The following is a 71,272-nucleotide window of genomic DNA, read 5'->3' on the forward strand; positions in this document are numbered from 1 at the left end:
TCATCCATTCTGCAGCTCTCTCTCTCTCTCGGCCCTCTCTTAGTTCTCTCCATTAGACAAAAAGAGAAAAGTTCCAACTCTACTTTGTGTCTCCCTCTTTTCTATAAGCCCCCCCTCGCTATTCTTCCTCTCTTTTTTTCCCCTCGCTGCCTCCTCTCCCCCTCGTGCTCCTTTCCTCTCCCCTTGACTGTGCCTCTCTGTCTGTCTGCCCCTTCGCCCTCGCTCATTTCCCATCATTCCCACCTACTGTCTCCTGTCCTTCTCCTATGTCGCTCCCTTTCTCCCTCTCCCTCAGTTCTGCCCCTTCCTGTCCCCCCCCCCCCCCCCACTTTACCCACCCTTTATCTCTCATTCCTCTCTCTATATCCCTCACATGCACAGATGGACACACACACACACACACACACACACACTCTCAGACTGCCCTCCCTCCTTTAGAGAATTTGATCCCTCCAACTATTTGATAGGGCGCTGCACATGCAGTTATCTAATCATCATTTGAGGTTTTTTTGTGAGGTCTGGTGGAAGCACAGCTGGCTTTTTTTGCAGAAGAGAACCCCGTTCATTTTAAGGCTGCCCGGTTACAGGCCTCATTTTTAAGGTTGGACCTGCTACAAAGTTCCCCCCCGTCCTCCCCTTAAAATCCCCTCAGAGACAGATTTGAAACTTGGATCCAGTTTTAATTCAACACAGAAAAGTAAAAAAAAAAAAACACAGTACAATTATCAAGTAAGCATAACACGCATTTCCAACATTCCACGTTCCACATTCCTCCCCCCCCCAAACATGTAAACATCAGGCAGAGTGTGTCGTAGGAAGCGAGCGAGAGGAGAGTTTCTATACATTAATGCCGTCTCTCCCACGGCATACAAACGTGGGGGGGGGGGGGTTCTGCATATGACAATCCATACTGCGGTAAGAATGAACGATGGTGTTCATTACATCGCTTCCAATACAGAGCAATGTACCAAACAGCTAAAGGCTCCGGAGTGTGCTGGGGCCTTCTCCGAGCCAACAAATTACATATTGATTCAGAAACGGCTCAATAGCCATTTGCAATTTTTTTTGAATTTAAATGCAGATGTGAAACGTGCTAAATCTGATAACGGCAACGATCTGATGCCGGAGCCGTCTGCGGCGGCGAGCTTGACCCGCTACCTGATGGTTTCATATTGTACCTTCAGCGTCTTATATTGTTTAATACTGAAACACATGCTATCCCGTCATGGCTGATGATTGGTCTTACTGGCTGTATATGCTTTCCTTCATAAAATATGAACTGCATCATTCTGTGAAATATTGATAGCTTTTTGTTTTGGCTGCATCATAACACAAAACAATAGGTTCCAGATATGTTGTAGCCTTCATGTTACAAGCATTACAGTGTCACATGTGTTTCTACTAACAGACTCACGACTACTGAGTCTGACAGAGTAGGAAACGGTTCAGTTGGTGTTTCGCAAGTGGAAGTTATGTTTGTCACGTGTTTCGTTAGTTTTGAGATATGATATCTTAAAGAAAAACGTACAACATTTCGGGAAATGCCCTCATTCACTTTCTTTGGAAGGGTGGAAAGCTTGATACTGCTCTCTATTCTAATGTCAATATGTGGCTACCCCCAGCAGATGCTTAGCTTAGCACACACAGACTACAGGGGGAACCGTTAGCCTAGCTCTAACTAACCAAAATCTGCCTTCCAGCACCTCTTAAACTCATCAAAAAACATGTTATATCTAATTTGTTTAACTTGTACAAAAAAACAAATGTGAAAATGAGATGTAGTGTTTTCAGGGGGGCACATAACTTGATTTGTTTTTCTCACAACCTCACGGTGACGATAAGACTCCAGGAAGTTACTGTGCCCACCCACGAGCTGTCATTACTTCTACAGATAAAACAACAGGACATAATGTGTTGATTGGTCTTAGTTAATTGGATCTTTGGAGGCACAGGCAGGTAGTTGTTGTCACCCTTGGACTGAGGCAGGCTAGCTGTATCCAATATTGATGCTAAGCTAAGCTAAGCTATGCTATCTTCTCCTCTAAGTCCTGGTAAAGACGGTGACAATATTTCCCAAAATGTCAAACTATTCCTTTAAAAATCTGAGATAGAACAATCCCCCTGACATCGCAATCGGCTTTGAACACGTCACTCAGACGTCTTCAGACTGTCATCTTGAAACTCAAAAAAATCTCAACCAGAGGCTGAGACGAGACATTTCGGGGACACGGAAACCGTTCTTTCTTTGAGCAAAAAATGAACTCTTTAAGAATAATGTAATTCATGTCTTCCGGCCGCAAGCACAGAAACCAGTAAAACCAGAATAAAGCACATCGAACGGATCCACCTCTCGCCATTTTATGGAGATCGGGGGAAAGTTCTGACTAAATGTGACAACGCGTCTTTGTAGACACATCAACATTGCACAGACACCCATTTTATACCTTTGGCACTCAGAATATGGAACTTATATCAAAAGGTATAGTATCAAAAAGCACCAGGAAGCTTACGTTGCGGACTTAAGTTATACTTTAAAGAAGACTAAATCCCATTTCGCCTTAAGTCCTTGCCACTGTTAATACCAAACCATTAGCTTAAACAAACAGCCGGTTATGACACCGTCAGAGCTTACTGTGTGTGTGATCAGATGTAACCTTGCCTGCTGTTGATTTAGCCGCTGTACCAGGCTCTAAAGCGGCCACAGCGAGGGTGTGTGTGAGCATGTGGACGTGAATAGAGCTCCACTGTCTTATAACAATAAGAATGACTGCATGTTGAGGGACACTGTGTGTGTGCTCACACCACCCCTGCCTCATTTACATAGATGCAATCACACCTAAGCAATGCCACGCATTTTTACACAGGCAAGAGGCAAAAAAAAAAAAGCCTACAGTATTCCATTCGGCGACGTGAAAATGACAAAGTACATAATACATTCCAAATCTGCAATCCTACGGTGGATTTACGCCCCTGCATATTACTTCCTGTTCATTATCAGATGATGGAGCATGTGATGCGTACAGTCAGCCAGCGGGGCAGTCAGTGGTTCAGACCAAGTGGTTTGGCCTAGTGGGGAGCCGCGGGGCAGACAATGGTCGCACTGTGTGGCTGAAGTGCCTTTGGTGTCAATGACTCTGCCAGCAACTGAGACTGGCAAGATCCAAAATGGCGGAGAGCGGCGGAGAGCCCCGCTGGTGCTTGTCATGGTTTGAACAGGGCAGTTTTGATCCTTTTTCTTTTCTTTTTTGGAGGCAGCTTTTATCCCGTGGGGTTCATATCAGAGCCGGGAGGTTTAGAATGTAGGCGAAGCAGCCGCTTTCGGCTAATCTGCTGGCATTTTATTTGTTGTAAGGAGGTGAAGGGGAAAGGTGGGGGGGGAAAGGGGTAAAGAGGGCAAAGCATGTGGGTGAAGTTCAAAAAGATTCTCTCTCTTTTGTCTTCTTGCTCCTGGAAGTCCGGTTTGGCTTGTCCCAGAGGTGGAATAGAGATGTGTACATCTTCAAACAACAACAACAACAACAAAGGTCCAGGGTCCAGTTTCTGGTTGAAGAAAAGTTACAGAAAGAGACACAAAGAAAAGAAATATTACATCTTGACTTTCAGCATTCTTCAAGATGTGGCTCAGTAGAAAAATAATCAGTAAAAGGTGTAAAATCAGAAAGTGAGCGATGCAGGGATGCATTGACTTTTAGCAGCGACATAAAGGGAGCAACAGCAGAGAGAGAGAGAGGAACAAAAAAAACATGAAAGAAACGTGTAATAAAACGAGTAACTTACTCTCATTGAGATGACAGTTACACGGCTGTAGAGGGAGACTGACTCTGAGGAGGAATAAAGAAGAAACAGAAACAGTCACATCATTTCTTTTTTTGTATTCTGTGCTTAAGTGCGTGTGCGGGTGCGTGCCAAAGTGTGCGCGTGCGCAAAGCGGCAATCCTCCCTCTGTTGTTGAATATGTGCGTATCGCTGTCTCTGTGTGTTTGCCCTATCTGTTTGGGCTGCGTGTGTCCGTCTGTCTGTCAATCTGTTCCCAGAGCAGTCTGTTTGCCAATCTGTCATATTCTGTTTGCTAGATAAGGAGATTGAGAGAATGTGTGTGTGTGTGTGTGTGTGTGTGTGTGTGCACACAGAGCAAATTCATTTAAACTCCACCATGGAGTATAGGAAGGCAGGTATTGCTGTTTTCTCTCAGCTACGAAGACGAACACTCACCGTCTTCGCTTTACTAAAGTATAGAAATGCTTTTTGATGTTTGAAGGACACCTGTTTTTATTACATAAATCACTGAAACTGTAGCGGTTGTCGAGCAACGACTCCGCTAATCTCGAACATCAAATGGCCGCAGTTCCACAGCCGCCGAGGGACATTTAAGTTCCCTATTGTTGCACGAGTAACACAAATCTTCTCCGATATGCAACACGTGATTGGTGCTTTGTGCAACAAACATTTGTTGCACGCCGTCCCTACTCTCCCTCCCCTCATTCCTTGTTCCGTTCCTCTGGACTCTCTGCTATCGAAGGGGGGCAAGAAATTCTCAAAAGATGACATGCTGAGGTGGACGATCAAAGTGTTTCTGCGTTTTTATACCTTCATTTGACACTACTAGAGAGATGAAACAGAATAAGAGGGAGAGACGGATTCAAACCGGGGGATGTTGCAGCTTTATGGCCGCTAACCCACAGGGACGCACCCTGCTTAAGTGTTTTGGGGGGTTTGGTTTGCTTCTGTCATGAAGCAACCTACACTTAACATATTCACCAAGAAAACACATGGCTTCAATCCAACTTAAAAAAGGACGAGCAGATGCAAGTGTTGCCCTTCAAAATTGAAGCACGAAGTAAGAAAACAACTTATCTCAATAGTAGCTCGCTCTTAGACTCGCTGTCATTTACTGCGACGTTTTGACCTTTTGCTTCTGACATGGTGGCTTCTGTTCACACACGCAGCACTTCCTTTATCCCCTACAGCCCAACATCCACCTGGAGGCTCTGAATCCACGCTAACATCCTCACTCCCCCACGGGGCTCTGCTGAGTTTGGTGTCTTTTTTTTGGGGAGTGCCAAATATCAACGCTGTCCATATTCCGCGTTCCCATAATAGCCCCGTTCTATGCGAGTTGGCTGACTGAACTGATACTAGTGACAACCAGTGCGTGGTTTGAAAGAATGCCGGACTCATTTGCAGTCTCGAGGCTCATCTTCACAGTTACTGGACCATCTGAAAGTCTGATCAGGAATGCAGATTCCTGAGTTGAAAAGAAAAGCCTGCAGTTCCACTTCACATTCCTCCCACTTCAAATCTATATTTGCCGTTGAGTCATTTCTGCAAATAAAAAATGTTGTCATCCACTACCTCCCCCCTACCTGGGAGTAACTTGTTGATCCGGAGCTTCTTCTGGGGTCCCTCCCAGACGCCGGGGATCCCCCCTCCTTCTGACTGCCGACAGAGGAGGAGTCTGAGCAGCTACTGTGGACTGAGACAGAGAGAGAGAGAGAGAGAGAGAGAGAGAGAGAGAGAGGTGGTTATAGGTTAACAGATAGCACCACAATACAGCATATCTAGCAGGTGTTGGACACTTGGAATAGCTTTTGTTTTGTGCTCCAGGTAGTGGATCAAATGTCAAATAATCATATCAATCCTGCATTCAGGCATGATTTGCATGCACAGATTCTTTGTATTGTGTGTGTGTGTGTGTGTGTGTGTGTGTGTGTGTGTGTGTGCACTTTTGCAATGCAGAGAAATCACTGTCTTCTTGAGATGGAAAAAAAAAATGGGGAGAGACAAAGAGAGAGGAGTCAGAGAGAGAGAAGGCATTTCTTTTCTTTTTTTCTTCATCCCGTTCAATGAATTTCTAACACAGCATTCTGTCCCAGGGGACAATTCATGCATTGAAATCCTGAGCTGCATGCACTCAATGAGACACCTGGTGAGCAGTATGCGCATTACACCGAGCTGGGAATGGGAAATCACTTTGGCTCTCGGGCCGGCGGCAGCGGCCTCTGGGAGAACTGGATAGCTGGAATCTGAGGAATCATAGTAACGATTCCAACCCTGTGGACGCACCTTTTGCAAACGTTGTACTAGGATTACATGGCGTCGGTATGTGACGTGTGTTCCAGGAGTTATTTTTGTGACCCCGCCTCTCTTGGTTCTGTCTCAGTTGGTAAAGTCCTGACTGTACTCGCTGTGCTCAGCAGGAAACCTGTTGGTGGGGGGTGTGTTTTGGTTCGTGGACTTGGCAGAGTTCTCTTAATTGATATCACTGACTGAACGTTAAACACACATTTAGACTGTTGTTTCAGATCGCTGAGAGGACTTCTGTGATCATTTTAGCTACTTAGAAAATATTGAAGTATTTGGTGGGATGTTTACAGGAATAAGGAGGGGCAATATGGTCAAAACTGGTAGTATTTCAGAGCACCAGACTCCTTTTAGAGAACCTCTCAGCAGGGTCTGACAGTCTGCTCCTCTCAGTCCTGGTTCTGGTTCTCCGGTGCCTCTCTCCCCTCCAGTGGACCCAGCAATACGGTCCGGGTCTCCAGCAGCGTGGTGTCTGTGTTGGCTCCTAGCGGGGCCCGGCAGAGCATCCGACCCAGCGGCCCCAATGATAACCATTAAGAATAACTATATAGAAATAGCCAATCTTCTCGCTGATGCTCTTGTTTACTTAGTCGGTCATATAGAAGCGTCAGTATTACATTGAGAGTTTCATAACCGATTAAATGTTCCTCATAGTAACGTAAAGTAAAGGATCTCAATACTTCTAAAGTACCACCGCTAATATACATACTAATAAAAATACAAGAACTGCAATGTCCATCTGTAGTAGTTGTTTAAACGGTGCACCGTGTTTATAGGTAGGAAGCAGGACTGAAGGATGTGATGGGATTTGATCATAGCAAAAGTAAAAGGTGCTACATATTCTCTGCAGGCACGTCAGAGCTCTTCAAAATGTCTCAGTTTGAGTCAAATATCAAAAATTCATAGAATAGCCCGGGGGCGCCAGATTGACACACAAAAAACCCTACCACCTCTTTTCCTTGTCAGAGGGAGAGAAGCACCGAGGACCCGTTTAGTTTCCTGTCTGTAATCTCAGGGCCACATCACTCTCAGCATATTTGAACGATATAGTAATCCCATCTGGTCACGCAAAACCTGCAGACTTCCTGAAGCCCCAGTTTGAACTGAAGATGAAGTGTTGTTTTAGTGTTTTGCCTGTACGTGGCAGCTCAGTTTTAGGTCAAAGAGTTTTCCCTCAGTATAACCATATCGCAACTCCCCTAAGAGCGCAGGGCTTCATAGTGCCTGCAGCATCCCACGCGTACTGTAGGAGTGTTACAGATTCATTCCCTGTGTTTGAGATCTACCTCTGTCGTTGAGACTGTAGATGGAGTCCAGTTCTGAGCCTTGAGTCCCTGTCGCGTCCAGCAGCAGCTTACTGGAGATCCCCATGCAGAGGGACTCCTTCAGACACAACTCTGGGAGAAGAAACGCACAACAATGCACAAAATCACACACAGAAATCATATGATGTACTCGACAAGATGTTTTTATGTAAAGCACATGACAGTATAATGATTTTTTTTCAGCACAAGGGAAGAACTGCTTTGTTTATTGTTCGGGTACGTGGAAACACAAAGTAACGGTGCCTAAAATGCATCAGCCACCTTTTTTATGTATTCCAGCTGCAGTGCAACTTATTCCGGTGCGATACTGTAACCTGACCCACCACCTATAGGAACCCTGAGACCATACGAGGAGGTGGATATGACACGGGATACGCAGCAGTGCTTGGAAAGCTGGGCATTGACAAATGAACAGCAATCAAGCGGCAGACTGGACCGGTGCTGATAGTTTCTATGTGCTCTCTACTCTGCACGGAAGTAGAGAAGCCGGATAAAGTTACACACAATCAGATTTGTCTTCAACGGCTGACGGTGAGCGTCTAACGCACTAGTCTTTGCACCGTGACGCTGACCGATGGCACTAGTCACCCGAAACGCCGCTCATCTGAACCCCCTATACGGCTAGTTTGATCATTTTTTGGAGTGTGAGTCTAAAGTTGAGGCCTCTGAGGTCATAGGTCAGAATGTACCCGTGTTGTTGATGGCGTGTGTCCACAGCAGATGGGCGATGTCACGAGTCCAGGCCGCCTTGTCCTCCCTGTCCTTCGCCTGCAGCGTGACGCAGTCTCTGGTTCGAGGAGCCTGCCGGACCCAAACTTCGAACTTCACTCCCTCCCCACCCACGCTCTGAGTCAGACCCATCTCGCCGGTCTGCAGGCAGGAGAGGACAACATGTAAAGTCGAAAATAAAACAGAATTTTAAAAATAACTCAGGGCTAAAATGATTGGCCCGAAAAAGTTTAGGCAAAATACATTTTAAATTAAGTTTGCTCTCAATTTAATCTATACAGAGAGAATTTTCTCCTCAGAACTCTTTAAGCACAGAGCGCTCAGTCGGGAGATAAAGATGATGTGTGTGTGTGTGTGTGTGTGTGTGTGTGTAGCACAGTGAGAGAGACGCACCTTGATGCTGTGTTTGTAGCTGTATGCGGTGCGTCCCGGGCCGGGGCTCTTCTGTTTGGCGAAGATGACGGCGTGCTGGTAGAGGAAAACGTTCCTCACGCCCGACCGCTTCCTCCGAGGCCCCCCGCACACCGTCAGCTCGCCGTGCCGCACCAGCTCGCCGCGCTCCGCCACCGAGATCTGAAATCACACATAACACACACACACACACACACACACACACACACACACACACACACACACACACACACGTTAGAATGCACTTATCTTGGCCCGGGGCCCAGGCCCAGGGCTTTAATCTACAAAAGATACCATCTTCATTTATATCTTAAGAGGCCATTTAGCCTCGAATTGAGTTTTTTTGCCAGTGGGTTGAAATCTTTCCCCTTTTTTCTTTGCCTATCCGCTTTAATTTAATTGTATTGAAACAAGTAAAATGTAGGAAAAAAAAGTACAGTTCTGGATTCTTAAAACAAACAAAGTGAATAATCTCAGAGTCTTTGGAACATTTTAAAGGGCCAGTGCGTACAAAATGTTCTGCTCCGCAGCACAAAAATGAGTAACCGTGTTAAATCTGAAAGTCATCATGGAGTTATTGACTCCTCCATCACCTGACAGGAGCTCGTTTCGGGTGATTAACACTAACTTTCTGGCCTTATCTCTGTCTGTGAGCGAACTCTCTCCGTTTTTCCAGTTTGGAGTTGCGAGACATTTGCGCTGCAACGACTGACAAAGCCTCATTCTCGAGTCAACAAAGAACAAGGACAAAGCAGCATCATAATTACGGGGCTCTGCATGGTGACATGCTGAAATCCCTCTTCACATGGACGCTCCTGTCTGCTGGATCTTTGCTCTCATTGGCCAGCTGACTCATGTCTTTTATGACATTTTTTGGACTTCATTGTTCACGTCAATTACAGGGTTAACGGACGCTGAGATGTTGTTTTGCAACTCCCACCAGAGACACGCAGAGGTTGATAAAAGTCAAATCTTACGTAACGCTCCTTAAGGACTCGATACAAGACGAGCAAAGACACAAACAGACGACACAAGAGATGCATTTTCCCAACTGTAACTCTGCCGATGAAATGAAAAAGACTGATCATTTACCAGCAACCGGTCACACCGATGCTTTATTTTTAAACCTCTAGAGATGTGTGGGTCATGATTTAAGTGATGCTTCACACACCCATGTACACACCCGCCCTTATACACACACACACACACACACACACACACACCTGCACTTACGGTCCTTTCACTTGGAGAGCTTTTGCAGAGCGATTTGAAGTAGCTCAATGGAAGTGTTTGTGCTGCCGTAATCTCTCTCCTCGCTCGAAAAAGGGGGAGGAGAGGATAGTTGTGTGTGTGTGTGTGTGTGTGTGTGTGTGTGTGGGAGTAAATACTTGTCACGACTAGCTGTGAATGATACTGCTGTGTCACAGTGGCAAAATATGGGGCAAGTGGATGTGGGGGTTTTCTGACTTTTTGATAAAGGTTAAAGCTGTTTTTAATCCATAATAGCTGCTGGGGTGGAACAAAAGTGTCTCCCCAGCGGTCTGTCTTTTCTCCCACTTTCCTTTTATTTTATTTCATGTTTTTTCCTCGACTTGCAAGATTTAAGTCGATTTCTTAGTTTAAAGTTCAGATTTTTAATGAAAAAAAAAAGGATTCCAAGGAGCATAACGGTTCGAAATTATTGTGTTTTCACCTGATGCAAGAAGATATTAATCATTTTAGTTCCCATTAAACTTTCTTTTCTTGTGATGACCAGAACGTCTTACAGTAGTAGAAAGAATTTGTTGAAACATGCAAATGAGCTTCTGGTTATGCACTAAAATAATAATTTGAAGAATATTTAAATCGTGCTTAACCTAAAGAGCAGTTGCATTTTTCTATATTCAAAATAAAAACTTAAATAATGAACTCCAGCGATGAAAGCAATCACAATTCCATCTCTGCCTGACCTCATCAGGATGAGTTAGTTTCTTCCCCGCTGAGAGAAGAAAGTGGGACTTGATCATAAACTGGGACAGGCGTTCTCACCGGACATCCGACGATGAGGTCGCTGGCCCTGAGGTCCTCGCCGTGCCGCTGAGCGTGTCTCAGGATGGAGAGGGCGGAGTCGGAGGCGGGGTTTATCCCTCCCAGCTCCTCCAGGGCCTCGCAGTACTGCTCCAGTCTCTGAGTGGGAGCCTGGAGACAGTGCGGGAAGGACAGGGGGGAGAGGGGGGAGGCCGGGGGCAGTTTGGACTGCGGGAGGGGGGAGAGGGGAGGGGAGTTGCGGGAAAAGGAAAAGCTGTCTCTTATTTCGTCTCAACGTCATATCCAGACTATAAAATACCATAAAGAGCACAAAAATAGCATCCCTGTAGTAGTCTACAATCTCACTCATTTACCATCATGCATTGCACAGAAAGAGAAAAGAAGGGACATTTAGACAGTTGCCAGGTTTGATTTTTGCCCTCTGACATACAGTATACAGGGCCCTACTTTGTGAATAGTATGTAGATTCGTTTTTTGGGGCCTTTTTTGTCTCCTTTCTTCGTCAGAAATTGCACTGAAATAACACTAGTTCTGAATGTATAGCAAAAATAACCAAAAATCAACAACAAAACAAAAAAAAGCTATTATGGTGGAATAAATTTAAACAGTACAAACATAATGACATCTCAACGGGTTTCTTTCTGAGTGAGAAGCCGTGTCAACGTGGCCACATGTGCTCTTCCTGTCTCCATCCTCGTAAAAAAAAATCTTTACCACCGTCCCCAAAATGATCGCCATCATCGCGTCCATCACGATAACCATAAACCCTCCTGCTGCCATCATCCACAATCTGTTCAAGCTCCTTTTTAAAAGCTGTGACGTGAACTCACACCACCTCCTGCTGGCCGTTCCGTAGAAGTGCTCCTTTATGAGACACTCGACAACCTGAATGGGATCTTCAGCGCTGTGATCTCTCCCCGTAAAGTCCTCTCGGTAATCTCCCGATGCCGTCGATGTATCAGTTTTAGTTAATTGTAGCTCGCACGCTCAAATTAGTTTCTCTATAATCCGCCTTTAATTGGCTTTTCTAGTGTACATTAAACATGTAATTAGCTTTACTGTACACTGCTCCTTTTTTAATTGCAGCAACCGTTGAATAAAGCAACTTTAATTGCTTTGTGCTTGTGATGTGCCCCAAAATTACTCATAATCACGTTCTCACATTGTGGTTTAACAAGATTTTTTAAAAGGGAAATAACCAAATAAAAACGTTATGACCCTCTATGACACTAACTCTATTGTGTGTATAGATCCAGCAGTGTGTGATCAACGTCAGTGGAAATGTTTACTGATGTGAGTCAACAGTAGAAAAGCAGGACAAACTGGTTCAAGATAGAAACACTTCTGCCAAACAAATCTCTGTCGGCACAACAAGTCGATGCTGTTTAGGTATTAAAGGGTTTAATCAGACCGCAGCAACTTACCTTAAAGAAGTCGGCAGCCTGAGTGACCAGCGGAGAGTCCAGTTCTGGTTTGTTCCTGATGTAGTGGGAGTACTGCAGGAACTGCTCCCGCTGTGTGTGAGGGAGAAATAGAAACGAGAGGACGTTTATACCGCCTTTAAAATGAAATGATCAAGAAATGAGTTCACGAGGCAAATTATAAATGCTGTCTTGAGAAGCAATGCATTTGCCTGCCATGAAAACACGTCTTTATCTAAGTGTTTCCACACAAACGTGAACAAACCTGCCACAAAGTAGATGAAAAATGAAATCTTTAACATACACACACACTTACAATTCTACATTAAATCTTCTATAAAATACAATGAGGTCCTTAACAAAGTTAACACTGTTTTGAGGGGGTTTCCTGTAAAACTACAGATCTAGAAATAAAGAAATTTGGTCTTTTTTGACAATGTGGGTCATATTTTTGTAGTTTCGGTCCTGCAATGCACAGTTGTATGCATGCATAATTGGTATGCATCAGTGGTATCCAACCTGAGGGTCAGGACCACCCAAAGGACCTAAGAATGGGCCTCAAGATTCTCATTGAATGAATTCGTACATTTTTTACACATTCATTTTTTATTTCTTGTCCAATACTGGATCGTTCACATAAACAATGAGGGTTGCAAGAAGCTGCTGCCTTGTTAGGGGGTCACAAGCCAGAGAGGTTGGGTCCAAGTAGCCAAAAAGTGATGGCTTAAACAACATAAATAAAGCACAGATTTGAAAAACAATGCGTTTTCCTATATATTCCTGAACTTACATATTTGCTGAAGCAGTCCTGTTGCAACAAGCTCTGCACGAGAGCGCCCTCCATGGCCGGGAGCAGGTTCTGCGAGTGGAAGGCGCTGAGGCTGGCCCAGTTGGGCAAGAGGGCGTCCGCCTTCCCCCTGACGGAGGCCGGGGTGTCTGAGAGCTCCAGCAAGGGGAGGTACGTCTCTTCCACCCCCTTCAGGATGGCCACATACTGCCTCTCTGAACTCAGCATCCTGCACCAGAGCAGGTAGAGTTTACTGCGGGAGAAGCCGAGAAACAAGGAGACGATAAGGAGAGCGAGCGCGACGGACGACAGTGAATTCGCAGACGAGCGAACAAAGATAGTAGTGAGCGATGGCAAGAGATCAAACACTCAGTAATGATCGAATTAAATGACGTAAAACGCACCTCTGTGCAGTTGATCCGGCCCTATCCGTCCCCGTCTCCCTCTCCGTCCTCCCCAGCAGCACGTGTTGACGTGGTGACCCCGTGTGGTCCACCACCTCCTTGCTGCTGACTTCCACCCCTCGAATTAACACCCCTCCTCCTCCTCCTCCTCCTGCGCCCCATCCAGGGATGGCTGCAGCCATGCTAGTGGCGATCACTGGGTCAGCTACCGTCCGCCTCCCCAGCCAGGACATGGGGGAGTTGCGGCTCGCCCCGCTCACCGGGGACTCGGCAGGCTTGGGGGAGGCCGTGCCTCTGCGGGGAGCCAGGAGAGCCTGGAGGTCAAAGCTCGGGTGGCGCTTCCTGGGCGGCTTGGAAGGGAGCGGGGCCTCTGTGGGCTGAAAGTTGAGGGACATGGTGATATTTCTGAAAAGGACTACAAGGACAATAATAAGTGCAGCTCAATACAAAATGAAACACAAGCTCACGCTCTTCTTCGTAGGATTCAGAAGGTTCTGCAGGAACTTCCCTCCTCCGGCTCCGCCCGCTCCTCCTCCCCCTGCTCCCTCCTTCTTATTCCCCTTCTCCTCTCCTATCTTCAGTGTGGAGCAGGTCTGCGGTCTGAACAGCGATGCCAGGGATCCCCAAGACTGCATCCCCCCGTCGCCTCCTCCAGCTCCCAATCCCCAGTCGCCCTCCCCCTCAGGACCCATCAGGTCCCACAGACTGCTGGCAGACGGCGTCTTCGGCCTCCCCTGGCCCTGATTCTGGGCCCTGTCCGTCTGGAGGAACCGGGGTTTGACCTGCGCCACGGTCCGCTGGTAGCGCTCCACCGTCTGCGTCCAGAGATCCAGGAGCGCCCCGCCGCCAAGCTCTATGGCTAAGGAACGGGCGTCCTGGAACCGGGACGGCGGGATCGGAGGGAGGGAGGCGAGAGGGCAGGTGGAAGAGGGGGAGGAGGAGGTGGAGAAGACCACCTCGCACCACTGGGTGGCCTGGGGGACGGGAAAGAAAAGATGACTCTTGTTTCTCCCTTAGGAATGTTTGAAAACCATTAATGTGTGATCATAACTTCCAGCGTTACCTCGGTCAGCGTGGACAGCAGCCTCTGTGTGTTGTCCAGGGTGGTCCAGCAGTCAGACAGACAGTGGGACATGTCTCTCAGCTTCTCCCTGACCGGGGGAAGTCGGATCTGGACGGCCCTCAGGCCCGCCCAGTCCAGCTCGCACCAGCCCTCCATATCGCTGAGCACCGACAGAGTCTCGCTGTGCAGCTCCTAAAGGAGTCAGGGAGAACCACTGTGAGGTCTCTGTCCTGGAAAAACTCCTCAAGTGTTTACTGTAGGAGGCTTGACAAGATGCATTCGGGAAACCATGAATGGAATCATGGCGACTGCTTCGGCTGGGAACATCCTGACAGACTTCTACATTAGCCACAAGAATGATAAATACACCGCTGAACAGCAAAGTGGGCTCAAAACACATCTGTTGACATTTAAATTTCCATAGTTTAGTTATTGACTCCTAAAGTGTTTCAGCCATAGAACATTACTTTGCTTATCTAGACAGGGATGGTACACTTAAATGCCATACTGTTGTTTAAATGTCCAGTTTAACCCTATGTGACAGCATCCACTTTGACCACAAGTGGTCTTTTGAATGATGCTGATGGGATTACTTTTGTGTCATTCTTGGTTCTATGACACTAAACAAAGGGATTCTTGTATCTTAAACATAGTACATTGAAATACTATGTCTATCATTGTGTACACATACACACTTATGCAGACGATTCCATGCTGCGCAAGCGGTTTCACGTATTCTGCACCACAAAACAAGCAGAGCAACACTCACGTTGGCCGTTTCTCTGAATGTCTTGAATTTCTGCTGTTTGAGCGAGAGTCTGCTGAGAGACAGAGGAGGGTCCTTGTAGTCTTCCAGCTGTGACTGGACTTGCTCAATCTCCTTATCACACTGGGGTATAAGAGAGAGGGGTGAGGGGAGGACACAAGGCTTTTTACTGGACATGAGGGACAAAGAGAGAGACGAGGGAAGTGAAAACACTGCGGTGGAGAAATGTACGTGAAGTGTAATTATGATTTGTTTTGCCATAATTGAAATGTTTTTTCCCAGTATACTGGATTGCATTGGACATATTGTATTTGTCTTGTTCTGCTGTGTGTGAGCAAGACAAGGGTGAAGAGTGAGCACATATTGTAAATCAGTAAACACCAGCAGATCAGGGAGTTTCCATCCAAACCCTGTTGGGAGCAGTGGAGAGGAGCGAGGACGGAATGATGCGTAAACTCTGAATTTGATCCTTCATCTAATTTCCGTGGCTGATGGCTGATTTTATAGTTCATACAGTAGTTTAGTTCTTGCGATTCAGCAGGCGAGAGACGGCAGCAAACAGTCGAAATGAGAACAAAACCACACTCTTCCTCCCTCACACACCTTTTCCAGTTTGTCCACCAGCCCCGCTAGTCGTCCCAGAGCTTCCAGTTCGCGACCCCTCTGGTTGGACACTCGGACGAGCCGGTGCAGGGCGTCATCCACGCTGTCATAGAGTTTAGAAGTCGCGGCGAGAGCAGCCCTGAATGCAACAAAAGTCAAAAATGACCACGCAAATCTTCACTCATGAACAGGAGCGAGAAGCTTATTTATTTTTCCTATTCTAATTCTGATGACAATGAGAACTTGTCGTCGCCAAAAAATCAACATTTTGGCTGGTAGAAATGATGTAATCTAAAATAACAAAACAAAAGAGCCTTGCATACCAACTGCCACGCAAAAAAAGAAGAAGGATTCAAATCAGCAATCGGCCTATACTTGTATTTGGCCTCCCTCTTGTGCAGACTGAGCCAAAACTCATTACCGGATACGAAGAACAGCTACAAATACTGCAGTCTTTAGATCATCTTTAAGCTGCCGTCGGCCGCAAACAAACAAGTCCTCTGTTTGATGTTAAGTTCACATTCCTTTCTCTCCTCCGGCTGGTTTTCTATTTTTTTGGGGGGCTGAAAACACGACGAGAAGTATTTTTAACCTACAACTCACTATGACAGAAAAAACAATCCCTCAATCAAATACAAGAAGTGGGAAGGCAAAGGACATGCAGATTGCTTTTCTGCCCCTCGGGACCAAGCTGCCTGTGTAAGGTGCGTTCTGCACGTCTGTGCATTAGCCCGATTAGAATAGATGTTTGTCATGACGTCTTTGTATTTAAAATAGTCCGACTTCAATATGCCGTGTTGTAATGTATATTCCAGCCGTGCTCAGTCTCATTAGCATCATAACAAGAAGAAGCGTATGCAGGTGCACACATTGCTGCTGTAAATAATGAGTCTTTTAATACAACGGTACATATACCGAATATTATTAGACAATTTCTTTCACTTATTTCCATGATAATGACCAATTCCTTGTATGAAGATACATTCGCTGATTGTGGTGGTTTCACAGTGTTAAGTATGCGGCAATAACGTTGCTATGTTTGGTTCTATTTGTGAATTTAAGTACTAAGTTGACCCCCAACAACACGCCGCAGACTTTGCATCTTTTGACAAAAGAAAAGGGACCAAAAAAAAGCACCAAAGTTCGAGCACAGCGTAAAGATTCCGGTACCTGCAGTCTGGGGACTTCTGTGCCAGTCCAGTTGCACTATTGGTCAGTCCCGCGAGCCATGCCCCGCCCCTTTGCTGCGGTTCCGTTAAGCGTGGGTCGGCCAGGACGCTCGCCATGAGCTGTCGGTGTTTGTCGATGCTCAAAGGAACAGCCTGAAGAAGAGCAATGTGCTTAATTGATTGTTTGTGTGTGGAATCCTCCAACTGTCACGTGTCATTAAAATCGCCGATACAGCGATACTGTAAAGGCGACGTCAGACGTTAGTACCTTGATGTCGTCTGGCATCGGCTCAGTGTCCATAGACCGCAGTGCTTCTCCGAGGAGTGCGATGGCACTCTCGCAGTGCTCCGTCAGACTCTCCAGGCTCTGCAGGGGAAAAAAACAAGATAAAAAGTAAGATTCAAATCAGTAGTTTTGAGATTAGCATTTTACTTTTTCCATCAAAATAACTCAAAACACATAAAGAAAGTAAAGCAGACACAGGTTAGTGTATGACCTCCTTTCCCTTCATTTATCATCCACACCCAGTTCATCGCGAATCTCTGAGATCATCGACCACCACCGGACAAACCGACATCCTCTTATCTGTCCTTCCTCCTCTCCTTCTCCCACTCTACTCCCTCGCTTTTCATGGTCGTATGTTCAACTTGAGGTACATAAAACTTGTAGCGGTGATAACTTACGGCCGATTGACGCCGGTGGTAAGTCTCCAGCTGTGTTACAGTACAGAAAAGCTACTGTGTGTGTGTGTATATAAGACTCAAGACTGTGAGGCTGCAACATCCATTGTGGGAGAGAATGGCTTAGGTTAATACAAATCAAATAAATCTGAATAATTTCACAGAAGCATAGATATCAATCTTAAATGCCTGAAGTGATTTCCTGCTCAATTTCCTCAAGACCAGTCGAACGCACGCTGAGGTCAGTGAATCGGTCCAAGTGAAAAATGTCATGGAAAATGGAAAAATAACTACAGCATGTGTAGAAATTTAGGAGAAGAGTAAGAGGAAATGAATAGGAAAGTATTGTATTTAAGCAGCGGATTCTCACTAGTCTGAAGGCCAGCCAGTCTGAGTGGCAGTGGGTGAAGTCTCCGTCCATCTCTTTGGGCAGCTGCTGCTTGTCAACATATTGCTGAAGGACAGCTGTTCCTCGCACCATGTGGATCTGGACAGAACAGGAGATGAGAAGAAAAAAATAAGTGCGTTTTTGCTAATTTATCAGCAGGAATAAAAATCATTACAACAAGAAAAGACAAGAGCGACATGGCGTGCGGCTCCAACGTCTTTTGGGTGGGATTTCCCTTTAACATGCAACGTTTTAACACTGCCAAGCTGAAATACAAACCACATGGCGAGAGGAAAAAATCTCATGCATGTGTGTGAGAAAGAACTCTGCTGATCAGTGCAAAACAATGAGCTGAATTGCCAGTAAAATACGAGATATCTGCAAACTCTAGATGTGCAAAACATATGGAAATAAGGTTCATTTAGATTCAAGCACAATGTGAACGCCTGAACCGGCTAGCAGCAGCTGACATTTATCACATTTTAGCAAGGGACAGAAAACAAAGCACGGTGTATGAAATGTTATTTGAATTTCATATATTAGCAGATATCCCTGCGGTTATGCCGGCCAATGGAGGTTCATTTTGCAAATGTTTTCCCGCACACTTTATCACTGTTGTTTTGACATGTTTTCATAAGTTCCTTCTGGGTGTCCTACCTGCGTTTTAACGCTTAGACGTGCAAATAAAAGGAATAAAAATGAACTGCACCAGGAGGAAAATAACAACGCTATGTGTTGTGTGTTTGCTGGATCATAAACATGCTGCATGTTCTGTATGAGGTCACCTCTGCTCCTTCCACATCATGAGAAAGGGACTCCTGCTGCTCTCCCACCAAAACCAGAACAGATCCAAGACCGCCAGGAACCGACACCTGGCACACACCAAAAACACATTGGGGGGAAGAAATCATGCGCTTGAGCTACTTCATCACATCTGCAGGCTAATTAGAGCAACACAAGCAATCATTTAGCACATTTGGCCAAAGTTTTCATCTCACCTGGAACAATTTAAGAGCAGAGAGGCAGAGGGTGGAGGGCGGAGAGCGTCTGCTGTCCATTAACACTGTGAGACCTTTTTCTTTGGCTGCAGGCCTGATGAGGATGTATGGAGGGTTCAAACAGGAGCAGTAGTTAGAAAAGAAAGAGTTTTAGTCTAAAATGAGATCCTGCAATGTAAAAAGTAAAGAAGAATGACGTCTACTCTTGAAAACAACACTTTAGGGGACAGTTAGGGGGTCATCTGTATTTTAACCTTAACATTTAACATTAAACATGTTTCTTCCCAAACCTGCTGTGAAACTTTTGTTCAGACTTGTTGTGAGCAACAGCTGTATGGTGAATTGTGAAAGGTAAACTGGCAAGCTCCAAGATGTTTGCTAAATTCACTGTGAATCAGTTTTATGATTTTCTCGGCCTCCTGGCACATGCTGCGCTTTCTTAGCCCCACCTTTTGCTGCATTTGGCCAAGTCAGCAAAAAGCAAGTCAAGTCAAACATAATAATGTCGCACTTTTGGCTGAACAGGTTTGTAAAAGAGTGGTGCAACCCACCAACTGGGAAAGCAGAGGTTGAATCTGGGACATGTTATGGTATGAAATGAATACAATATGCACTTTAAGGCCTGCTACACTGACAAGCCTTAATCCCAGGAGATATCTAACATATTGTGAAGCCTGAAACATACCATTAAAACTAATGACTTATATCTCTGGATTTCTGGAAAAACACAACCTTACCGAGTGATTCTGTGGTAGCAGGCCAGGACCCGGGCCATCTGCCCCTCAGAGATGCTCTCCTCGGATGCATCTGTCTCTGTGACCACCAGAGCGCGTCCCAGCCTGTCCACTGTACCTGTGGTCAGTATGATGAAATAAGAGAAAGGTCTAAAACTCTGGGACTACAACCAGTCTGCAACATTGGTTTATTTGTTTTATATATATATACATACTGTCAGGTGGTCCGTGTCATCCACTTCTATTTGACATAATCACGTTTAAAGTTTTGGAGTTAGAGTTCCCATAATGCTTTGGGGGATGCAAAGAGGAAATAAAACCAGGAAGTAAAAATGTTGCCATGAGGTCAGTTTGTTAGTTAGCTGTGGGATACACCTTGAGCTTTGCTACAGTTTATTAAATTTACACGATGAAAACTCGTTCCAAATTATCTAGTAGTAGTTCCCGTTTGCACTGGACTCTAACCATAAAATATGCAGATAGAAACTATGGGATTTATTTTAATACTGAAGAAAACGTCCAGCTGTACAGATTATGAGGCGAGATCTGAAGGTGCGTCTGTTTTTCTAGAATATATAAGTGGATTTATGGACGTTCATCCACAATGGACATCGGAGATCCCTGGATAAAGTAGGTCAAACTGAATCTAACAGTATGTATATCATGTATGTATGTTAATCTGACAGTTAGAGGTCAAGACCTTCTAGCCCAACTATGTGTACTGGACAAAGACAAACAACAACAAAGTCACACATCTACAAGACTAACTGGCTGTCAAAGTATTCGTTTTGAGCTGAATACTAACTAGCATAACAAATATACAGGCCTACTTGCCTGTCAACTTTAGCTTCCCTGACTGGAGAAGCTCTGTGTCCAGTTCCCTCAGCAGGGGAGGCTCTTTAGCTGTAACACCATTTAGTTGGTCGGGACATGACTCTCCTGAGCCTGCCTCCTCATTAGAGTGGTTAAGTAAGGGTGTGCCTGATTGGCCGTTGCAGACAGGCAAAGATTTGGCTTCTTTCTCTGTTGAGGGATACAATAGTTACAGAAAGTATTCCATGGGGTATTTTAGAGATTTTAGCATCTGATGCTCATACATTATCATTCGTCAGACCTGCACTGCTTTTCCTTGTGTCCTCTGCCCCCTCAAGAGTTGAAGGTGGCACTCCGTCAGGTTGGTCTGCCTGTTTTCTTTGCTTCGATTGGTTCTCCTCTGTGATTGGCAGCTTTGTCAAAGCAGAGCAGGTGGTGGGACTTGGCTGAGCAGCTTTACCTTGTGGTTTTGATCCCTTTTGGTGTGCACGACCACCAGACCTAGCCCTCCTTTTGGCCCCCTTTCCCTTCCTTTTCCTCCTAAAGACAAAGCACAGGAAGGTACTAATGAGGTACAACGGACAGTTAATAATTTTTACAAATTTAGAAATGTGTTTATTTGGACACAATGTCCTTTAGAATGGTTTAGAAGGTGTCTTTTGTACCATTGGTTTCAGGCCTATATGTGTGTAAGCTTGGACGACTTGTACGCAAAGTTTGCACCAAAGTGTTACTGATCTGTACTTTCACAAATTAAAACAAATAGGAAGTAGGAAGGTCCATAAGAAATAAGTCTGTACCGTGGCGCTCTAAATCCTGCAGTTTTAACTTCCTTTCCTCTGGGACAAACTCCTTCCTCAGTCTTTCCGTCATCCCTTTCCTCGTTCACCTTTGGGTTGGACGAATTCTTCATTTTAGATCCAATGTTGGCATTTTCTCCACTGTCTAAAACTCCAGTGAAGGGTCTCTCTGGTGCGTCTGATGTTGGGGTTGTGGCATCACTGTCTCCGCTCAGTGGTTTATCTGTATCCTCAAAAACAGAGTCTGAATGAGATCCGTGATCTGAGTGGCCCTCTATGACATGCTCGACTTTGTGGTTCGTCAAGTCATGGACAGAACTATCGGAGTCTTTACCCCTGTGGTTGTCTCTGCACGGCTGCGTGAGGCCGTTGCTATCTCTCTCCTTGCCCACGCCGGGCCTCCTCTCTTTGAGGCTGTCAAAATAAGGCCGTTGGCTTTCCAGGCCCTCAGAGTCTCTGCTGGTTTTATCTCCTTCATCGGAGTCGTGGACAGAAGAGGAGTAAGATCGCCTCCCTTTGCCAGGTTCAGGGACTCCTGGTGGAGGCCTATGTGGTAAAATGTCACCTTTTGGGGTAACTACGTCTCTTTTGGCAGCTCGAAAGCTTCCTGACCCTTCAAGTCTCCCATATCCCCAAGCCCTCCCCTTCCGGAGTTTGATGGCTTTACCTCTCCTGCAAAGGGGCAAAGTCTTGGTCTTACTAATCCCATGCATCTCCAGGTACCTCTGCCTTGTGTCAACCCCTCCATCAGGACCCAGTCTGGGCTCCAACAGCTCCACATAGTCCCCGTCCAGCTGAGGGTGCCTCGCTGTCCGCCCGAGACCATCTTCGCTGCGCCTTCTCCGGGGAAGCGCAGGCTCGGAGTCCAAGCTGTCTGGTGGTAAACCATCGTCTTCTTCCTCATCCCAGGACCAGGAGTCCAGTTCTCCGGAGGATGAGCCACCCCAGCCCCCGAGGCTGCTGCCCCCCTCACTGGGCAGGCGGTTGGATTTGCTGCCCTCCTGGTTGGACATCAGACCCAGCTCCTCAGAAGGGTCGTGGATGAATTTTGGGTAGACGACCTCCTTCCACGGAAGTCGAACCACTCCGTCACATGTACTGACCAGGCAGGTGTCAAGTCCTCCTCCAACTGTGCAAAGATAAGAGAGGATTAAGTTTCAAGATGATATATTTATTGAGGGTATACATTACGCTTAAAAGGGCCATCCTATTTAAAAAAAAGAAGATCCCAACATAAGCTACAGGGAAAACAAATGTTTAAACATTTGCTTTAGCTCTACTGTTTTTATCACCACCCACCACCTGCTGACATCCATATATCTCTCTTTTCTCTTGTTGTCTTCCACATGCCATCCTTTGGTCATAAACCAAGTGTCTTCTTGCCATCTGTTTCACTTCCCTTGTTCTTCTTCACAGTCATACTGGCTAAGCTACAAAGTCTTTATTACTTCCACCTACAAACCAGATTACGAACATAAACCCTAAGTAAAGCTTAGTGGAGTTTTCCTGACTCTTAACTTGAAATACAGAACAATAGTAACAGTAAAATCGGAAATTAGGAAAACAAAATGTCAATGAAAGTAGTGGGCATCCTTTCCTTACGTTCTCTCTTGTGGCCCCGTTCTTTGTTCACGCTGTGCAGCCACTCAGTGGTGAACACAAGGGGGTGCTGTGACTCGGGTACCAGGACTTCCTGAACGGTGCGCCCCCCAGGGGCCAGACATTTTAAAGCCAGCCGGGGGCAGCGTGTAGAGAAGGGCACCACCTGCAGGTAGAAGTCATTACTGCGCAGGATCCTCCAGTCCAGGGTGGAGAGCTGTACGACCACTTTCTCGCCTAAACACAGAGGCCAGCCGGAGTGAAGGAACAAGCAGCCGAGGTACTGAGACTGTGACGACAAGAGGAAAAAAGAAGCGTTGATGTTAGAAATACAAACTTTCACCTGCGTGCCAAGTCTTTAGGTTGCTTAGTGCACTCTCTCTCCTCTTGTCACAAACTATCCTATTTAATGCTCAATCTCAATCCTACCCCCCCCCCCCCCCTATTCACAAACCACGGCCCACGTCAGCCAGTTGGAGCCAGCCTGCTTGATTGTGTTCGGCAATCAGATGAGTCAAATTTCTAGAACTGATAACGCACCCGTCAACACTATTCACTAGCTCGACTGGTCAAAGCCCAGTGCCACACGCACAAATGTCGGACATGTGACTCACGCTGTTATTTCCAAAGTGTAAAGCCGCTTAGCTGGCATGACATAGTGAGAAGGCTCTGGATGGATGGCTGCAGAGAGCCAGAGTGAGTCAGACAGAAACATGCAGATGACCACAACAAGCCAGCCACTGTGAAACCAGCCCACTGTTTCATGAGAGGAAAACACACAAAGCAGCGCTGTAAGACTGAGAAAATCAGTCTAAATCCAGTACATTTAACAACATGGGTCTAAATATAGAAAATCCCACAACGCAGCATCAACTCAAGAGCTCTGTGAATCTAGGTGAAGGAGAGAAGGCCCCGAGTGTGATCCCCTGCACTACACTGATTTGAATAGAAAAAACACCTTATTCTCACTTTAATCAATCCTCTTTAAGCCCTATATCCTCTCTCTTTCTCTCTCCTGCAGTCTGAGGTATATAAGTCCTCCAGAAGAACTGGAGGACTCTCTGCCGTTCCCAGTCACGTCTAATCGACTGACTCGGGGCTGCTCCCTCCCCCCTCCGTGCCCTCCAGACTCACGAGACGTGATCAAATTATATTCCTTACTCGACCTGTCCTCCAGCTTCCCTTTTTTTTACCCTTGTCCCTTATTCAATTTCCCTCATTTAAGTCTCTTTTCTATCCTGTTCTCTTGCTAGGGCAACATTTTGGGGCCAGCAGGAAATTCGTGACTTTTCCTCTCTTAAAACCTTTTTGTTTCTGTTTTGAGCCGGTCTACATTCTGTAACTCCCTGTGTCCCCTGGCCCTCCACCCTCCTATTACTTCTCCCTCAGAGTACCCCAGTGTTTGCTCCTTCTTCCTCACCTCCCTCTTTCACAGAAAATCCTCAATCAGTCTACTATAGTCTGCAACCTCCAGCATCCTCTCTGTTTTTCGGATGCGCACGCACGTGCGCAAGCATGCAGGCAATGTGAATGGAAGCCACGTTCATTTTCTCCTTCGACTCCCACCACATCACTCTCTCTTTCTCTCACAGCAGAAACACACTCGCATATGGAAGGCATTATTGTCATGAGTCTAACTCCCGTCCCGCTCCACTCAGCGACAATGAAAACATAGTTTGCTCTCAAATGCCTATGTGTGTGTGTGTGTGTGTGCGCAAGTCTAGGAAAACTGTAAAGGGAAATATGAGACACTTCTGAGCCTCCGAGCTTGTGCTAAACAGTGTGTGTTTATCTGTGTGTGTGTGTGTGTGTGTGTGTGTGTGCTTTGGAAAGTAAAATAAAAGGAATGCTGTTCAGTGTAAACCTCATAGCTTTGAGTTAAGTACATGTTGCATCTCATTTGTCTATCTCGTCTTGTGCGAGTGAAGCAGAAAGTGCAAAGAGAGTGATGTGAGGGCACCAAGTAGAAAGTTGCATAGTGTATCCTATATCATACTATTAACCTGAAGAGTACAACCCGAACTCTTTCATTCACGCTTCATTTCACATGTATTTCATTAATCTCTGTCGATTCGGTGGAGCCTCCGAAGGCAGGAAACCACCTCTTTTGTCTGCAGGTCACAGCGGCTGTTAAATCTCAAATTTCACCAGCCACTTTCTCTAATTTTACCAGCCAGCTATAGCTTTAGAGCAGACCCTCCACGGTGCAGTGAGGAAACGGTGCAGGGTCACACATGTGTCAGATTATAAAAGCCTTGAACTTTTCTTCACACTTCATGTCACCAGTTACCGTGATACCACGCTGAAGAATTGGCACTTAGATTCAGGGCACAAACACGAGGACCTGACACTGACATGGACTGGACTGCTGTGACTCACTTCAGACTTAACTCGAGGCTCGTGAGCAAAGTCATTCACATCAGGTTTTTACCTGCTAAATTCCCACCAGTGATCCCAAGAGTAATTATTATACGAGACCCGAGACTTGCCTCGGATTTGCACTTAAAGAAACCTAAAAACAATGGACGTCTCATATAGACTTATGAACTCACTTTGTATTTCAAACTTGACTTAAGACCAGTCTAGACTAGATTTGAGACTTGACCCCAAAATGTTATGAAAACTTGTGGCCTCACTTGGACTTTCACTGTTGAGACCTGAAACTGACCTGAAAGACTTAAAAACAAGTTAAACCTTTAAAGTTACGACAATAAACTTTCTTTTTTCTTTTAGAAAACCATTCATTTTACTGCAGCAGGGTCTGACAGTCTGCTTCGCTCAGACCTGGTTCTGGTTCTGTCTCCCTTACCCTCCAGAATCCAACCCGGTGGCACAGGTGACAAACATTAAGAATAACTTGATGTTCTTGTTTACTTGTAGTCCATATCGAGGCATCAGTATTAATATAAGACTGTTTCATGACCAGTTCAAAGTTCCTCGTATAATAACGTTAAGAACATGTGTGACTTGACTTTGATTTAGGACTTTCAACTTGACTCGACTGCCAATACATACATCAAAAAGCTAATGGTTGACAGATTTCTCACACTCTACTTTCTTGCATGTTGACAGCTGATTCTGCTTCTGATTATACTATGTGTGTGTGTGTGTTCTCATCTGCAGTGTTTGCAGTTTGGAACTCACGCAGGCGTGCTGCTGGAGTTTGTGCAGGAGGTGCTTGGCAGGAACGAAGTAGTCCAGGAGGTAGCGAAGGCTGTCGTGTTGATAGGTCGACTCCAGGACGGAAAAGACCTGAATGAATGTGCAAAAAAAAGGGGGCAAAAACACTCCAGTGAATGCAGGAGTATTCAGTGCATTTGGTAATTAGATCCACAAAACAAAATGCTGTAGTCTTTATATATCCTTCATGTCTGGGGAAAACCTTTCATGCTTCTCGTGAACTAAGAGCGGCCTTTGTTTTAGCTACCTACATGCATTTTTGAAAGGGTTACATTTGTTCAAGAGCGGAGGAATTCCCTCAACCCAGACCGCATGTAATCAGAAAGGCTGTTTCATTTCATCCATTTTATTTCATCAAGTCATCAAGCAGCTGTTTCCATCGTGACAAAGACATTTGATTTGAAGCTACATGGCAACTTGGAACAAAAGCAATAATCAAATTCCCTTAAATGCAAACGGAGAATGGCTCAAAAGCTGAAAGGCCCCTTTGTCTTTGTGCTATACGCAGTAAAAACAAATGTGACTTTGGCACTCTGTGATGTTAAGTTGGAGATATTGGAGCAGGGTTAGCCAACACGGTGGCTACCCCAATGAGCCACCGCCAATGAGTCGCCCGCTCTAAAATTAGCATTAGTCATCGGTGTAGTCTGGTCTAGAAATAGCTTTAATGGCTTTGTTTTGTGGTTGATGTTTTCTTTTGAAACCTCAAAAAAGGAATTTAGGCTGAGGGGCCATATGTATAGCTGGTATTTAACGAGCACTAGCGTCTTCTTTCAATGGTTCCCAATGAGGAGAGTGTATGTGGCGGCCTAGAGGAGCTGCGCTACACCCAGCTTCATTTTTCAGAGCACTCCGACATTTTTTGTGCGGCCGCTCTGAACGCTTCTAGTTTTCTTCTTTTTTTTTTCAGAAAAGAGCTGGTGTTCTCCTTTTTCAGGCACCCAGTCACATATTAGACGGGGTCACCAAAAAGTGCTTCCAAGGCTCCCCAGCGCCCTGCCAGCACTTTTCTACCAGAGAAAAATACTCTGTGATGCCTTTCAAATAGCCCAATTGTTGGGATTAATAGCGAAACCATTCAACTTGCATGTTTAATTATAAATATCTGTGTTTTCCTTTGATGACTTGGTTGTTAATAATGATCATGAAGGCTCATTAACAGTAATCAGTGAACATAAACAGACAGTCTCCTAAAATATATAGTCTATTAAATGTTTTAAATTCATTATTCAAAGGTAAACCAAGCAGATTTGTATTATTTGGGATGATTTAATCACTCAAGTAGCCCTCTATACTACTCTCTACTCTACAGGCAGCTCTCAGTCTCAAACATGTTGTTGACCTCCGTATTAGAGCCTACAACGAGTTCCCATGATGCACCTGTGAGAGAATGCCAGTTCCGCCCAGCCGAGACTGCTCTGTCAATGCTTTTGACTTAAAAAGCAGAAACGGTGCGCGGCTTTTGGTTAAAACGAGTCATGTGAAGCTCCTGTTTGGAGGAAGAGGGTTCGGCTGTAATTGGCCAGCTGGCTGGATTTTGTTTGTGTTGGCTTTCTAGCAGCAGTTTATATCCAGGGAAAGCACTGTTATCTGCACACAACATCCCTTTGACCGCATACTCTAACACCGCCCTATCAGTTAATTAAATCTGCATTATTTTTCTTCCCCTGTTTATTGCTCTAAAGATGTGAGACTGCAATAAAGGTCTGTGTGTGTGTGTGTGTGTGTGTGTGTGTGTGTGTGTGTCTGGGAGATGTATACCTGGGAGAGGAGGGGTGGTGCCGTGCTCTCAAAAGGAGGGTAAAGCGATGAGAGCGCCCCCTGCACACAATCCTCCATCGCCTCCGAACCCTGAGAGAGACACACGAAGGTGGTAAGAAAGGGTTAATCCATAACCGGACGCTGAATCAACTCTAATGTCTGTGTTTGTGTTTAACAGCCGGGTTGTCTCGCTTTTTTTGCTGACACACACACACACACACAGAGACAAATATACACCCACATTCTACTTTCAACTTCCTGTTGTATGGCCTGGGGAGTGTCAAACATTTCCTCCAAGGCCCAGTTAATGTAAGAACGGCCAGAACAAAAGAGTCAAATCACTGCAACATGTTAACTCCCTACACACACACACACACACACACACACACACACACAGATCATAACACTGGGCTGGCCTGTGAGGTGGAGGGTGACAGAGCAGAGCATGCAACACATACAGTGTTTATTTTTCTACATGGACCGTTCGCATGGCAACCTGCAACTTTTTCCTCTCTTTTCCAACTTCTCTCTTTCACTCTCACATTTCCCCTCAAATCCCCCATCTGCTTCTCTTCCTCAATTTACTGCCTTTAAAAAAAAAATATCTCCTTTGTTTCACCTCCATCTGACTCCATCTGAATGTCAGCCGACAACAATTGCGCTGGGATTCTCCTCAACAGACGGCGTATTGTCCCGGGTAACTACAACAACCGAGGGGGATGGATGGAAAGCAAATGCGCGGGAGAACAACCCAGAATGGGAGAACAGAGTGTATGGAAAAAATGAAAAGTGCGGCTATAGCGAGAGAGGGGCCAGGAGGGAATGAGCTGGTGGTGGTGCGGAAGGTTTATGGAAGAAGATCCAGCTTCAACCGTATTGAAAATGATTTTTCGGGCTGCTGTTTTTGTGTACACAGAGGGTTTGTGGTTCGCCTCAGAGGAGGACAGAGTGAGCAAGTACTGTCTCCAATTTACGCAACTTCGCCTGACAAATGCCCTGAGAAAATAAAAGTCAACATATCAAATACGCAAACTAAGGTTGAAACAAATGTCAAGACTTATTTGAAATTGAGTTTTGGCCCAAATTTCGGAAGGGAAGGGGGGAGATCAAATGGACATTTGATCACGGGAGAGAGCAAGCTGTTGTAGGGTGGAACACACAAAAACAAAGTCACTGGGGGGATGAAAACTAAGGAGGAGAAAGTCTGAGACTCATAACCAGAGCAAGACACTTTAAAAACAAGCCACATCAGATCTACAAATCTGGTTTGAGACCTGCGCTGCTGAGGTCGCTCTGGGTCACTCACATCAGATGCTCGCTTCTGTTTCCTATCCGCTGTCTTGGCTGCCAAGCTACATTTTTCAACTGTGTCTTCAGCCCGCATGGCACCAACAAACAGAGTGGCACCGACGGGCTCAAATTCATGCAGCTTTACTTTTCCTTAGTAACGGGAGGCGCTTTGGTCCGGGAGCTACACATGGAGACAAATACAGACAAAACTTGCATTAATGTTGCTGAACGCAGCTCACTTTTCCAGAAGCAGAGCTGCAGCTCTTGGGTTATGTAAGTCCGGTGGCTTTTTTGGTAAAAAAACAAAACCTTCTTTTGGAAGCGACCCATAAAATGTGTCCAAATCCTTCTTAATTATCTTAAAACAAGTGAAATTGTACCACCACACTGAAAGTTATTCTTTAATTTTCTAAAAAACCCAACTTTACAGAAATGTTAAGCATTGAAGTGTCGTGAAAGGACGCTCTATGCTCTCTAACTACTAACACACAACACAAATGTTGCATTACAGGGTCGGTCATATTACAGTTGATGTAAAGACGGTCACGTCACAGGAGGAGGCGTCTCGGTGCGTATAGACTGCAGTAAACATCAGTCTGTCAGGGAGCATGTTGTAAAAGAGGTTTAAACAGCCTCCTGGCTCACTGACAGAACATATTGAGTGTAGTAAAAGCACAGCAGGGGGTTCAGGGGGTTGCAAAGCAAGCCAGCAGGAACTTCCTCTTCAAGACTAAAGCGTCGCACAAGACTTGAGTTAATTCAACACAACACTATATTAAAGCAAAAAAAAAAAACAGTGGACGCTCTCTTATGTCTTTTGGTGTGTTTTCTCAAAGGCTAAAGCTCTTCGTGTTCCGTCAGACCCGACTGTAAACGCCGATACGCAATGCCTTGAGTGGGAACGAACGCGGCAATGTGAGCCCAGTTGGCTCAGTAGAGCCACTCGGGATCAAATATGTGGCTCGTGCCGGAGAACACGACTCCATGCACCGCTCATTGGTTACGTTAGTGTTTGGAGGGATAACCTCAAACCATGTTAATATTCATCCGCCTCCTATCATTTAAAAGTCGCGCTCATATCGAGACCGGCAGATAGCTAAACTCAATGTGGTTTACTTAGCGACGAGCTAGCTCGCCGGCGACAATATTTGATTTGGATGTGATGTGCAATTGTCCCCCCCCCCCTGTTTTATTTCCTCAGCATTGAATCTGTGTTGACATGCCAGTACAGCAGGATATTCCACTGCTAAAATGCAGTCTGCGAGCGCAATCACTCAAACACACAAAGGGATGATGTCAAACAGAGGAAGGAAGAGAGCAATGCTGCTTTTCCAACAAAACCACATAATCCTTGTTCAAATGTGAAAATTCCTTATTATTCCACAAAGAATTGTGTTAAAAACATCTGTGTTCTGTCTGGTTAGAAAGGTCAAGTTTGTTCATGTCTGCGTCACTCCCGTCTAACCTGTAGCTTTGGGTTCCAGTGCATCTAATGCATTTAGTCACTCTTCTTTCCCATCACAGGCCTGCGCATAAACATCAAACAAGGCAGCCCTGATGAAATTTGTTAATTGGATTTCCTGCTCCAAGACAGAAGGAGCCTCTCACGTTAAAAAACAAACAAACTGGTGCCTCTCCTTTAAGGGACTAATTAAATGACTCTTCAATCGGATGCTTAATGCTCATGCACTCAGGTGTCTTACTTTTTAAAAGTCACTTTGGACAAATCTTTGAGCATGCAGTATAATGTACTGTAATGCAATGTATCCGGATATAGAGGCTTTGTTTTTATGCAGCAGATTTTCCAGCGCAGTCAGCCAGTGTCCCTTTGGAGAACAAGCTGTACGCACATTATCACCAAATGAAACCAAGCTAAGATGGTGAGGAACAGATCTGAGTTTGACCAGAAACACGGCAGGTCAATTTCTAGGCCGGCTCGGAATAGATTTCACCAGAGAAGTGCATCAGTATTCTGATTTCATTTTTCTGATTCAGAGTCATGTGCAACATGGCACAGACATTTTAGGATTTTACCAAATACATAGTCCACGATGCATTTTTAATATTAGCAGACAGGGGAGACTATGGAATGAAAACCATGTATCTCCAAATTCTGTGATTTTTAATGTTTCAGAAAATTTGAAGCATTAAGTGCTTTACGGGTTGAGAAAATCCTCAAATTTCTGAAGATAAACTAACCATCTAAAAACCCATTACAGTATAAATGCATTGTCACGAAGCTGATTTTTTTTTTTTCTCAGCTCATAACAAGTTGTTGTTTTGGAGATGCATGTTTTTTTCACAGGATATTGCCTGTATGATATTTATAGAAGTACTGAAATTCAGGGAGATTCCAGGAACTTATCACATGACCAAAGTTCCATATTTAGACTGCGTGATTACCACTGAGCTATCGGTGTCCATCAGACAACATGCAGTGAAAGAAGAAGATGGTAAATAGGGGTGTAAGGTTTTGTGATACTGTATCCATTTTTAAAAACACTGCGTCAATTTTGAATTAATAGTTCACATGCAGATGAAGATTTGTGGTAGATAGTGACTCATAATGCACAAAAGGTATTGCCATGATGTGGGCTGGACTGTGATTAATGCAAATGCAGATCTCACTGTTCTAATTGCTTAAAAGAATACTCTGATATTTTGCATATGCTGGTGGGTTCTTTATACTATGACAGTTTTCCTAAAACGTGATTTCAAAAATTGCAATATATATCGCCTTGCTTATGGTATTCCTATGTTCTCCGGGTCCTTAGTTCGTCAGATTTACATCACAAAGGGTCTCATGGTCCCCCAACCTGTTCTCATACCCAATTCTAAACATTTTAACGCTTGGTCGTTGTCACTTAGGTTCAGGCAACAAAACTACTTGTTTAGGGTTAAAATAAGTACGTTTTTGACAACCTGGGAATGAGAACGCGCTGGTTCCCCAGCTCTATATAGCACGTGATGGGAACCAAGAAAAAAAAAAAAGATGTTCCTAAGCTCTTTTTAATTAATGTGACATGGGCTATTGTGGGCACTCGTCTCAGGGAACATATCATAGAGTTGAACATTCGGCCCTGGGAAAGTGAGTATCATGATACGTGCCGTATCGCCAGATTGTTGCCCATATACACAGCCCTCATGACAAAGATGTTTCTGGTTGTTTTAGCCTACTAATTGACGGATTACCTATAAACTGCTCTATCTTGCAACTGCAATCATATGTCCCGTCTCCAAAACTCACAATCCGGCGGATGACATCTTACTCACCGGATAACAAGTGTGTGTGTTTGTGTGTCATACGGCACGTGGAGTGTCGGTGAGGACAATCGGCACGGTGTGAATGTACTTGTATCCTCCGGTTTGTGTCAAATTTGGACACACGGTACAGAATCAGAGTATTCCTGCGTCAGACTTCCTGTCTTTCTCTCGTGTACGCAGACTGAAACGGAAGAGGCAGAAGCAATCTTCCATACAGATGCCTGGCTGGCACAGGGGGGGAATGCCAGAAAAAGAAAGAGGATGGACAAAATGGTTGCATAAGAAGACATGGTGGACTTACTGGTTTTGGATAGAGCCCGAGAACTGCCCCTTCATGTCAGTTCAGCTCATTGAAGTGTGAGTGACTTGAGAAAGGAGACCCAGACGGCTCAACAGAGGCCGAGGGTTCAGACAAGAAAAAGGGAAAAGAGAAAAGAAAAGAGGAGGAGGCTGACCGGTGGGAGCGATCGATGGGAAACAAGAGCAGCAGCAAGCGTGATAGAAACCAGATGTAGAGCCATACAGTAAGAGCAAGAGAGGAAGGGAGTTGGAGCAGAAAGGGGCCCGGGAGAAGATGGCATGATTAGGAGCACAAACGAGAAAGGTGCCGACAGTGAAAGAGGGAACAGAAAAGAAGAGGGGAGACAGGAAAAAGAAAGAGGCGGACAGACAAAGGGAGAGGAGGATGAAGAGGAAGCGAGAGGGAGAGGCCGTAGAGTGATTTCCTGTCCTAAATCTTCCTGCATAATCTAACCTGACCTACAGAGGGTCAAACAGCTTCTTTACAGATTGTTTTAGACTACTTAAGTGCTACAGTCTGTTGCTGAATAGAGCAAAGGCAAGTTTCACAGCAGATGAGATTTCACACTTGGCCTCCATTCGTGGTCTATTTGTGGTCTGTTACAAATGAGCCTGGTATTTTGTCACATTTATTAGCGTTATTGGTCTTCCTATGTGACATTTCCTGAGTCAAGCTGGCTCTTAGGCTTTGCTAGGCTGAGCAGAATGTTAGCCTGCTAGCATGACTGTCCCATCACATGCATGGTTACATCAAACAAATTTGGCCGATGATTTTACTGTTCGAAAAATACTTTCGACTAATGTTTTAGTTTGTTTGGTTAGTTGGTTTGTTTAGAGACGTTGGCCCGCTAAAACCAAACTTAAAGATTTAATAAAACGAACATGATAGCAAAGAGTTGCATATTTACACATCCAGCTGACACGTAGCGACATTAGCATTCATTTGGAGTCGTGTTTCTCGCTACCTGCCGGTCACACTTTTCTTTCAACAGCTAGTTGCTAACTTTGTGTCTCTGCAGTCCGGTGCTGCTGATCGGTTGTTGCTTCGCTGCGTCATGAAGCAATGATGGAAGTATAAACTTTGATTAGCAGTGTTCACGCCTGTCATGCAGCTACACGTGTCGGCCGTCAGTTTGGCGCTCAATGTCATCGGCTTGCATCTAAAATGTCCTGCAGTCTGTTCGTGTTGTTAACGCAGCATGAAAGACGCTAAAATCTGCTCTGCGTACGTCCATTTTGGGACTTCTTTGCTGTCTTAACTTTTCTGATTGAGGGGATTTTATGCATTTTGAATCCTAGCTGGAGGGAATATTCAAGAACACCTGCATCGGGGCAGACCTAAGTGCTATTCATGCCTAACACCCGCAGGCTTTATTTCGTTTATGGTTTATTTTCATTGATACCCTTTACATCCACATTTCCTTATTATAGGAGAGGCATTTTTTTTTAACTGAAGAGGTATTTTTTCATTGTAAAGGCACTTGTGAGATTTGTTCCTCCAAGCTAACATTTCTGTATTATTTGGTTGAGAACTGGTTCTCACGGCTTCTTCCAGATCAGGTGAAATCTGCGGAATCGTTATTGCCACACTATATCCCGGATCACAGGGCAAAAGTAAGGCATATTAAAAACAAACAAACTGCTTGGATGCCCAATAAAGATGCCAATGAAACACGGAAAGCGTCCATCCTCGGCCTGCGTGCCCGCGGTTTACGTCGGAGTCCTGACAATCGCAGGAAACTCAGTTAAAGAAAAGATTCCTGTGATTTACATCGCTCACCCTTTCTGGATTGTTCTACACGCTTGGTACTCCCAAACAGGTTCAAAACAAACAGAGAATCGTTTGCAATAACTCTCATCAGACTTCCTCCCCATGGCCCGACATGAGGACCGGTACGTCCCATTAGAGTTTCAAAATCGGAGCTCACCAGACCAGGGAATGGAAATACCCTCTGCCACATATATTCTTGGCAAAGGTTTGCAGAGCGTGTGTCGCTGTGTGCCCGCTCGTATATGATGCATTTTAACACCTATAGGTGCATGTGAGAGCTGCCATGTTTATGCCTTAGCGAGTATGCATGCACACATTCCTCATGTGTTAAGCGTTTTAAACTTCATGGACACATGTCTGTTTAGGTGTTATTCACTCTTTTGAACCTGCTGTGTTCCATTTCTCTACTTCGCTGCATGTGACCTATATATATATATATATATATATATATATATATACTCTTGTGCATACATCTGTGACTGTGACTGTTTTCCACCCCTAACTTTCCCAACTGGTTCAAGAGGAAGGTGAAACCGTACTGCACATGTTCTTCCTTCCCTGAAGTCCATGCCATCCCTTGTTCCCCCCTTTCTCCTTTTTTTCTTCTTCTCTTCCCTTCTTCTCCAGGGTCCAATGTGGAAAATGTGGCATCACCGAAACCACCGTTGCTGCCGTCCAAGTCTCCTAAAATAAAAAAAAAGTAACCCTACCCTCCTCTTTTATTCCACTCTCTCCCCAACTCCAGCTCTCCCCTTTTTTTTGTCGTGTTCTCCCTGCCAAGCATGCTCCACCCTGCACCAGCACACAGAAGCAGGGGAATACGATCCCAAATCTCTCTTTGTTCATCTCTCTCTTTCTTTCTTAATTCAGTTTAAATGTTCTCATTTGTGCGCATGTGTCTGCCTGACTCACCTCCCCTGTCTCTCTCTGCCTCTGTGTGTCACTGATCAGACCATGAGCGGGCGGGGATGGTAAACAAAATCCCAGGGGACCCAACAGAGAGCCCTTGATTCAATCCACCAACGTCACACTGCTTAAATCATGTCATTACAATTTGCTGCCATTTGGGATTTGACAACTTTGTAAACCGGGTGTTATAAGTGCTGACTTGAGCTTCTTCCCAAATCAAACGCATACGCCTTTATGAGAATGATTAAAGTAAAAATATATATTTAAAACAAGTGTTTTTAAAGCACATGTGGAAGTCTGTATGCACATGTTAAAAAAGCAGTTTAAAGTAAATTTAGGGTTGACAAAACTTTCAAAAGTCATGTTGCCATGGATCAAAAACAGAAGACAACAATGACAACAGATTTAATGGGAATACAGTTAAGCACACAAGCACGTTAAGTCCCTAAATTAGTTTTTTGGGGGTTTTAGAAATGTTTACAAGAAAAGATTTACTTTAAGCATTTTCTAGAAAAACTTGAGTTCTCCATATTTAAAGAAAGAGGGGGACTTACCATGACTTCAGTCAGGAATTCCTACATAGTCCTCAGCTCCTTCCCTGCATTTGCTTCCTCTTCGCATTCTCCGCAACAACAAAAACAACAAAAAAAAGAAAAGTCTCTTATCAAACAGCCTCCATTACCTCCCTTTTCACCCTTCTTCAAGTAGGACTTCAGCGCGTGCAAACAGTCCTCCTCTCTCGCTCTCCGCTATGTTTCCCAGCCTGGGAATGTCCAAGCATGTTTTTTTTGTTTTTTTTCCCTCTCCCCTCTCCGTCTGGCCGGCAGTCCCACGCACTCCCCTCCTTCCCTCCCCTCTCCTCCCCTCCTCTCACCTAACAAGAGCACTACAGTCCCCCTCTGCACTCAAACTTTCCATTTATCCCCCCCCAGAGTAACTTAAATGAATAGACAATGAAAAAAGCCGTTACCCCACCCAGGCGTAGTTGCAAAAAAATGTTTTATTTCTGGAGTCGCACGTTCTTTATTCTCATTGGGAGATAATTAAGTCGTAATTTTATTTCTGATGAAAAGCTGTTGGTGCAATCACTGAAAATACTCAAATAATAGCTGCCTCTCTGACGTCTCTGACGGTGTTTTCGTGTGCATGCTCCAAAATAATGTCCCAGAATGGCACAAAGCGTTTCCACGCGCCAAATTGCATTTACGAATAGCTTCTTCTTGGCGGAATGGATTTCCCTCCGGCAGGGGAGCTTGTAAACGGCCTCAATGAAGTGCATTCCTTTCATTAGGGTCATGGCCGTTGCCCCTTTGCCACCCATCCGACGGCGCAGGAGGGGTTAAAGGGCTGCTCCAGTGATATACTGTTACACTCCCTCAATGTTGGTGGGCATGCAGGGGACACATTTAGAAAAGAATGGTCAACATATGATTTACATCAAGCAGCATCTCAATGAGAAGTTTCATTCCGTGTGAATCGTTGAGTAACAAACCCTGACACAGTTATTGGACCCTTTAAAACAACGTAATCACTCACTTGGAGCTGCTGTAACAGCTGTCATTTTGTCATTAAAGGACTTATGTCCCCTCAGACAGATCATAACATACTGTGTCTTAAACCTACACTGTTACTATGCAAACCATGTGTTATTGCCACCCAGTAGACCCGCAGTAATTCAGTCTTAAACATAAAGTCACATAAAGTCCATTACTCACTATTTATTATAACGTTTAGTGCTGTTTTTGCGGCCTTGTCCTGTGACACACTGGTTGTTATAGCATTGCCTAAAGTTAACCTCTCTGGTCTGTGTTTGGACTGCTTTAATGAGCCAAGAAGAGAGTCGGGTTTGAACATCCACTACAATAGGTCAGCAGCACCCCCCTGTGTTTATTGTGGGATATTGCAATAATGGAAAAAAAGGAGGAGAAAAACAAACTTACCATCGGCCTTTCTATCAGCAGACATTTTGACTTGTCACACTGTTCTATTCAAGTGTTGCAGTGAGATTGACGGCGAGCAAGCATGCACGGTGCCAGGAACCTGAAGTCTAATCCGCCACTGTTCATTTCCTTATTTTATATATATAGATTTTACTACAGTTGAGAGACGCAAACATGTATTTTTTTAAATAACATAAGTGTTTGTTTCTGGGTCAGTTACATAAACAGAGCAGTTTTTTGTTTTTTTTTAAGTCCAACAGGAGTGTCAACATTTATGTGTCGGAATTACAAGACATATTTTTATACCCGATTGTTTCCTGTTCACCAAAAAACAAAAAAGATTTTTTTTGTTTTTAAGGCCTAATACAATACACACAATACCAACAAATATTTGTTGCGGTTGCCGTGCTGGTAATGACTGAGCACACCTTGCAAAGACGACTAGCAAGAAGAACAAGACGAACCAGGTCCTTTCCGTGTTTGTCCGCCCTGCATCTGGAGTCTCAGTTTGTTAGACACTCCTTAATGCTGTTGTGGTTACATCAAAACTCCCTGACACACCACAGGACTGTGCCACACCTAATGCAAGGCACTCTGTAATTAGAGACGTGTGTCCTGGTTGAGGTTTCAATACTTTCTCTGTTTCAATTGTGGCTTTCACCATTTTCATTGTCCGTTATAGGTGTAACTGGGAGGTTTGAGCCATCCACTTAGAGGGGAGGAGGGCAGTGAAGCAAGTGTAAACCTGAGCAGGTAGATCATAAAGCTCCACGGTTCAACATTCCTGACGCCATAACTGGTTGAAAAAATGTTTATTTCCATATTTATTCTTTTTTTTCTCTGTTTGATTGCTTTACTCAATCAATCAGCTTTATTTACACCGCCAACAAAGAGACCACCTGCATATTTTATGATTTAATTCTGTCCTACCTCAAGGGCAGTCAGACATATTACAGAATGAATATGCACTTTCTCTTTTGTTTTGAACGCAAATCCAATTACGTTTGATGTGGTGAACATTGCTATTGATAGCTCAGCTCTGCATTTCACATCTCCAAGGTCTTTCACACATTATAAAACCAGACGAAGTGGTAGAATAATAAAGTAGTCAGGCAAGGGACTTCACAGCTACATGTACTCTACATCTTTCATCTGTCCTGAAAACATTTTTGAGGGATATAATATGTAGGAATGCAATATGATTATTCAGAGCATTGTTTACAGAAATGCAATAACTGGTTACACGAGATTACAGTGACTCTAACCCACACGTGAGCATGAAGATGAATGCAGGAATCACTGCTTTGACAAGGCGGTTGAGACTTTTTGATATTAAACAAGCAAGAAGCAAAATTGCTATTCTATAAAAAAAACAGGTTACAATATTGTTAACCCTGACTAAGGACTTGTGGCTTTGTTGGTGCTGTCGTAGTACACCCTCTGTGCTCCCACCTCGGCACCTAAGGGACAGAAGAAGATGGTTAGGGTATCGTGGCCAAGTGCGATACGTGCACACGTGCAGGATGCGAGGTGTAACACCCCCTCCACTATACCTGATTGGCAGATGAAGTTGAGGAGCTGGTCACAAGGCTGGTCCTCCCACTGGAAGCGCTCTCCTCTGGCCATCCCTCCACAGGGGTCGGAGTAACGGTGAGGGGCAATATCTCGTGGCCATTTGGTGAACTTCATGGCGCCGCCAGACATCCAGAACCACGTGTCCTGCATTAGGTATCTGCCCAACAACATTTGTTAACAAACGTACGCTCGGACAACGAGCTATGCATTGGTTTACGGCTGTTATTTGTAATTGGGTGTCTTCGGTGAGAGCTGTTAGCAAAGCATCCATGCACATCTGTTTTGGAATAGCAGCAATGCAAATTAGCAAATACAAGGACACACAATATTTTACTTGAAGACCTGTGTCTTTTGCATATGTATACATTTGCAAAATTCAAATCCTTAAGAATTTGGACTGCAGGAAAAACAACAGCCCAGGGCACCTGCCCTCTCAGTCTAGTTATACAGTATATATATATATATATATATATATATATACACCTAGATATAAATCACTAAAGTGTCAATGTCAGTGTACTACCTGCGCAACCCCAGCCAGACATGGTCTGTGAGGGGGAAAGGACTGCTCAGCAGCTGCTCCACCTCGCTCTGCTCTTCCTGGCTGCGAAGGCTAAGCAGGTCCCAGTGGTGACGTCTGCAGAAGAACAAAGCATCGGACCAGCAAAGCCTCTTTCCCACCACCGTCGCATACCTGCCATTCAGCAGCACGCTCACAGCGGGAGGAGGAGGAGGAGCGGTAGGGGCAGAGGGTGTGATAACTTCTGGCACTGGAGAGAAAAGATGTTGTTAGGTTTCAGTTGGCACAATTCATCTTTGATATGCTTCAGGACTAGTCGGTTTGAAAAAAAAGAAGCATAAGTTGGTGGGGTAGTTTTGGTTCCAAATGAAAAGTAAACATTGAAAGCCAGAGAGTCAGCACCTGGCCTTGTAGCCAAAGAGCTGGAATCAATCTTATCAAGATATTGTATTATTATTTTGTCTGATGTAGTACACTTTAAGTGAAAGAAAGAAATCTTAATACGTGAACAGCTTCAGACATTAAACAGTATTTCATAGCTGGTTCTGTTTTTTTGTTTGATTTCCATGCATCTACTGCTCAAGGACCATACCTGCCGGAGAAGCAAACACCTCTACTTCACACAGGGACAAAGTAGCAAGTCTTGGAATGATCACTGTGACGTAGCGGCCTTCCATGCCTGCACACTGGAAGGTGAAGGTGAACGTGCCCGCTGTTGATGACATAGCACCACATCTGATGGGGAGAGAGAAACATAATGGATGACCAGGGGTGCCGTTTTAGCTTTACTAACCACTGTCCGAGCATTAAAGGCGGTAAATTCAGAATTCTGAGCTTTAATATAGCAGCAACCGACTATTTGTCATGTGAAGATATGGTGGGGTATTAGCGGCTGTATTGTGTTGCTCAACTAAATCAGAAGAAACACACACTTTGTAATAGTTTACTGCACAAATATAGTCAACTGCAGATATCATGCCTCACCTCGGGTTTTCGGTACCATGGCTCGATAGTGAGTCGCCAATCCGGATCTCTGCGCCACGAAGCCATTCAGTACAACAGGCGCGTCTGTTGAGGATACTGACAGCAGTAACCTTGTGCACAGCTAACAAGTCTACTGTCCACCAGGGATTGATCTGAAAGGCAGTCTCACTACAGCATCCTCCCAAAAACTTGATTCCACTTCTACACCCACTGACGGCGTTAGAAGACACCCCAGATGGAGAAAAATAACTCCACGACTGTGCTGTTGGTTTCTTTAAGGCCACGTTTAATAGAGGTTCCACTAAAGTAAAAAAAAAAAGAACGAAAACAAATGCATCAATGTCAGACTTGTGTTTCAATAAATCAAAGCCAGTCAGATATAGTTGTACCTGCTGGGGCAGCATACACCTCCACCTCGCACAGGGTGAGAGTCTTTCTCTCTCCGGGGATGATCACGTTGACGAAGCGGCCGTCCATGCGTCCTCCGTCACAGCGGTACGTGTTGGTTTTACCTGCTCTGATGTGGGAGATGGAAGCACACCTGAGAGTGGAGGGAGTTGGAGGAATAGGTATCGTGGTTATCTGGTTGTCTTGTGGGGCCTCCTCATTATTAAAAGAGAACAACACAAAGTCTTGAAATCTGGGAATGAGTTCACGTTTTTAAAGCCCTCGTATTTCGCCAGGTTGATATGAAAATAGAGTGGTGGTGATTGTGAAGTAAGACAGTTGATCATGAGCTAGATTAGAAAATGACTTTTGAGGAACTCATGTATTTAGCATTGGCCTACAGCTATCATGTTTTTTCTTGTAACTGCTCAGTTGAAGTTTGCCACTGCAGGAAGGTTATGTTGCATCATGCGAACACTGAAATATTGCTGCTCTAATAACAGTAAGATAATAAAAGAAATGTACATTGAATGCTGTACGTTCTGAAGTTCTTGTTAGCACCTGGGGTTGTTGTTTCCGTTGTTCTCCAGCGAGTTCCCGATTCGGATCTCGGCTCCATCCAGTCTCTCAGCACAGCAGTCTCCTCTATTAGTGACTTTGACAGATATGACAACATGTGTTCGTCGCAGGTCCACCCTCCACCAGGGATTGGCCTCGTCCTCTGCAGTGTGGCTACAGAACCCGCTGCTGTAGAACGAGTTCCGTCTCCCATCGATGGCTCTGGCGGCAGCAGCGAACGGGAGTGTCGACGACTGCGTGGCGTCTCCTTTCAGTGCCACGTTGGATAAAGGATGCACTAGAAGCAAAGAAACAGACAGATGGTTAGATTGATTCCATTCCTTGTGGTTGGTCTGTCATGTCGCCATCGCAACGATGAATCAAGTGCATGGACATTCATGGTACGAGGGGGTATTTTCAGAAAAACAATTTCACCAAAGTCAGCACCCTTGCCAATAGAGGAGAGGGTAATAATAACTCAAGAGGCTCTGAGCTCAACAGTTAGCCTGGTTCCAGACCATTTCATTACTGGCCACATCTCTGATTTGTTCAGTGATTCAAATGTGTCTGGTGCTCACTATCAGCTGTATTTGTTTCCTGGTTAGAGAGACATTTGATCAATCAGAACTTGGGGGAAAGGGGGATTGTCATGTTTCTGTGCCGGAGCAAGAGAAATATGGCTACATACATGAATAACAGCAACAGAGGAATGGGCATAAAAAATGCACACTGCACTAATCTGCTTTAATGTATAATTACCGTAGTCTACAGGGAACACCTCAACCTCGCAGAGACTTAGAGTCCTCTGGCTCCCTGGGAGAAGCACAGTGACGTAGCGTCCCTCTATCGCGCTGAATGAAAAGTGGAACGTGAGTCTAGCTGAGATGTTCGCGGTGACTGCACACCTTTATGCGGAGAAGAAAAGAGGAGGTGAGAAGAACAAAAAGGTTGCTCGTATCACAACGGGAGATGTAGGATGCAGGTACTTATCGAGCTGTGTCACCTGACGTTTTCGGTGTCATTGGCATCTGTTGAGTTTCCGATCCAGATTTCACCACCAATCAGCAAGCTCTCACTCAAATCTCGTTGTGTTATCGTTACAGCAGTAATGTTGTACACGTTCTGCAAGTCCACCCTCCACCAGGGATCAGACTCTTCTTCGGTGAGGGTACAGGATCCCTTTTCAAATCTCACATCTTTGTTCCCATCAACTGCCCCGCCAGCAGCACCCGAGGTGCCGCGTTGTGAAGACTGGACAGCTTTTTTATTCAGTGCCACATTTTGGAGAAGGGTACCTTATTGGCAAACAAAATAATTTTAAGATAAGAAAACCACAGAACGTGTTGATGGGAAAAGAAAAAAAAAGTTTACCTGCCAGCACTCCAGATGTCAGCATGAGGGAAATGCCTGTTAAGGGATTAGACAACATAGTTAGCGATGTCCTCGATTTCCTCTCAATTATAAAATTATATGGGTATGATAATGAGACTAAAATATAGCACCAAAGAAAACGTGAATATTGGACTTTTGAGTGACACAATACCCCATTTAAATGGTAATGTTGGGTGAATAGCAATTACAAGTTTAAGTACTGGGAATTAGGGGGTGGCTGTGTATCTGTCACCTTGTTTTTAAAAAATTCTGGTATAGTTTGCAGCTTTAAGTCATCTGACATTGGAAACTATATTTAAAAGTATTTAGATTGATTTGATTGAAAAGATATAAAACAATTCAAATAAAAATAACATTTAATTAAAAAAACAATTAAGATAATAATGGTAATATTAATAATAATAAATAAATCAACGTTATAGCTCAACATATTGTGACTTACCAATGAGGATCCAGATGTGCTGACTCCTCACATTCATGGCTTTGGAGGCAATCCGAGGAAGAAGGTTATAAAAATCTTAATGAAAAAACAATTAAGACTGAATGTAGGCAGACCTACTAGCTGTCTTTGGAGTTTTCCTCTGAGTGTTACCAATCACGTACTGTACAGGATGATTTGTTCTGGTACATGAGAACATGTAAATTTGCAGTCAGCGATGTTTGCATGAAGGACAACACACCCAGATAGACGTCAGCTTTCTGCGAATCACTCTTGCATCTGCATTGATGATTCATGTTGGACAAATGCCTCCCAAAAGTTACATTATTCCCTCAAAATGAAAAAAGTTGCTGCATATAGGCAGTCCTCTACGCTCTGAATTTGGAATTTAGCATATTTAAGGTGCCGTAAAAATATGCTTCAAAAGTGTAATGATGCCAAGGGTGTAACAAATCTCCCATGAAAGTATAGCATTTATCAGCTTGACAATATTAGTTTAAGATTTGGCTGAAAATGTCAGTGTTCAAAAAACTGTTAAGTTAATACAACAATTATCAACTCTTGTATAGAGCCGTGTAAACAAATATATAATCTTTTTTTAAGTGTTTAAAATATACACTGGTTTGTTTTATGTCACAGTATCTTTTTATCCAAGGGTAATTTGAATGACACTTTTTGACAATTTTGAATTGTCACATGTTTAAAAGTGATCATCCCGAAATAACTAATAAAAATACATAGATGAGATGCTAACTTACACACTTTTTCACAAGTAGGCCTATTGCCTTGCTGTACAGTACAAAGACATTCTTACATCCCTTGCATACATTTCAGAATCAGCTTTATTAGCCATGTATATGTTCGCATACATGGAATTTGACTCCGGTTTACACATTGCTCTCAACATACATGGAATATACAAATAAACAAGAACAATATAAAAACAAGGACATTAAAGACAACAAAGTAGAACAGAGAAACGAAGCATACAAATTGAGCATTTAACTACTATGTACAGTATAAATATATAATAATATAACTAGCTATCTGCTTGTGCAGCTGAGTTAGCTTCAAAGTAGCTTAACTAAGCTAGCTGGTTTCATTGTACGACCAGTTAAGTGTTTGCTAGGCTATGCTATGGCTACCGCTATATCAGTGATACCAGCTAACCGCTATATCATTTATATATAAGATATAAGATTTTTCCACATTTAAAAAACAAATCCCCAGAATATTTGACCACAACAATATCTTAAAAAGGTAGTTAGCTGTGATACTCTGTGTTTCTACTGACCTGAAATGTAGGAGCAAGTTGATTGAAATCAGCCTCCCATATCTTGACATACTTACTCATTTAATCTCTCAATATGTCTCTTACACTGTAACAATACATATATTTGTGTTACTACCACCATTGATGCTTTCGTTATACGACTGCATCTTGTATGATACTTGAATATCTGACTAATTATTCTAAATACATTACATAAGATTATTAAAATGACCTGTGCTAATGCTGAAAACAAATTTCATGGGAATTTAAATCAGCAAAGTTTTGTTTTTTTGATAGTAAAGGTTCCGATTTAGATCTTCGTCTCCGCTTGTTGGGGGGGATACAGTCTCGGGTGTATTAAAGCCACTAAGATAATCAGTTTACATAAAATATTTATTCCAAAAATATGTAGTCAAAAGTCAGCTGTTACATAATGAAATGTGCAAAGTGTGTTTCACCAATATTTGGTATCATATATATATAGCAATCTTTAAAAGCAACTGCTCATTTGCATGTGTAGGCTACTTGCACTCGGACACAAATTAAAATATCAGCCAATGAAGGCTTCATTGGGAAAGTTTTGTTGAGTCATCAATATGTACATTCACACAAAAGAGAATATCATTGTAATGGTAACATAATGTAAACACACATTTCTGCCATTTTCTAGAATCATTCTTAAAGAGGAGAAAATACTTTGTTTCTTTGTCTTGTGTGTCAACAGAGATACAAACCATGAATGTTAATGCGTAGTGGCACACACAGCAAAACATAACTATAGTCCTTAATAATGCCAGATAATAATAAACAGGACAATATCAAGGTTCATGACTGTGAGCGTAAAAGGTAACCACACCCCAAACCATTTAAAAAAATATATAGCATGACATCTATGGTTAAACACATTTGATTTTGTTGTAATTGTGCGTCACATTTGTATCCCATTCTAACCACACAACGATTGATTTTGACCTAAGGAAGAAAGTCAACATATTTGCCTGCAATTGAGTAACTGGTAGGACAGAAATGCAGCAGTCCTATGGTTAAAAAACTAACAAAATGGATTAAATATTAAATTAAAAACCCTTTAAAATGATTCACTTGTTTTGTTTCAGCACCTCCATGGATGTGAAAGGAGTCTCAAAGGCTGTAGAAGAGTGATCGCCCTCCATCACTGCTACTTTCAGTAAGTTACACAATAAGATACCCAAGATACACAAAGATACACAATCAAGCATTTAGCCTATTAATGTTGGGTGCATTGCATATGGTAAACCTCTTTTTGAGATGTTCATATCCAGTAGCACACATATGTAAATAGGAGTGTTATGGTTTTCTTGTCTTGGGGGTTTCAGTTTCCTCAAAGCGTGGCCAGAGAGAGCACACCCACAGTCATCAGCACAGCTACAGGGGAGGACAGAAAAAACATGTTTTATTCTGCATTCTTCGAACACACTTTTAGGACAACTTTTGAGGAAAACAACCTTGACTTACCTTGCGTCAGAGATTGCCGGAGTGTAATGCCGTGGCTAGTGGTATTGGGGGACGCGGTGGTGGTGGTGTTGGCGTTGGCGTTGAGGGTGTTGGTGGCGGTGCCGTTAGAATTTGACACGTCTACAAGAGGACTCAGAAATCTAGAGGTGGGGGTTCCCAGGGTACCATTAGCTGAAAAAGCAAGCAAAATACAAAACCATTTACTACCACATGAGAACGTATTAATATATGATCTGTGATAGTCTCTGTGAAAGTGGGTCTTAGTTGGCTGTTTAAAGTGCATATGATGTGTGTGTAGGTGTGTCTCCACTATGTTGACTTACTGAAGGGTCCAGTACTGATTCCGATTACGAAACTTTCTCCTGCTCTAGTGACTGAGGGTGGTGGTGCAGTGGCAGCAAATGTACACTGGATTTTTCTTCCATTGACTTTGCCCCTCACAGAGTTCACGTTCAGCTGCAGTGCAAAGACAAATGTGAAAGATGACCAAGGAGACAAATGAGTTTGGGGTGTATTAATATAAAAAACATAACGTTGCTGAATGGAACCTCTGTACACTCTCTCACCGTTGTCTTAGTCAGCTGGTTGTTGTTGAGGAGAGCGCCAAAGAATTGAACTGTACCGTTGTTATTTGCACAGACATAGGTTGTGTCATTTCCTCCCTGTTGTTGAAAACCAGAAATGATTAATAACCTGTTCACACAGATGAGTTCAAACAAACTCTACGATTAGCTTTGGGTTAGCCGTCATGCTACTTTCATCTGTGAGTGAGTGACAGAACTTGACATACCAGTGTGCTGTCACGTGACAGGGTGCAAGCGACGTAGCCATCTGACTCTCCTGAGACCTCAATCTCAAAATTTCTTGAATTGCCCCTCTGCTTGAAACTAGCAAAGAAACATGAGTTGTTGGTAGAGGGGTCGCAGTCTGTGGGCTGAGTCCCACAAAGCCTCTGGCTCCCACACCCTGTCCTAGAAACAGGTCTCTGCAAGGGACATGAGAAACTTCTGATTAGGTCCGAAATGTGCACTTTGATGATGTTGAACACCATCAATGAACATAAATTCAGTTCTATTCTATTCCACTATGCTCTATTTTTTTGGCATCACTCACATCAAGAGTATCCACTGTGATGTTAGTCGTCAGTGGGGGACCTGTGGTTGGTGCTGCCGTTGTGTTGTTTCCTGCTGCTGTTGTCACGTTTGTTGCACCGGTCATGTTTACCGCCGGCGTTGTCATGTTTGTTGCACTAGTCATGTTTACCGCCGGCATTGTCACGTTTGTTGCACTCGTCATGTTTACCGCCGGCGTTGTCATGTTTGTTGCACTCGTCATGTTTACCGCCGGCGTTGTCATGTTTGTTGCACTAGTCATGTTTACCGCCGGAGTTGTCATGTTTGTTGGACTCGTCATGTTTACCGCCAGAGTTGTCATGTTTGTTGCACTCGTCATGTTTACCGCCGGCGTTGTCACTTTTGTTGTCATGTTTACCGTCGGCGTTGTCACTTTTGTTGCACTCGTCATGTTTACCGCCGGTGTTGTCACGTTTGTTGCACTTGTCATGATTGCCGCCGGTGTTGTCATGTTTGTTGCACTCGTCATGATTGCCGCCGGCGTTGTCATGTTTGCCGCAATTGTTGTGTTTCCTGCTGCTTGGACGCAGTTTCCCGCAGACATCCAGGACAGCGTCACAAATAGGACAGTGAGGACCATTCTGTTGTCCATGCCTGGATTGGGTGGGATAAGATTATTCACTTAAGCAATATAATACTTATTCTACGGCTAATTATGTCGTTAAGAGATTGTATCAAGTGGGCTCAGAGTCAATAATAAAAGGAGAAATATTGAACTAACATACAGATGTTACTAAAGAAGAACCATTTTTAATGATGGCATCCTTAATAATCAAAATCAAAAAGATTTACTATAACAGAAATGTTGATTAATATGTTAACCAATATTTACTATAATCAACATGAACGTATTTCCATTAACACAGGTCCACGTCTAACATTAATTTAGCTTACTGTGTTTTTTTTTAAATCAATTTTGTTAACAAATTATAATTTAGGATATAAATATATGAGATTAATCATAATAATTATACTTTGCTTGATATTACTAAAATGCTCATAATACTTATCAATTACGTATAATATTCTTAGTAATTATAAGCATGGATTGCCCTTCATAGTTACTCTTGGTAATTCAAATAACGAAAATAGATAATTAACGTTTTATATATACATATATATATGATGTAAATTTTGACTTTGCAAAAGAAACCTAAATTTTATTTTAAAAAACTGATTAGAAGTATTTCATGTTACATTTCTTCAAAAGTTATAAATATCAATGTATTGCATTGTTCAAGCCTACCTGTAGATATTGTCTTCAGCTCCAACGATGGGTGAAATTGGGTTGAGAAGCAAAACAAGTCCCGTGAAACGAAGATCTTGTGTAGTTTTAGTCTCCGGTGTGGCTGATAGATGGGCTGCTTGCTCCTCCGATGTTGTTAGCTGGATCCCAGGTAAAGATGTGACACCTGTAAATCCCTGTGTCACTATTTAAACGATGAGGTGTGGGAAGAGTCATGGATGATGTTTCTACAGGGCGGGGCTTGGAATAAAGGCTTGATGGAAGCCAGATTGGAATTCTGCCATGTCACTGCACATCTTAACCCTCTGTGTCCTTTCTAAATGTTTGACAAGGAAACAAACACTATGTACACTGTCTTCCTCCATGTTTTATTAAACAACATCTTAGTTTTTATAATATAATATGTATGTGCAATATGAAATTGAACCCTGGTCATTGCTGGCTGATGCTACGCTATGAGTCTGCGTAACTCTGATTCAAATCTAGTCAATTCAAATGATTAGAAATGAAGTCACTGAGTGTCTCAGCAAGTGCAACTGTTCAGTATTAGATGTGCCTTCTAGTTATTACATAGCTGACTAATACTAAAGCAATTAACAACCTTTTAGTTAGATTTCTCCACCAGTTTCAGACAGCACAAGATTGTGTGCGAGTGTGTGTGTGTGTGTGGGTGCATGCATATAGTGACACGTGTGAAACCAGTCATGAGACTGGTGACACAATGCTCCAGAACTGGTTTGTCCGAAAAAGCGCAACCTCTTGTGTTAACTTCAATATGGCCTTTGTGTTCTGGTTTCTTGTGTGCATTTATTCTCCCTGTCTTTTGATCAGGCGTGCACAGGCAACTCTGAACTACTGTAATATAACTAATGGGAGTAGACGTTTACAATGTGTTAGGGAGCAGAAAGATTGTTTATTCTCCCTGTCTTTTGATCAGGCGTGCACAGGCAACTCTGAACTACTGTAATATAACTTATGGGAGTAGACGTTTACAATGTGTTAGGGAGCAGAAAGATTGTTTATTCTCCCTGCAAATGGGATGTGTAATGAAATGATAACCATAAGTAGCTCGAGTAGCTGTTGGGTATGTATCGTACCGGCAGAGTTAATGAACCAATATGTTTAGGTATAGGACCTAAAACAATCCAGTACTGTTGAAAATAGAGCTCCTATAAACTAATTAATAGTGAATACAATACTTCATTGATAAATCCTCGGTAATGTCCTCGACCTGTTGGCTTGGCATGGTAGAAAAGTATTTCTACTATGAAACTAGTCTTGTGATTTTCCCGTAAGTTGCACTCAAAACTTCCGTGTGTCACATCACAACATCTACAACCATGTGACATGAAAGTGTTGTAAACCCCACAATGACGTCTTCAGAATGTATTAATAGCTTCTGCCGTACAGTGCAAGAATAATAAAGGTCGACATTTTTGGTATCTATATGTTAATCTTAGGTTTTCCCCGGAGCCTTTAAAACTGGTTTTGTGTCCCCCCCCCAGACTTGAAAGTTGTTTTGTGATGTAAGAGCGTTTCTATGAATTATTTCAAACAGTGACATGGGGGGGTTGCTATTTTAAATTGTCAATTGAACTTTTAAAGACATCATATGTAGAGGTGAGGTAAAGGTATGTGGACCAGCAGGTGTGCCTGGTGATAACCGTCTCTCACTGTAAGTCACTCTTCTGTAGTTTCGTGGATAGACCAGGGCTGTCAAAATTGGTCAATTATGGCCATGACACCGTGTCCAAACTGACGGGGAACAGTTGATTGGTGAAGTTGAAATGAGGATTAATGTTTACACGATACCTCCTCATTTCACCACAAAGAACAACAACTTTCTATTGGCTATTTTGTTCGTCATTTCTAGTAAATATATAAAACGAGTTTTATCATTTCATTGTGCTGATAGGGAAGTGGTTTGATTAAATGAAAACACCTAGCGCTTACTGTCAGGACACGGTGTCACACTCTCTGCTGTCACTTTAATTTTCAACTAATGGAAGGGATGATGGGAATTATCTTACTTCCCTCTCAATCTTCTGAGGGGGACTCCGTACATCGGAGCACTTTGCTGACACCCGTGGTATGTTTACAGTGCGCTTACGTGCGTACACAAGGCTACAGCCTGCACAAATATCATATACCAAATATTTGCCTACGCCTTTCTTCAAGCAACACTGCTGCAATGTGTGACGGATGGAATTAGCCACAGTCCTTTATATATTATGCAAGAGAGAGTGGGTGTGCGAGTTAATATTTCCCGTGTTGGTATTAATGCGAGTGCATGATGATACTTGGCATTGATGTCCCTGCCAAAGCAGAGAGTTCTCAGCCAATGTCTGTTGCATCCATGTCTGAAATTCTCAAACGTGTGGCGCAGCCGCGAACGCTGGAGGGAGGGTCGAGCTCGCCTGACTGGATTTGTGTACGTTTGGTTAACCATGCTGTACAAGAAAAAAAGGGCGTGACCACATCCTTTATATATTTAAAATAAAATATTCACATTTTAAATGCTTATTCCTGTAACTTGAACTGCATTGATTGCGAAAAAAGCTGAAAGGTTCTTTATGGTCAAAGGTCTTCGGACAGCCCAACCCTGTTCCTAACCCCGCAGCAATGTGATGCTAGTGTCTTGTTTGCTCATGGCAGGTTGAAAGTTAAGTGAAGTCGCAAATCCAGCTCCGCTTGTTGGTCTGTATCACTGCCACATTGTGTTCAGAGATTGTGATGAATAAAATATGGCAGATTGATGGTGTCTTCCAATGTCTTGGCCACATGTCAAGATCTATTAGTCTGTCTAATCTAGCCAGTGGTGTTCACAGAACCGGACAGACACGTTGGTGTGGAATTCATATATCGACACAAAACAAGTCTGTATTTCTGTTTCCAGTGTACTGATAAGAAGGAGTTCGTCACTGCAGAAGAACAGCATGCGTGCCTAAATTCTTGAGCCCATGTCAAACAGCGCTTGTTGACTTTTGAAGTGTTGTGTAAATAAATTACTTCACCGCATCCGTGTTGTCGAGGACAAGAGAGGTTGTTACTTATGCACGGCGAGCGTTTTGGAGCGACATATTTATGTCAATCGTTCATTTTATCAAAGCATGATACTCAAAGACCATTTGGTTGACGCCATTCATTCCAATGTTCACAAGGCCTATTCATTGTTATTATTAATATTCATGAGAATCAGAATCAGAACCGTTTACTTGCCAAAGTTGACATGGTGGATGGTGCACAACATTAAACAATCAACACAGTGCAAAGAATAGAAACATATTAAACTTTACAATAAAATATAGTGCACAAAGAAACAGATAACAGTACTTTAAACAAGAATAATGTAAAAGTGTCGAGTGTATTTAAATAAAGAAACATAGAAGGGATGTGCAGGGGTGTGTAACAGTAGGAAATAGTCCTGGGGATGACAGTGGGTCCTGGGCTTTGTTGATGAGCCCAACTGTAGAAGGGAAAACACTGTTCATGTGGCGTGAGTTCTTGGTCCTGATGGACCGCAGCCTCCTGCCAGATGGAAGGGGCACGAACAGTCTATGTCCAGGGTGAGAGGGGTCGGCTGCAATCCTTCTTGCTCGCTTCAGGGTCCTTGAATCGAACAAGTCTTAGAGGGACAGGAGATTGCACCCAATCACCCTCTCAGCAGAGCGAATGATATGCTGCAGTTTGCGCTCGTCCTTGGCAGTGGCTGCAGCGTACCAGACCGTGATGGAGGAGCAGAGGATGGACTCAACGATGGCTGTGTAGAAGTTCACCATCATTGTCTTTGGCAGGTTGAACTTCTTCAGCTGCCAAAGGAAGTACATCCTCTGCTCAGTCCTCTTGGGGATGGAGCTGATTTTCAGCTCCCACTTGAGGTCCTGGGTTACTGGGATGGGTGGTACAGAGGCATGGATGGGGTCAGGACTGTCCCATTGTCTTTCAAAGCGACAGCAGAACTCGTTCAGCTCGTTTGCCAGGTGTAGGTTGTTCATGGAGTGGGGGAGCTTAGGCTTGTCGGTGATCTGTCTGAGGCCTCGCCAGACAGAAGCAGAGTAACCTGCTGAGAGCTGGTGTTGCAGTTTCTCAGAGTGCTGTCGTTTAGCGTCTCTCACCGCCTCACTAAACCTGTATTTGGCCTCTTTATACATGTCCTTGTCCCCACTCCTAAATGCCTGTTCCTTGTGCAACCTTAGCTGTCTGAGAAGTAGGAAGTTGCTTTACCTTAGTGCACGCTGCTTAACTCTGCTGTTCATGACTTAAAAGAAATGTACAATTTTCTGAATAAAGCCCTTGATATATTACTAAAACTACATATATAGGATTTCACCAATTAAGATAGAGCTCCGAAAAGGATATTTTAAATATTTCAACATTGCATACTTATACCCACCCCTATGTTACACACAAAACGGCAAAGTGAAAACCACAATAATGGAAACAACGGGGTGAATTTGGTAAAACGCCACAAAAGAAATGAAAGAAAAAAATCCATTAAATTGAATCGGTAAATCAAGACAAATCTAGATATGCCTTCTTAAAGTGTGTTTTTAAGACTTTTGATGACCTAAAGGCTCTTCAAATGGGGCAAATAGTCAGCTGTTGGTAAACCACTCCCTGATTCTTTCCGCTTCACACTAAATTATTCTAGGAATTCTTGTCATGATGGGAAATGTTACGACACCTAACTTCCCGAAAACCAAAAAATATTCCGTCTCATTTCCTTTATTTGTAACATACGCTATTAGATTTAAAATATTAACACAGAATCAAAAGTGTGAGTATAATGTGTACGCTTTTATCTCACGTTTTCATTTTTCCAGCCTGTGTATCTATTGTATGATTGTCTCCACTCTTTATTCTTCTCTAGATGGACAGAGATGTGTGCTGTAGTTCTGCTGGTTGTGTAAGTAGACAAACTTACACAAACTTACACGCTGTCTTATTTCATTTATGCAATGTGGAAACTTCAAAGGAGCCGTGGTTGTCCTTCAGCTGTGCTGTTGACAGTAACCACGAGCATACGATCAATCAATCGAACAATTGGGCCGCTAAGGCGCGGTCCTTAATTTCAACAAGGCAAGGCAAGTTTATTTGTATAGCACATTTCAACAACAAGGTAATTCAAAGTGCTTCACATCAAACCATTCAAAACATCAAACAAAAGAAAAGGAGATTTAAAAACAATTAAGAACATTCATTAAAACACTAAAAAGCAGTGTAAGAAATAAAATTCACTCGTAAAATTCAGAAATTGATTAATATCCTTGAATCTGGTTCAAGTAAAGGTAGCAGCAAACAGAAAAGTCTTCAATCTTGATTTAAAGGAGCTGAGGGTCTCAGCAGACCTGCAGCTTTCTGGGACTTTGTTCCAGATATGTGGAGCAGAAAGTAGACCGGTCCCAGACGACCTGAGGGGTCGGGATGGTTCATAAGGTAGCAGCAGGTCAGAGATGTACCATTCAGTGCTTTATAAACCAACAGCAGGATTTTAAAGCCAGTGCAAAGACCTCAGGACTGGAGTGATGTGATCCACTTTCCTGGTCTTAGTGAGGACTCCAGCTGCAGCATTCTGAATCAGCTGCAGCGTTCTGATTGACTTGTTACAGAGACCTGTAAACGCACCGCTACAGTAGTCCAGTCTACTGAAGATGAATGCATGGACAAGTTTTTGCCAATCCTGTTGAGACATAAGTCCTCTAATCCTTGATATGTTCTTCAGGTGATTGTAGGCTGATTTTGTAATCGTCTTGATGTGGCTGTTCAGGTTGAGGTCTGAATCCATAACTACACCTAGAGTTCTGGTCTTTAACATCAGTGAATCTAAATTATTTTGGTTTTATCTTTGTTTATACAGACAATACAGCATCCGTTTTGTTCCGTGTTGTATTCATTGTCTGTATTTGTGCAGGCTCGGATGAGATCATGTGTTTATATAATAGCTCCATAAGCTGCTCGCCAACATTCTCTAAGAGGATAATGAAATACTCTTACAATTAATTCAATTGTTGTTCCTGTCCATGAAGACAAAGAGATTCCTTCTTAAAGCATGCCGGTGCTCGGGCACAAATATTACCACAACTTGTTTACGCATGCCGGTCTATAGGTTCATTTAACATCTCAACCAACTGAGCGCGGCAAGCTCTGCGGCACCGGAACAAGTGAGTCTTCTAATGGACCCTTTCTGATCTGCCTTTATAGAGTCCACCAATCAAACGGAGCACCCGTGGCCTCATCAAAGTCAATAGAAAGCAAGACATTTACAAAAAAAGTCAAATTCAAAAAGCTAAATGAACCAAAATGACATCCTAGAGTTGTGACTCTGATCATGGAAGCACAAAGAGGGAAGTTGCTTCTAAAAAGACTAACTATGGAAGATACTTAATCTCTCACTGAGACTGCTGAAGCCTCCTCACTGAACCAGGAGTATGGATAATGTCAATCACAGACATTGTAAACACACAGGAGAGGGATTTGTTTGCCAGTATAGACAGCAGGAGCAATTAACTGTAAAATAAAAATCAGTGGGCAGCCCATTATGTCATTCCCAGTTGCTGAACGCTTTTCTTTTAACCTGGCTGAAAGCACGTATGCTCGACATGGAACGAGATACTCCCTCATAAAGATGGAATTTCTGGCTACCTGCCACGGTTTACTTCATGAAAGTTGGGCAAGATTTCATTTACATAGGCAGTGTCTTTGAAAGCAGGCCAGGCAGGATCGTCTACATTCTGACTGTCATGCATTATTAGTGAGTCACTCTCTGAGCACAAGGTGGTCATGCCTCACCCAGCCCCGACTCCTGCTCTTTACATACATCCTCCCTCTACTGGTCTACTAGGGATCGAGCTCTTACCCGTCACAACTGAGCCAGACACAAATAAGCAGGGAACCATTTTTATTGCAAATAAAGTGACATTAATTCAACATGACGCAATGTACATACTCATAATTTAACTACTACTAATATAAATATATATACTATTGTTGAGAAAGTTACAGTAATCACTGTTTTCTAACCGCTGTCCTTTTATTCAAACTCAACAAGTTTTTTCAGCTCAGACTTCAACAGCTCTTCGTCCTCTTCCCCCTCGTCTACCTCCACCTCTATCCCGTCGATGGTTTTCTGCAGCTGTTCCTTGATGCGGTTCAGCTCCAGCAGCCCGTCCTGCAGGTCTTTACAAACCTCTCGAATCTTGGCTGCGAACTCCGTCTTGGCTCCCTTCTTGAGCTCCTTGGCATCTTTTGCCAGGAAGAAGACATCGAGAGCCAGGAAGAGACCGGACATCACTCCGGTGGTGAGGCTCATCACCTGGACGGCTCTAGCAGCGTCCCCCGCAACACTGAGGACCTGAACGGTGCTGATCAGGCTCTCCGTGTTGATCACCAGAGCCTTGCCGGCCCGGCCGCCCTCCTTCATTACATGTTTGACGTTCTGGTTGAGGTGCTTCTTCGAGATGTTCTCAACGTACTCTTCAAAGTTCCACTCATCAAGCATCTCCATCCCTTCCTGTCGGGTAGATAAGAGATTTTCCATCAAATTTAAACCTCATGTGTTCAATCCAATCCGATATATTTGCAGGAAGACAGTATTTGTATAAGAAAGAAAGGGTTTGTTCTGCTTTTTATCTTCTCACCTGCAAGAACTCCAGGCACTCCTTGATGTCCTTCATCTCCTCCTCGTAGTCTTGGATGATCTTCTCCACCTTCTTGCGGTCCGTCTTTGAATGGAGCATGTCGGTGATGTTGGCTGAGGCGGAAGCCACCCCACCTGCAGTCGCCACCCCGATGCCCACAGCCGTGACGATGAGCGACGCTCCCGCAGTGAAGGGCGCCAGAATGAGGCCGGTGATGGTCGTGATGGACCCTGCGACACTGGCGACCCCGCCGCCGACGCTGCCCTTGACGGTTTTCTTATGGAAAATGTCCGCCGAGTCAGCCAAAGACATGAGCTCCAGGATGTACTGCTGGAGTACGGCGCCACGCTGGTTGAAGAAGCGGACGAAAAGACGCGCCGCCATGAAGACACGATCAGCTGCTTGTTCCACCACTCTGAGACAAGGAAACAAGGAAACAGGCTTACAGGAGAAACTCTTATTGTAATGCAATATTCAGTTCAAGTATTTTATTTTTAAAAGGCAGATTTGTTCCCGTTAATATTGCTAAATTGGTAACGTCAATAAATGCGGTACTTACTCTTCAGGTTCGTCGTTCTGCCTGTCTTCATTCCACTCATCCCAGCCTAACACATAGAAATAATTATAGTGTGTATACATTCAATTAATAAGCAGGATCACCAATATATAAACAAAACATTGTCAATATCAAGCATACCGTCTACTGTTCTCCACCACCCGATAAGGCCTTCTTCATCCTGCAAGTAAACAATTTGAAACTCATTGGAAGAATTCAGCATGTAGCCTCCAGGGAAATGAAATACACACACATGAAACAAGCATGTGATGTAATGTTATAAGACACAAGAAACAAGCTTACGTCTAGAGGGTCCAGGGCTGTTCCTTCACTTGGCACTTCAGCCAACTCTAGTGTCTGAACTTCCACTACTTCCTAAAACAGAGAAATACAGCACACTGACTACAGACTGTGTTTAGAGCCGTTAAATGGTAGCTACACACAATCGTAATATGTCAAAAGTCACGAAAAAAGTCATTAGTATACGAGACAGTAAGCCTATGGTACGGAATGATACAACAGATGTTTTGCCATGTTACACGGGCAAATAAAGGGTCTAACCACACCGTTATCAAGATATTTAACCTGCCTCCATCCATCCATTGATGATAGCACTCAAGCTGTATTGTGTCTACTTTTGGGGTTTTATTTCATTTCATTCTGTTAAAACTATTTTTTTTATGTAAAGCAGTGAATTGTGTGTTAGAAAGGTGCGTTACACACGAAGCTGACTCACCTTGGTGTCGGACGATGAGTCCTGTGGAGCAAAAAAAACTAAATCACTCAAAAGGATTGGAGGCAAAAACTGCACTATGACACTATGATGGAGAAAGCATTCCCATCCATCAACAGCTAAACGTCTTTTTGTTATTTAACTTAAAGTGTAGTAAATATCAATTATGTAATGGAGAGAAAATGTGGAATGGACCAGTTCATTTAGTACCTCTGTTCCAGACCCAAACAATGCAGTGGGCAGAATCCTCCTTATTCTGAAAGTCTAGAGAAGAAAGAGTACAGAATTTTACAGCCCGCTACAGCACAGCACAGACCCCCCCCCCCCCCCGACCTAAATCCCTGTCTAACATACCATAGTTCTTTTCTTCGGGGCCTGCGTCGGCTGGCTTTTCACCTCGCCGCTGCCGTCAGCGTCCGCATACCAAATAGTCTACGGAGAAGATGAGAAAATAGTTCATTGACTGAGGAGGTTACGACACATGATGGCGTCAGAAGTGCCTCACGTTGAATACTGCACATAAATAAGATCACAATTAAGCTTCTACGTAGCTGCAAACTGACGCTTTATGCACGGAGCCTGCGACGACCTCTTTGCAAACAGTTTTTCACGCTTACATGGCTATAAGATTCATTCACTGTTGTGATGAAGTCCTAGTGACTCAAAGATCACCACAACGAGCCTCCAGTTATAATCTCATCATTCCAGAAATGATGAGATTGGATACGTATAGGTTTGTCTTTCTAAAGGCCTGTTCTTGCCTGGCTCATGTCAGACACTCATAAACAACCTCCATGTAAAACAAGCCATCGTTGTTTGCTCGTGGTTAGTTGGCACGTCGCCTCCTTTGGCAGGTGCTTTAGGTGTGTCTGGCTGGACTGCAGGGTTTCACTATTACTTCCTTGTAAAACCACAAACCGTATTTTAAAAATGAATTCAAAGACAGCGAGATGAACTTAATGTCTTACGTGTCTTTCTATGGTGCTGTCATCCGCACTGTCAGAGCCGGAGGAGTGCTCGCTGTCGATCATTTGGTTTTCCTGATAAACAAAAAAATATATATATATAAATTTGATTGACATCAAAAGAGCAAATGAATCATGATCTAAGTATTGTTGCTGGTATCTTATAGCTATGATACACCGGGCAATTATGAACACTATATATGAGGAGTGAAGTGAAACATCAAAAAATGGATTCAAGAATCTTCATCATCATCTGGGTCACCTCTGGAAAAACACTTAAATTGCAGTTTGTACCTGCGTCACGAATGAGGAAGCTGTGATGGGAACCGCAGCGTCTGTCTGACATTCCTCGCCTGGCTTCTGTGTGTGAAACAAAACCAACCAGCTGCTGTTCGCTTACGTGAAATAAGTCCAATATGGACGACTTGGAATGCTGCAGGAACGATTTTTGTACTTCCTGTTCCCTCGTCTTTAGATCATTGGGTTTGTTTAATAGGGTTTGGTTAGAAACCTGAAATAAAGGTCTCTGGGGTTAACACAGGCGTACAAGTCCTCCAGAGAGACGACGCCCCTGCAGCAGCCAATGAAAAACAACCTCACAAAGCTGGTCGTCAACTGTGTCCCTTAACTCAGGTTGTTCAAAGCAAACGTGCAATTACAAAATGTATAATTGAAAGAGATAACGAGCTTCATCTTGTGTACAGTACCTGTGTGTGAGACCTAAAGGGGTTCACTTTCTGCATCATCCCTTTGAACATCCCAGGGTTCTGAAAACAATACAAAAATTTGTAGATCTTATTCTCCATTGATCATTATTATTCTATATGCATATGCTATAAAAACAAAGTAATATACAGGAGGTATATGTAAAACAGTAAAGAATACACAAAAAAAGAAGCAGAAAACACAAATCACAGAGGGGCAAACCACTCACTTTTGGGGAAACATGCATGTAATGATTAAAAGGTATTGTGGGACATGAAATACCCACAATACAGATTGTAAAAAAGTCGGTTAACATGCACAATACTTTTGGTTGTATGCAGAAACAAAAACTCAATAAATATTTAAAATAGTCAGGATCACTCTGAAGACTGAAATTCTTGTGTGTGGCACCACCTTGTGGTAGAAGCAGGAGCAACACCGATCACAGACCTACCTGCTTCTCTGGCGCGTCTTTACCGTCTGTCAAGCTTCCGCTGCTGGAGGAGAGGTCACCGTGTAGAGGCTGGTTATCCTGCATGAAACCAGAACACGAGACAACCAAACTCAACAAACCCAGAATGTGAAGAGGCGAGTATGACAGCAAGCGCGGTCAATCGGACCGGTTCCCAAACATCCCTTTGGTGTCATCGTCAGCATCACAGCTGGTACCTTGGGCTCTACTGTACCTCTACTGTACGTACAGCAGAGGGGACACAGTGCTTACCTGTTTGCCCGGGCGGTCTGTCCCCGTCTCTGGTGGATCAGCAGCGTCGTTTTGAGGATCGCTCGGTGGCACCTGCAGCCGAGAGGGGACAGTCGGGTGAAATAAGCACACCGTGCTCACAATAATAACTAATTCTAACTTAAATTCCTTAATGTCAGGTTGCATCTTCTAATTCTGCTGGTAAAATGAATTGTTGGTGATGTCATGTTGAATGCATGGATGATACCTGTGCGTGAGTCTTGAATGGGATGAATCGCTGCATCATCCCTTTCACCTTCCCAGGGTTCTGAAACACAACCATAAAAGGACATCCTGTTGCTCCATCAAGTTAAACACATTTGCATATAAGGACTGAAAATAGAAGCAGCTTATAACAGGAAGACTGTTCCAGTAGTTGGTGGTTCTGATTGAGACGACTGTCGTCCGTCGCCCACCTGATTAGCGTCTGAGACCCGCTCCTGTTCCAGTGACTCTGAAGATGCAGCTTTAGAGACCTGCGTGAGGAAAGAAAAGCCAGCTTAGCGGACGCCTCATCGCCTGACACAGAGCATCCGCTACCATCATGACCATTACGCCGCCGTAACACACGCTCGCAACGCCGCCGCCGCTACCTGGGAGGAAGACTTGAACGGGTTGACCTTCTGCAGGACCCCTCTCAGCGCACCAGACCTCTGAAATACAGGTTTCATAAAAGGATGCAGTCAATTCACGACCTGTATAGTCCTGTTCAGTTCCCATGTAGCTGTGTTAAAGGAAGGTACAGCTGGCAGTTGATCACCTAAGTGTGATAAGAAAAAAAAAAACATGTAGCTAAAAGCTCATCATATCATAATCATCATCATCATCATTTTGGGGGAGTGGCTTTAGAGGGAGGCCTGAAGCCTGACTTGGAGACTTTCTTGCTAGATTCAGCAACTTTTAGCGAGCTACTTTCATTGGGAACACTGAGCTGTGCTTTTTAGTTGGACCATATTTTTTTTAAATCTAGCATAGTGTTGCTGGTTACTCCAATGTTACAGAACCAATACAAACGTCTCAAACTAACACTTTCACACCAGCTTTTAAATGGTGGTTAACACTTTATAATACACCTGAACAGCCGATCTTGCGATCAGTGGACGACCTGCTCCACCTCTGATATAGAATAAGTTATATTTTGAGCTCTTCTCACCTGTGTGGAGTCGGCTCCCTGTTCTAGTGACTCAGAGGAAGCTGCTTTGCTGACTGGGGCGGAGGCCTGAATACAGAACAAAAAGTGCATTCATAGTTTACAATACGCTGTCAAAACTGGATCAGTTACATGTTGACATCTTTTACCTGTGAGGAAGACTTGAATGGGTTGACTTTGTGCAAGACCCCTTTCAGCATACCCGGGTTCTGAAATACAAGTTTTAGATATAAATGAAAATGTAATTTATCCTTCAGGCTGTAAAAATGACAGAAACACACAATCAATGAGCCTGGCTGACTTCCTAAACTAGAATTAGAGCCTCGCTTGTTGTTCGCCGCTGACAACCAGTCATGTCTACATCCACAGCTGTGAAACATGTCACCACTTCTTCATTTCATCCTGTTACACATCTGTGTTAAATTGACATAATCAGCATATGAATTATTGTGTTGTGGCCGAAAACGTGTCTTGCGAGGGGACGTTTGTGCCAAGTTTGTCGCCGGCACAGAGGCATAAAAACTATCAAACCCCAATATATAAAAAGACTAAAAATACCTCTTACTGTAAAAGTACTGTGGGCTCTTCTCACCTGTGTGGAGTCTGCTCCCTGTTCTAGTGACTCGGAGGAAGCAGCTTTGCTGACTGTGGAGGGGGCCTGAATAAACAGGGGGAAAGTTTAATCCTGTCATTACAATTCATAACACTTAAAACAACAATTACTGCTCGATGACGTCAGGCTTTTACCTGTGAGGTAGACTTGAACGGGTTGACCATGTGCATGACTCCCATCACCCCCGTTCTCTGATGTTTCCACAGATTAATGATGATAAAATAAACATCTATGAACCAGGAGTGCAAACAAAAGGGCCAGGTCTCGTGTGTCATATGGGTGGAGAAGATATTACAGATGTGGGACTCACCTTGGTCTTCGGGTCGAGCTCACATGTCACCTCGCTGCTGGCGGTCGTTCCCGCGTCCCGTCTGAGCTCGGTGGGGTTGTCTAGATCCTGGCGGTGGATCGAGGGAACAATCACTAAAATGAACACATGCTACCAAAGAAAACACCCCACTCACCTCCAGCACACTCTCCATACCTCCTTGCTGGGTCGAGGTGGAACCACCGGCGTTGGGGCCGTTGATCCTTTCTCCCTTCTGAACATATTCATGCTGTAATGCATTGTGTTTTGAATATTAGAAGGCGATGAGGCACAAAAATAAAAGCATGACAGCAAACTTAATACAAACTCTGACAGCCACACATGACATGCTGCTTTTTATAGCACAATATTGTGTTACTAAAAAAAAAGAAAAAAAAAAAAAGGAGAACAGGATGCCACCTGCTGCCAAGGTCGAAACTCTGCTCTTTTCCTGGTTACATCCCGAAACCAAATCACATTCAAATATGTATCAATATATGGTCGCATGTTTATCTGGTAAACCTGCAAAACTCGTTAAGTAGGAGTGAAGTGCTTGTGTGAAAACGTAGGTGTTACTGACGTTAAGTCATACAATGCATAGAGCGCATTTTATTCCCACTTTATTTAGGTCACAGTTGGGAAAAAAGGCGTGCGTGAAATCTGAGCCAACTAATTAGAAAAGTTACGATGTTACTGGTTCAAGTGATGCTTTGGCAAACGGGACAACGCCGAATTGAACAACGTGTCTACCCGAGTGGTGACAACACTGGCTGTCGCGTTCTACAACAACAAAAAGGCAGACAACCTTCAAATTGCCGGAACTGTGAACGTAGTTTGGCTCGTGGCGCTCTCTCGCGCGCAGGAGCGTCAACGTATAGTTCCAAACTGTATGGTACGGCGGAATGTCTGAACACACAAAAGCCCAGCAACAACACAATGACACGAGCGTGGTGCCTACCTTATTGTTGCCACAGGAAAAAACTAAACAGAGTTTTAAATGGTGTCGGCTCCAACACCGTCCTTCACTTCCCCCTTCAAAGCGTACAACGTCAAACCGGTTTGGCACAAACAGAGGCGGGACACAGACGCGTTGGATTACCGAGGGGAACTTTACCGACCTGGTTTCATGGAAGGTTTTAGTTTTAAAGGGCGAACAAAAGGATAGCTTGGCTACGGGCCAATGCTCCACACAAAACTTATGGATAGTTTGAGGGGAAAAGCGCGCACGCCCATCACAGTCAGCTGTGCTACCTGTGCTACCTGTGCGGGGGGCGTGGCCTCCATCCCCCGGCACCTCAGGGTTCAAAAATCAAGTTGAAAGAAAATGTAACTATTCAAAGAGAACACAGATTTATGGCTTTCAACGTAAAATAGCTATGAATTCAGTTGTATTTACGTTTCAATGCTCAGTAATAATTAAAATGCATAATCAAATATTCAGAAGCTTCTATGATTCACATTACGGCAGCTTTCATAAAAGAGCCTTTAAAATTCCTGAATGTATAAATCTGGCTGCAATCTTGGTTTATATTGCAGCCAGACAATACAATAGAAGGACGTAAACAAGTCTTTTTCTCTCTTTCCAGTCTTTATTCAAAGATTCAATGTATTATAGTAAAATAGATTTTACAGATGCACCGTCAAAATAAAGGCAGGCGCATTATCCAGTAAGAACAATACAGTAATAGATAGGTTGGACAGTTACTGTTATGATATTCCTATCTGAATGATTTAACCCTTTATAATAATCTATATATCTACACATATGCACAAAGACATTTACACAAATTAAAATACATGTTTGAACAATAAGTTCACATTGTAATCATTGTGAATGTAAATGCAGAAATTACCATTAACAAAAAGCAGCAAAACAAACTCTGGAAGTTTTTGTAACCGATGCATCGGCAACCTACAGCTTCAAGCGAACAGGCTTTGTAAGACTCGTCTGTTATTTGGTCCACACTTTGCACACCAACATTTAAACAATTACTTAGATTGGTACTTCATTGGAGTTTTGAAGAAATGTCACACGGCGATATATAAAAAATAAGTTCTGTGAATACGTGACTAACTATATACCCTCATAAGATGTGAGCAGAAAGTTATTTACAAAGTCTGGTCGATAAACTAAAATTGACCTTAACGAATGAAAAGTATCAACAACACATTCAAATCTTAAACTCAATAAAATAAAATTGAACTCACTTTTTTTTCTCCACAGTTTCCTGTTTTTGGGGCGTCACTGTAGATTCTCAACTACTACAATTGTTTTGGTTACACCGATATCTGACACAGTGACTGGAAAACTAATAGGATCTGCTGAAAATATATAACAATACAATAGCGTTTGAATTTATGAATCCATGTATAATTGATTTGTTGGAACGGTGTCAGAGAGGTGCCATAGACTTGTACTGTGGTGCTCCCGTTTAGAATGTGTCCACAGTGGGTGTGGAAATTACACCGAAAAAAAACAAATCTGTGCAAAATGTTGAAATTAAGCCATCTAAGACCACAAAGCTATATTTTGAAACACCTCATATTCTAACCTTTAACCCGAAAACAGAGTGTGCCTACTTTCCTGTTATTTTGACCAGTCCCTGTGTGCACAGTGAACATCTCACAGCATAACAGTAACCTATAGCCTTAAAAGCCACATCATAAATAATGACCATGATAAGCTTCACACTAGGTCATTTTTAAACCAACAGTTCCCTCATTCAGCCAGGAGAGGGCGCTGGGTGTGCTTGGAGAAACAACTAAACTCAAAGTGGCATCATGCAGGATGTTGCTCAAATGTTTCCAGTGGCATCCTGGAGCTCCTCTCTGATGGTATTCAGCTCCACTATGCTGTCATTGAGCACATTTGCCACCATCTTTATTTGCCCCACCACCTCTCTCTTCACGCCTTTCTTCAGCTCTCTGGAGTCCTTGAGGAAGTACTTGTCCATGCCCTTAAAGAGTGTTTGGATCGAGGCGACTGAGGCGTCAGTTACCTCCGTCGCCCGCATCACGGGCAAGTCGACTAAGCTGATCATCTGCACGGCCTTGCGGATCTCCCAGTCCTCGGAGTAGTGCTGGGTGCCGGACCTGAGGAAGGGATGGCCGCGGAGTTTGTACACGCCCTGATTGACAAAGTGGAGGATCTTCCCAATGGCCTGCAGGTGAGTATCATACCTCTCCAGCACTACCTCCACCTTGGGGAGAAGAGGTAAAGACCACAGTTTATGGTTAAACATTGAAAGAAATCAAAAAGTTAAGCTCAAGCATTTATTTCAGGGCAGTTTGTAGCCAAAGAACGCACATTGTCATCGGAGACACTCCATGCATTGTAAAATTCTAGCCTACCTTCTTCCGGTCTTGCACGTTGTTGACGTTATCCGAGATGGCCGCAGAGGCCGAGGTGATTCCGCCCGCCGTTGCCACACCAACACCGACGGCGGTGATCACGAGGGAGATGCCCAATGTGAAGGGTGCCAGAGCCAAACCGGCGATGGCGGTCACTCCACCCACGGCCGTGGTGGTGCCACCGGTGATGCCGGCGATCTTGGCCTTGTGGTGGAACTCGTCGAGGTTGTCCGCGATGGCGTGGAGCGTGATGACGGACTGCCACAGGACCTCCGCTCGCTCCGTGAAGACTTTGTTGAAGACGCGCAGGCCGCGATGAACCTTGTCCGCCAAGATGGTGAATGACCTGGGATTTATTTGAGCAAAAATGTGCTTGTAAGAGGAGCGAGGACGCACCTTAAAATGTGGTTTGTGATACAAAAAGGCCAAACAAGAAAATAAAACAAATGCTGGAGCCCGAGGTCAAATCACTTTTTTTATGCGACCAGTAGTCCAAATGTAAAATATATTCAGTTCAGTATCATACATGACAAAGAAAACATCAAGCACTCACATTTGGGAAGCTAGAAGCAGCAATTTTTGGGCATTGATGCTTGAAAAATGACTGAAACGACTATAAAAACAATTATGTTTCTGCTAACCGACCAATAGATCGACCAACTGTTTCAGCTGGAATCAATAACACTTTGAACGCAGCTTGGCCAGATCGCTACACTTTTACCAAATTCATATAAAGAGACGTACTTGGACACGTCCTCTCTCATGACTTTGTCCTCATCGTCTGATGGCACCTCATCCCATTCTGAAACACAATCAAACAAACAATGTTGAAGTTTAAAAAATAAAAAAGGACAGTTTCTTCAGTCTACTATGTAGCTGCTATGCCGGAGTCTGAGCTAAAGGAAGTTTCTGGTGAAGCTGCAATATTTTGGCGGATTTTGCCGTAATCGGACCCGGTGGCACCGATGATGAGCATTAAGAATAACTATGTAGATGGTCTCAATTGCTTATGAAGGTTTTTGTCTTTGTTAAGGATATGTGCGTTCATGCTGGGACAACAGTACAAGAAAATCTTGCTTAATTTGACCATATGTTTATGTTGCTCTCCTAATATGTTCCGTTTTGTTTTTTTAAAATATAAATTAGAAAGTAGAGTCAAAAATTGAGACCGATTCATAACCAGTTCAAAGTCCTTCACAGTAACTTTAAAACAAGTGGGATTGTGACTCACGTTCCACTGTGTTCCACCACTCCATCAAACTGTCAGTGTCCTGGGACAAAAAAATAAAAACACTGGTTCAAACCTGAGCTACACCACTAGAAAAGGTGATTCACCTGCATTAAAAAGGAAATGAATGGTGTTGAAGTGGAATATTTCTGTTGAGCCAGTTTAAAGAGAAACTAACCCCGTCCTCGTTCTCATCCTCCAGGCCTGCTATGGTGCGCTCATCCATCTGAGCCGCCAGCCACTCCGCCTGAATGAGGGGGGGGTGGACGGGACAAAAATCAGCCAGTGAATACGTCAATAGGTCGTATATATACATTCACATGGATTAGTCATGAAAACGTGGAATTATCCACGACTACGCTCTGGTTGGAGTGTAATGTTGCTAAACCGGCGCAGTCTCATGTCAAAGGAATGCGCCCCATCAGGAACACTTTACAGTTTCATAAGTGTGTGTTGAAATCAACAAAGTGCACCTCATATGAATAATGCAAAAGAGTGTTTTGTGCACAAGAATTGTTCATTTGGTTTTCTTAAAGGTGCATGTAAAAGCTTTAGGACTTTCCACACAAAGCTGACGTTTATTTAAAACACAAACATAGTATACAGGCATCAGTGCCGGACAGGCAGATTAACACATGCGGTGTGGAATGCTCCCCAAGTAGTGAATGAAGCATAGGGTGTAGTGTTGTGAATGCAGCCCTCAGGCTGGCTCCTCCCCTCCCCTGTTCAACACAGAACACTAGCCTGCTGTAAATCTGACGCAAGATGTGATTTTCCATACAGCTAGTCAGGTTTGAGTCAACAGCGTCAAGGTGATCAGCTGACGCGCCGTGTTGCTACATCACGAGTCACAGTCACCTGACGGTTTAGGTCATTGATGAAGAAGTTTATCTGAGGATGATACTAATCACTGCCTAAAGACTCAACGTTAGACACCAAATATCGTCTAATTAAGCCACACATTGATCGTTTCCACTCTGAAGGGTCCAAACGTACCTTAGCGGCCTCTGACATGAAGTCACCCGACGTTGCTCCTGGTGGATCTTCCCACTTGGGTTGCTTCAGTTTGCTCTGGAATCAAGAGACAACCAAGAGTGAGCACGTCGTCATCTTATTTTTAAACTATCTGCCATCAAACAAGAGCAAAATCCACTTGTGATAAGTTACAATAAGTGAGACCACACCGGTTCACCTTAGCCTTGTGTTTCATGAAGCCTTTAAGTTTAGACGTCTTCTTCTGTTGATAAGAAAAAATATGTTTAAGAATCATTTATGAAATAATATCAAAGAAAAGCAGTACATGAACATGAGTGATAAATATACCGGTTTGAAGGTTTCCACTTCATCCTCTTCGCCGGTAAAGCCATCCTCAGCAAAGTGATCCTGCACAAGAATATTTCAGAAATAATTAAAACTGAAGTATTATATTATAATTATGTTGTGTATTAAACATACGTTGGATGCTCGCTGAGGTGTCTGGTGGCTGAATCCAATCGGTTCACTCTGTCCATTGGCCTTCTTAGGTTTGCGTGTGATGGGAGTGAGGCCTTTGTGTTTGGGTGTTTTCTAACACAAGAAACAAACAATATTGTATAAACTGAAGAACCCCATGTGCTGCGAGGCGGAATGAAATCAAACGACATCTTCTCTCCTGCGGCGCCTTTCATTCTCACACTTTTCAAAAGAGTCTGACGTAACACAGGTATTTACCGACGGGTCTGTTCATAGAGGAGCTTTAAGGGATCCTCACTGGGACACAATGACTCATCTGACAGCACAAGCCCTCCATTTCCTCTGTTGTTGCCAATCTAGTCTGTCAAACTGATTGATGCCCTGGTTGCTCTGTTCATTGCAGAGCAGTTACACTGTGCCATTGTTATTATTAGTCATCAGCCTGTTACAGTGTATTCTGGTCTCATACCGGTTTGCAGTCCTCCATCCAGTCGTCATCGTATAGCTCGTCTGTTGAGAAGCTGCTCTTCTGTTTCTGATTGGTGTACTCCTAATTAAAAACATTTGAGAAAAGTCCAAATGAAGTAAAAACATTTTTTTTTTTTATCTCCGATTGTCTTGTAACCAAACATTTTGAATGTTCACCTTAGAGCTTTGCTGACCCATGCGGAGCAGTTTCTTTGTTGGTTTCTTCCATTGACGAAGAAAACAATAACAATTCAGTGAAAATAGATGACAAATTAATCAATGAAAAAACTGAGTATTAAAAGAAAAAGAGTGTTACAGGTTTGCAGTCTTCCACTTCATATGGATCTTCATCTCCATTCAATCCTCCAGACATATGGTGCGTTTCCTGGAAGTGCTCATCGTCCATGTAAGCAGCCTAAGAGACGGATTCAAAACCACCGTTATTCTGAGTAAGTGAGGAACATCGATGAAAGAAATCCGACAGGTTACAGTGAAAACCATGCTGCATAGAGAAACCACTGCAACAATGATCATATATTTGAAATGGGAATTATTCCTCCAGTATGCATCAAGTCAGCAAATAACGGTATTTTTGCATGTTACAGATAAAGATTAAGCTACACCAATATTGTTAATATCATACGAATTAGATTCCAGTTCGGGCTGCATAGAATTGTTTCCTTCTCATGTGATAAAAACATTTCTAATAACTATAAATATGTTTTAATCTAAATATTCTGCTTCAATCCAGATTTGTTGGCGTTTAGCTTTTCAAAAATAACATTTTCACTGCAGTGAAAAAACTGTTTTCTTTACCTTGACGCACACAAACGGAGGCACCCACCTGTATTAACTGAGCAGTCATCTAACAGCACCATGAATTACATTTATTTAACCACAATAACTCACATCATAAGATAAAATATGACGGACGTTCGAAGCTTCATTCGAAAACCTCAGTAGAAGATGACATTCGGTCTATAATAATAATAATAATAATAATAATAATAATAATAATAAGAAACATAGTACCTTGCTAGTTGACTGAAGATGGGGGTCTCTCTCCTCTACATCCCCAAAAACATCATCCTAAGAGTGCCATAAGAGTTATAATACAGAATACAACACGTGATGGAGTCCTTTCATGTTATGGAAGTGGATTTTCTTCAACATGACAAAACAAATCAATAAATGGCTGACATAAGCAAGCCAGTAATTCCATATCTATCCCAAAACTGCTAACTGAACGCGTTTTTATAAATAAACCACTTCCATTAAAAGGAATTAATCGGACTATTCACCCTCTTACTAGACAGTGAGTCACTGCCCTGTGAGGTATCGATTGCTCATGTTTAAATGTTAACTGAACCAAAGGTTACCTGGGACTTCTTACGAGGTGTGTAGCCATGCGCACCAATTTCCTCTAGTTTGTCCTGAAGGGAGGAAAAAAAAGAACAAACGTGCTGCACTGCTTAGACGTCCTCATACCTCAGACACAACGCACGAGCATACTGTACAAAGCCACCATATTCAAATGTATAGTCGTACCTTTGAGCTTTTACGGGGTGTGTATCCATATGCTCCCTTCTGTTCAGAGAAAAAGTTACACATTCATTGAGGTACAAACACGTATGCAGTGAAACATTAAGTACAGTAGACGTACACTACCTTCTCTAGACTGATGCTGAATCCTCTTTGTGGCACAAACCTGATTTTCACCTTCTTTTTCTTCTTCTGGAGACACAAAACATTAGGTAAACAAAATCAATGCACGCCAGAATATTCACAGATCTCAACATGTCAATCACTCATAAAAGGTTAACTCATAACTAGCATAATACTACTTTAAGTTGAATGGTCATGACTTTAGCATGGCTATCAACCATGATAACATCCTGGCATTAATGTGCTTATTGCTATGCATCATTATTCTAAGTAGAAGTATAAGAAAAGCTTACAGATCCATGGCCGTCCACCTCTTCGTGCAGGGTTTCCCCTTCCTCCTCTTCCTCTTCCTCTTCTTCAGTGCGGTCATCCAAAACTTTCCCCTGTAGACAACGAAACACACGTTTACTGTTTGAGGAGACTAAGAAATGAAAGCACGTAAAACAATTGCTTCCAAAACTATACTTCTTGTCAAAGCTTTGACTTTAGGAATATGAATTAATGCACCACGTGCTTTGTGCTTTTTTTGCACCTTGTTTGCAGCAGACTGCAGGTACTTTACCTCTGACCATCGGCGTATGTCTTTCTTTCCAATACTTTTCTTATCGAGGTCATCTCCCTGTTGTGACACACCATAAGAATGGATGAAACGCAGATTCAGAAGAAGGTTTGAAGGAAATCAATGTCCGTCTCCAAAACAGCACACTTGTACTTCAGATAACTCACGTTTGACTCTTGAGGTAAATGTCCGTTCATGTGCTTTCCCATCGCCGCTGAGGAAGTAAAGGACGCTCTTCTGAGCTTACCGACTCTTTCCTTCAAAGATTTCTTCTGTTGACAAAGGAAAGCGTTATTAAAGCGCCGCTGGTTTATTAATACGGTTCGTTAAATACAGAAACAATATAACGTACTTTGTAGTCCGTCTCATTCTGCTCCCCTTCTTCATTCTCCTCTCCAGACACGTGGAATTCTGTAAGAATTTCCTGAAAAAAACAACAGAAGCACTCGTGTTTAAACTGAGCAAGTACAAACACATTGATGTGTTTGTATCTAACAATCCTTTTTGTCTTGAATCAAGTGTTTCATTTAACAAACAGTATATCTAGCAGCTGGTGTCTGCTAAACATGTTAGTCCGGTTCTTTGACTGACGCATTACAGTTGTAATACTCTTCTAATCACATATGTGAATATATGAGTGGGATAAAGTGAAGACCAGGCTTACTGATACATGCTTACACAATTCATTTTTGACTCCAGACACCCTGATTGTTACCTTAGATGATTTACGAGAGTTGGGTAGTGACCTGCTCCTCCCGTCCTTTAAATCGTCATAAAACTTCTCCTACAAAACAGAAAAGTCTCGCCATCATAAAGACGTTCAATCAGAACAATGAAGCTGTGGTTTTGTTTTGCTTCGTTTACCTTTGACCCTCTTCTGGAAAGCATGGACAATCTTAACTTTCTGTCCTTTTTCTGTGAAATA

General features: G+C 43.5%; 3 protein-coding genes and 1 long non-coding RNA gene across 4 annotated transcripts; all 4 read right to left on the bottom strand.

Annotated features, from left to right (window-relative positions):
* Positions 1-3,794: 3,794 nt before the first annotated feature.
* arhgef40 (Rho guanine nucleotide exchange factor (GEF) 40) lies at positions 3,795-29,125 on the bottom strand. The gene is made up of 26 exons (XM_076092186.1): positions 29,048-29,125; positions 27,742-27,831; positions 25,945-26,052; positions 22,804-23,089; positions 21,202-22,330; positions 20,703-20,941; positions 20,423-20,611; positions 19,592-19,706; positions 18,855-18,948; positions 18,642-18,728; positions 17,839-17,955; positions 17,056-17,154; positions 16,789-16,940; positions 15,619-15,757; positions 15,019-15,138; positions 14,250-14,441; positions 13,654-14,160; positions 13,187-13,563; positions 12,786-13,035; positions 11,999-12,088; positions 10,575-10,781; positions 8,529-8,708; positions 8,096-8,276; positions 7,368-7,478; positions 5,364-5,473; positions 3,795-3,821 (listed from the first exon to the last, which is right to left on the bottom strand). The coding sequence occupies exons 1-26, from the start codon at positions 29,123-29,125 to the stop codon at positions 3,795-3,797; spliced, it is 5,274 nt and encodes a 1,757-aa protein (XP_075948301.1).
* An 11,077-nt stretch (positions 29,126-40,202) lies between these two features.
* Positions 40,203-43,110, bottom strand: LOC142950625 (fucolectin-1-like). The gene is made up of 5 exons (XM_076092187.1): positions 43,074-43,110; positions 42,243-42,534; positions 41,999-42,144; positions 41,243-41,537; positions 40,203-40,835 (listed from the first exon to the last, which is right to left on the bottom strand). Exons 1-5 carry the CDS (start codon positions 43,108-43,110, stop codon positions 40,658-40,660), a joined length of 948 nt encoding a protein of 315 aa, XP_075948302.1. The 3' UTR covers positions 40,203-40,657.
* Positions 43,111-55,138: 12,028 nt separating this feature from the next.
* Positions 55,139-57,012, bottom strand: LOC142950626 (apolipoprotein L6-like). Its single transcript, XM_076092189.1, has 6 exons — positions 56,995-57,012; positions 56,713-56,784; positions 56,551-56,590; positions 56,413-56,458; positions 55,854-56,268; positions 55,139-55,726 (listed from the first exon to the last, which is right to left on the bottom strand). The coding sequence occupies exons 1-6, from the start codon at positions 57,010-57,012 to the stop codon at positions 55,247-55,249; spliced, it is 1,071 nt and encodes a 356-aa protein (XP_075948304.1). The 3' UTR covers positions 55,139-55,246.
* A 313-nt stretch (positions 57,013-57,325) lies between these two features.
* LOC142950873 (uncharacterized) lies at positions 57,326-58,604 on the bottom strand. Its single transcript, XR_012954529.1, has 4 exons — positions 58,402-58,604; positions 58,111-58,182; positions 57,497-57,574; positions 57,326-57,406 (listed from the first exon to the last, which is right to left on the bottom strand). It is a non-coding gene; the product is annotated as an uncharacterized LOC142950873 (long non-coding RNA).
* Positions 58,605-71,272: the final 12,668 nt, after the last annotated feature.

This window comes from Anarhichas minor, unplaced genomic scaffold (genome assembly GCF_050575085.1).
Source record: "Anarhichas minor isolate MPS153535 unplaced genomic scaffold, ASM5057508v1 ptg000016l, whole genome shotgun sequence".
Taxonomy (NCBI): Eukaryota; Metazoa; Chordata; class Actinopteri; order Perciformes; family Anarhichadidae; genus Anarhichas; species Anarhichas minor.

What these genes read in the sequence shown, in the direction of transcription:
- arhgef40 (XM_076092186.1), bottom strand. Translation starts at nt 29,125, where the DNA reads ATGCGGGCTGAAGACACAGTTGAAAAATGTAGCTTGGCAGCCAAGACA. An exon ending in GCAGGATTTAGAGCGCCACG is followed by an intron (nt 20,942 to 21,201) that starts GTACAGACTTAT and finishes CTTTGTCTTTAG; the next exon opens with GAGGAAAAGGAAGGGAAAGG. An exon ending in TGCTACCACAGAATCACTCG is followed by an intron (nt 18,949 to 19,591) that starts GTAAGGTTGTGT and finishes CATCCTCATCAG; the next exon opens with GCCTGCAGCCAAAGAAAAAG.
- LOC142950625 (XM_076092187.1), bottom strand. Translation starts at nt 43,110, where the DNA reads ATGAATGTGAGGAGTCAGCACATCTGGATCCTCATTG. An exon ending in GCACATCTGGATCCTCATTG is followed by an intron (nt 42,535 to 43,073) that starts GTAAGTCACAAT and finishes TTTGCCAATAAG; the next exon opens with GTACCCTTCTCCAAAATGTG. An exon ending in AATGACACCGAAAACGTCAG is followed by an intron (nt 42,145 to 42,242) that starts GTGACACAGCTC and finishes CTCCGCATAAAG; the next exon opens with GTGTGCAGTCACCGCGAACA.
- LOC142950626 (XM_076092189.1), bottom strand. An exon ending in CAGCCCTGGACCCTCTAGAC is followed by an intron (nt 56,591 to 56,712) that starts GTAAGCTTGTTT and finishes GTTTACTTGCAG; the next exon opens with GATGAAGAAGGCCTTATCGG. An exon ending in CAGAACGACGAACCTGAAGA is followed by an intron (nt 56,269 to 56,412) that starts GTAAGTACCGCA and finishes TCCTTGTCTCAG; the next exon opens with AGTGGTGGAACAAGCAGCTG.